Genomic DNA, 63,484 nt, shown 5'->3' on the forward strand with positions numbered 1-63,484 from the left:
TTTGATGATATTGTAGAAAAAAATAAAAATGTTGTTTTAACAGATACTAAATATAGCGACCTGTGTACTTTTCTGCGGTTTGAAAATTCTGAGTGACTTCAACTTCTGGCGCCGCCCTGTAAAGGATAGTGACCAAAATGGGAAAATTTTTAATTAACTTTTCAGAACACTAGCCTGTTATAGATCATGGAACGTTGAAACATAGATTGGTTAATGTCAAATGGACGAAAACGAGGTTTGAAGTTGAAAAACACTTTCGCATTTTTTCCTGCCGCATACTGTAACCCGCGACTGTCGACGACATGTCCGACGTACTGCACTTGCTGTTTGCGGAACGTGCACTTTTCGGGTTTGATGGTGTGAATATTACGCAACTCACTATAACAATCCGTTTCCGACATTCTTAGCAAACTGCAGTAGAATCACTTGGCATGATACGGGACCTCGCAATACAGGCGACTGGCTCCACCAAAGCTCCACTCCTCAATGAGGCAGCAACACACTCACTGTCTCGTCATGATGATTGCTGTCACCGATGCTTACTAGGGGAAGGACAGTTGCTAGCCAGACATTGCTCGCGTCAGACGTAATTCTTTGTCTTCCTTGCTTTCCTTCGCGGTTGGTGAAAAATGTCGAGTGCGCGAAAAAACACTCTAGTTATTGATTTTAGTGTTCTGCCGATTCGCCCTGAAATTGCTAAAGTGCGAGATTTTCTGGAGAATGAAATTAATGTCGTTTTCGTTTTTGTGGCGGTGCTACACCGCTTCGTGCTACACTTTTCACTGCAAAACCGAACATTTTCGGTGCAGTTGCATTGGTGTGCGTGAATAAAAACCAAAATATTTACAACTTTGGAAACGTTGATTGGTGGACACGGTGTACACCCGCTACACTCTCGATTTTTTTAGTGCTGCACTATCTTGAGCGGTGCAGAAAAAGTGCTACACCGGTGCAGCACGAAAATCAAAAAACGAACACTTTCGGTGCAAAAGTGCTGCACCGGTGTATTATGCTTTTGGTCGAAATACGAAGTGACCGAACGTGCGAAAATTGATTTTTAACCTACTTAGAAATGTCGCAACTCAATTTGGATTAGTGCATATTGTTGCTCTTAATTAGCTTAATGATGCGCAACAGAAAAAATAGATTCAAATTTACTTCGCAGCTGCAACTTCGCATGTGTTTCTAGCGACGACTTCGATTTGGTGGTGCGACGATAATAGCTCCACCGCAAAAACGAAAACGACATAAGCTCCAATATTCGGACATTCGGAGCATACAGTTGCACCATACCCGCAACTGCGTGTTCATTGAGGTGATTTCTCATGCAATTGCTGTTCGCTATCAAAAAGAGCATAACTGGAGGAGAGTTATGCCACAGACAAACAGACGTAACACCTTGAACGATTTTCATGGAAATCCATCGCCCAGTTCACACTACCATCACCTGGTGGAAAAGTTGCACGATTCACTGTGTTGTGCAGTATCGTCACCAGAAGGCGCTAGTGTGAAACGTCAAACGCATAGAAAAACGATGCGTGCGCCTCTAGTTGTGAAAGCCACTACTATGAAAATTTAAAATGATCGTTAAAAGCGTGGTCGATGGAAATTTCGCAAGTGTTACATCTGTTTGTCTGTGGTTATGCTTTGTGGAGACGTAAAGTTTCGCATACCGATTTTCGTGGATTGTGATGCCGTGACGGTACGGGTGCACGATCTTCCCCCGTCAATGAGCCACGTCACAATCGCTGACCATATGCTAAAGTATGGCGAGGTTATATCCACAGACAAACAGACGTAACACTTGCGAAATTTCCATCGACCACGCTTTTAACGATCGTTTTAAATTTTCATAGTAGTGGCTTTCACAACTAGAGGCGCACGCATCGTTTTTCTATGCGTTTGACGTTTCACACTAGCGCCTTCTGGTGACGATACTGCACAACACAGTGAATCGTGCAACTTTTCCACCAGGTGATGGTAGTGTGAACTGGGCGATGGATTTCCATGAAAATCGTTCAAGGTGTTACGTCTGTTTGTCTGTGTTATATCCATAAGGAATGAGAAGTGGAAGCACTACTTTCCTGGTATAGCCAACGGGGTGCGAGTACTGAGAATGAACCTACTCCGTCACATTCCCTCGTTCATTACCATCGAAACTCACGAAACCATGGTTTCTTACATCGATCAACCGAAATCATGTCGCCACTGCGGCCAACCGTCTCATCCTGGCGGAAAATGCCCAGACTCGAACGTCGTTTCTTCCCATCAAAATGTGATAACACCAACCTCGTCGTCGTCAAAGTCATTCGGCGGGTTATTTAATTGTGATGATTTCCCACCGATAAACGAAAAGCGGCAAACGCCATCATCACCCGTTCACGTGAACAAAACAGCACGCAGAGAAACAACAAACCAACAAAAGACTGGTGACGACGACTGGACTGATGATGACAAAGCAACGAGCTCATCCACCGAACACAATAGTGCATCGAACAAGCGACGGCGATCGAGGCGCAACAATGCACAGCTTGCAACGAAAAAGGCTTGCTCTGATCAGTGTCCCCCAAACGCTGATCATGCGGTACAAACGTTATCACCGGATGAAAAAGAAGGGTCATCAAAAAATAAATTTATTAACGATGTAAATTATCCTATACAAAATAGAAAATGAAAACCGGCTCTGTTAAGCTAAATTGGCGGGTGAGCCTTGAAATAAACGAAATAGTACACGGTAAAAATTCTGCACGCTAGATGTAAGGGAAAAATCCCTTAACTATTCAATGTCGTAATCAACATGATCAGAAGTGTTTTTCCTTTGAGATCTCAATGCTGTCAGTGTTGATTTGAGGACCAAAACAAACCCACCAGAGAAATCAACAGAAAATCCCTTCGATTTGCACTACTGTAAAAAGCAATACGATCCAAAGCGAAAAGTTGTTGATTTGGTAATGACTGTTTTGGGCATGAAAGTAAATATAGATGACAGGCGGTAGAAAGTGCTTCGCTTCGATTCGCACCTCTCTAACAGATGTCAAGCAGTGTAGTGGTAAAATAGTTGATCGTGACTCTAAAGGTCCTGGTATCGAATCTGAGTGCGGCTGTACACATTTTTTTTAATTTTAGTTTTGAAATCAAAACATTGTCAACAACGAATTGATGTGAAGTTACATTAAAATTGAAGAGGCATTGGATGTTCTTTGTCAAATGATATTGTGGTGTATGCCACCCTTTACGTAGCATGCTCTCTATTATAGCTTTGTCAATATACCAAAGACTACTACTGTTAAGATGAGATGAAAATAAAGGAGACGAGCTGGAGCTCGTTGGCTTTTTACGTTTGGCTCTACAACGAACAACACGCTTTTATTATTGTTCCTCGCTGCAGTAGAAATTCCCTTATTATTATAGAGGCCAAGTTAACTCGTATATTTTAAAAACTAAATTTTAATAAATATAAAAGTGGCGACGAGGTAAAAGGAGATTACCGACTACTTCTACGTGCAATTAAGGGATGTCTGCGCTACCCGTGTGACTGAAGTCTGGGTTTGTATAATTAACCATAGAGTAGTCAGCTGAATGGCTGTACTAGCTGGCAGATTATAGAAGTGAACAAAAGATTTCAACCAACCGAAGAGTTGAGCATGGCGGTAGGTGAGATACAAATCCAATTTGTGTAATTGATTTCGCAGTATATATTTAAAAAAAAATTAGAAGATGGGTAAGTAGAGTGATTCTACTAATAACTAAGATGTTTTATCACTCCGTTGACGAAACTGAAAAACATAATAGGTAACAAAGGCTGCAGTATAAGCATACACAGATGTGTTGTTATAACAAAAATGTGTTTGAAAGCAAACAATAAGAAAACGATTATTTTCGTAGATACGATAGAAACAATTGTTTCAAGTGGAATTAGTTCCGAAGATTTCATTCGCTTGTGTGTTGATCTAAGTTTTTTCTTCTTTATTTTGTGTTTAGGTTTTGCCCCGTACGACGTTTTTGCAGCTGACTGGCTAACTGTATAGTAGGCAGGGTACGATTATGATATGTGCCTTAACGATCAATATAGGCATTCAGATGCAACATCTTCATGGACTTCGTCATTGGAAAAATGTAGCAGTGTTTGATTGTTCGACAAAGGTGTCGCGTCCATACGAAGAGTGGGGTCGGAGTGGCCAATATGTATTCGGAAAAAGACTATTAGACTATTATCGCGGAAAGTTATTCTGTTCGAAAGAAGACGAAGTAATTGCCTTCAAAATGGTGATATATAAAACATCTCATTATTTGGGTGCTCTGATTTGAGTAGTGTGTAACATAGAGGATGTTGGAGCTAAAAAGTTGTATATAAAATGTTATATGTATTTAATTTTTTGTTTAAGGGGGAAGAATTGTGGTGTATGCCACCCTTTACGTAGCATGCTCTCTATTATAGCTTTGTCAATATACCAAAGACTACTACTGTTAAGATGAGATGAAAATAAAGGAGACGAGCTGGAGCTCGTTGGCTTTTTACGTTTGGCTCTACAACGAACAACACGCTTTTATTATTGTTCCTCGCTGCAGTAGAAATTCCCTTATTATTATAGAGGCCAAGTTAACTCGTATATTTTAAAAACTAAATTTTAATAAATATAAAAGATATGTAATTGATAACAAACTGATTGAACAGTAGTGCGAATTCAAGTGCCAATCAGTTTATATCACAGTGCAGATTTTTTACCGTGTAATAAAAAAAATAGGGGAAGGACACGCAAGGGGAATATCACTAATCAATATTCACACCCCACAGATGGTGAAGCCGAAACCCTGGATTTGCTTCAGGGCAGCCCTAGGGGCAAGACACTGTGCAATCGAGAGTAACTCTGAGAAATTCTGAGTTACTCTTTTTACCAATGATCGACGAAATTTGTCGAAAAACATCCTCAAACCGCATGAAAAGCAGGTTATCGGGCAATACTGTTTTGGCTTTGCAATAGCATCAGGCAACCACAGACAAACATACGTAACACTCTGATAATTCACATCGTACACCGATTTAACGGTCTTTTTCAAAATTTGATAGTGGCCAACTGCCCAACCGTGGCGCTCGCATCGCTTTTGTTCGAGTTTGACGTTTGCTCACTACCGCCACCTAGTTGGTGGTCGGCCAAACATAGGCCTTTTAGCATTGGGCGAATATGTTTTCGTGACTATGATTTGAATCGAAAACTGTTCGAAGTGTTACGTCTGTTTGTCTGTGAGGCAACACTTGTAACCGTTCGTCGAATAAGCACAAGAGAATCTTAAAACGCGATGGCTTTTGCGCCACTCTTGCGAACAAGAGACCACCGGTTCATTTTTAAGGTTTGCCCGACCGTTTGACGACTCTTATCCCAAGGGCTTTCTCGAACGGCCGCTATCTTGAACTGAAACCCAAAACGCACTAATTTATACACACAAAAACGAACGAACTGAAACTATAACGGAAATTTACGCCAAAAGAGACTAGACACTGAATGAACAACAATAATCGAACAATAAAAACTGTTTGAAATGAATTTATCTAAATAAAAGGAACAAAAAACAAAAGAAACAAAGAAAACTAAACAACTGAATTCGTCCAAAGTATATTATTTTTCACAATGCTCGTCTAGTGTGTGTGTTGTGTGTGTGGGCACAGAGAACAGATCTGTTCGCTAACAAAACTACAATAACAAAAAGACGATTTCGCTATCCCAACATCGGCAACTTTATCAAAAAAGTACAAATAACACAAATCCATTCACCGAAACATAACATATGACAATTCCGCCACAAAAGTACAATTCAGTAACAAATTTTGAAAACGACGTATAATCAATGCTACACCACAGACAAACAGACGTAACACTTCGAACATTTTTCGATTCAAATCATAGTCACGGAATCATGTTCGCCCAATACTAAAAGGACTGAGTTTGGCCGACTATCAACTAGCTGGCGGTAGTGAGCAAACGTCAAACTCGAACAAAAACTATGCGAGCGCCACGGGTGAATATTTGGCCAACCATCAATTTTTCAAATAGACCGTTAAATCGGTGTACGATGGGAATTATCGGAGTGTTACGTCTGTTTGTCTGTGGCTACACCATTGATTATACGTCGTTTTCAAAATTTGTTACTGAATTTTTCTTCCCATACAAACAGTGTTATGAAGGGGTGGGTCAATGAGGTACATATACAGGTGGCGCAGATAAACATTGCAAACCACTAGTTGTCTCTTTCGTTCTACCGCTGATCAAATGCAACTCAATTAGTGACGTCACTAATTGAGTTGCATTTGATCAGCGGAAGAACGAAAGAGACAACTAGTGGTTTGCAATGTTTATCTGCGCCACCTGTATCTGTACCTCATTGGGGGTGGGTGGGTGTCAAAATAGGCCAATTTTGGCGTTATGATATTTGTGAATGAACCCTAAGGGAAGATTCAAAAATTACGTCCATCGTTTTTCGGGATTTCTAGACCCCCCCTCCCCCCTCTGTCACGCAATTTCCCAATACCCAATACACGTACTGTCACACTTTTCTAGACCCCCCCCCCCTCCCCCAAATGTTGGACGTAATTTTTGAACGTTCCCTAAGGATAAAAAAAAGCAAAATACTAATTTTATAGTAGAAATCAAGCATAATTTTTCAAATCGACGTATCTAACTTTTTCACTGATCTGAGTAAATTCATGGTCAATGTTGACGACCATTTCACTAAAATAGTTTTTTATAAAAAGACTTTTCATAAGTTTTTTCGTGCTTAACATCACCAGGGATATAGCACGCACTAGGTAAGAAAGAAAACCTACACATTCCATATCATTTTCACAATGAATTTTGACAAAAATACACATACACCGGGTTGGTTAGAGATACGTCATGCCAGATACGTCGCTTTTGTATGGTGCCAGTTTGGTGTATCTGTTACTTTTGATTTTGGCTAGATACGTCGTTAGGTTTTCTCATATATCAAAACGGTGTATCTATCAGTAAAGTTGTAGACATCAAAATAGTTAGATACGTCGTTTCGAAAAATATGCTTAGTTAAACAAATTAAGCAATAAATCATCAAACAGTGATGTGGATTCTTCAATTTGCTTTGTGAATGATGCATGCAGCAGTTAACCCGGATTTGTTTACATTCTCGAGTTACGTCGGATTGAAAAGTTATGCTTGAAATCTGCTTCACTGAAATAAATTTTGTTGTCGTTTCCACCGAATCCATGGTAGAATTAAGAACTGTACCAACAATTTTCAACCGAATGCAAAATTCTGTTAATTGTACTGAAACATTGTCAATATTACCATGCGTGTATTACTGTTGACTAAAAACATTCTTGGTTCTACTATTTGGGCATTGTAATTTCGACCATGTAGACTTGAATGTTGCGCGTCTTAGATAAACATGGTCAAAAATACAATGTCAAAATAGTAACATCAAGAATGTTTTTAGTCAATGGTACTTCACGCATGATAATATTGACAATGTTTCAGTACAATTAACAGAATTTTGCATTCGGTTGAAAATTGTTGGTACAGTTCTTAATTTTACCATGGATTCGGTGGAAACAACAACAAAATTTATTTCAGTGTTGAATCTAGGTAGTTTAAACTTCCGAGCGGGCGGCTTGATAAGGGAACGTTCAAAAATTACGTCCATCATTTGGGGGAGGGGGGGGGGTCTATAAAAGTGTGACAGTACGTGTATTGGGTATTGAGTTCTCCAAAAAATGTCTCACGAAACCTAATGCAAGCCTATCCATATACGTGAGCACAAAAGATGTTTACAAAGTTCTTACAGATAGATTAACACGGGAAATCTGAACACAAACCACTACCACACACGCTATTTTTTTCTCGCTCATCGGCTGTGTTGGCAACGCACAGAGCGCTGCAACACATGCACAAACGACCGAATGTGTTTAAAATGTGTGCGCGCCACACACATTCCATGTGTTCCCGGCCTCATACTCATTTTTGTGCGGCTCGGTGGAAACGGAACAGTCAAACGTCTCCCGAGCCGCGGCCAAACAGTTTGGCACATGTAAACATGAGGTGGATTTTCGGGGTTTTTTCCATCGAAGAGCTGGAAAGCAGATGGAAATGGAAATGGTTTTTGACGCATTTTCAACTGCTTCAGCTATTCGATGGAAATAATCTCTGAAAATCATGAAAATTGAATCTTTTTTTCTAAATTTCATAAACAAAAACTAATATGGAAGCGGATTCCATATTCCGGGCGTTCCACAGAATGTGTGTTTTCCACACATGACAAGACTTCATGCACCCGAACACATGAATGTGTACGACCCATGCAACACACAAAATGTGCGGCATGTAAAGAGGGTCGATTTGAGAGCGACCAACACAGCCGCTGTGTCGGTGTGAGTTAGCGTGCACAGGAATTTGGATTGGTCAATAGGAAAAGTGCGTGACAGAGGGGGGAGTGGGGGGTCTAGAAATCCCGAAAAACGATGGACGTAATATTTGAATCTTCCCTAACCGCATGAAATCGGTTTCGTTCAGTATGGTCGCCACTGTATTCGCGCTTTTTCGTGCAGTGTCATCGGATTTTGTTGTGACCCATTATTCGCATCAAAAAGCAACAACAAAACAGTTTGTTCCGCGTAAAGTTGAAAAAAAGTTGATTTTCTCTGCATAAAAGAGGTAATTTATTGATAAAAACGCAACGTAGCAATAAATTTATTGTAGAATTACAATTTCAGCAGAATGGACGATCTGGCCGCTTTGGAGCGAAGGATCCTAACCATCGTCAACAAAACCGACCGCGGCTTCAAATGCCAAGCCATTCCGAACTGCATCTACACACAATCGGTCAACCGGTTCAATGTGGACAATTTTAGCCGGCATTTGGAAGCGTTCCACCCGGAAAAGTACCGCACGTTGGTTTTGGGGAAGGAGGAGGTCGCGGAGAAAAAGCACCCGACGGTTAGTACACGAATCCAGAAACAGGAAAGTCGACATCCAGCCGTCATGAGAGGCAAAATTCAGTGAGGTTTAGTTTTTGTGTTATTGTTTTCTTGAATTAATGCGCAAATTTTGTGATAATTTTAGAAAAGTGTCAAAGGTCAAGGGTTTCATCAAAAACAAGCTGCTGGCGATTGTGAAGAAAACGGATTTTGACTACGTGTGTACCCTGGGAGGCGACTGCAACTACAAGCAGCCGCTGATGAAGTTCAATGCGGGAAACTTTCTGCGGCATATGATGACCCACCACCCGGCTGATTGCATACGGCTGGACCTGCGTCGACTGGACACGGAAGATCCACCACCGGCCGTAAAACCGGACGAAGAGCATGTGACGACCAAAGTAAGCAAATTCCGGTTTCTGTGCGGAATGGTACGGTTGGTAACAACCCACGGCCTGCCACTGGATTGCGTGTCCTGGCAGGGGATGGAGGACATTATCATGCCCCAGGTGCGAACATTCAAGATGTACCCTATGGATGAGGCCAAGATGCGGGACATTGTGGACCGGACGGCCAATCAGATGCAGAAGATGATCTGCGAGGGAATGAACGGCCGGATGGTGGCACTGCAGCTGCATGGAACCATGAGCAGAGATGGACAGTACGTGGTGCGGGTCACCTGTTCTTTCATGAGAGAGGATAGCCACATCTGCCGACAAACGTTGGGTAAGTTTCAGCGCGCATTACAGCAAACAATGAAACATTTGTTTGGCAAAAACAAACTCATGAAGATAACAGGCCAACAAGGGCAGCGCATGGGTTAACAAAAGTATTCCTATAGGTTTTAACCAAGTACTCGGAGGATCTGAAAGCGATGATGAGCGCTACGACATGCTGACTAATTTGAGAGTCGATATACGCAGTATCAGACGTACTCGTACCGGTGAAATGATCTTATAGCTTAGAAAGGCAACCAAGCGCTAGGTCCCTCTCTACAAATGTTTTGAGGACAGCTGCGAAGGTGCTCGACATGACTTTGCGACAACAGTGTGCACCCCTCACAGTAATTTAGCCCTTACCGCGTTAATGCAGGACTCTGGCGTGGTGATCGCTAACAAGACTGTCTCAGGGAGACCCTTGCACCTGAGGGCTTCCCACTTGTTTCCGTGTTTGAGACGGTCGAAAGCTTTTTCGTAATCAATAAACACCAGGTAGAGAGACTCTTGGAACTCATTGATTTGCTCCAGGATGATACGGAACGTGACAATATGGTCCACGTAGAATCGTCCAGCACGGAATCCTGCTTGCTGCCGTCGGAGAGTTGCGTCAATCTTCTTTATCCGGTTAAGGATCACTTTGCAGAGGACTTTGAGAACGATACACAGTATGATGCCCCGCCAATTATCGCATACAGTCAGCCCTTTACTAAGTCGCCTTGCATCCAGTCGGCCAGAAATATCGCGGTTTCCCATGTGTTGCAGAATAATTGATGCAGCAGTTATGCGGATACTGATACTACGGGATCAGATTTGAGCGTCTCAGCTGATATGCGATCGACTCCTGTGGACCTGTTCGATTTCATCATCATTATTATTATAATTATTATTATTATTATTATAGAGCTTTGGCACTTCTCAGCAAAACATGCTGGAAAATTTCATCTACCCCGGGCAATCGGAATGCCAAAGGGGATTAGGCTCTGTGGATCTCATTAGCCGGTTATCTATCTTGACATAACACTTATATCCTAATAAGTCTGCTTCGGATGTCAGTTGTTATGATTCAGAAACCGTCTAACAATACTACACGATCCAGGAATCACCGCTTTAAGGATGCTGTTCACTGCCGTTCTAAGCATATCTGTCCCATGTTGATTTTCATCATTTTTCACTTTTTTCATCCTATCGGCATAATTGTATGTGTATTTTCATGTAAACTTGTAAAAGTCCTTAGTTTGTTCTGAAATTTTGAAAATAAATACCAAGCCATATTGTCCCATTGTTGCATTTCCAAGCATATCTGTCCCACTAAAAGAAATACAGCCAAAGACTGCGAAAAGTATGCGTGGGAATTTCAAATTTGCGTTGTGTTTCATAGCATAACTGTCCCGCTGGGAACTATTTATTCAAAATTGAAATGTTTTTTTTGCGCTAAAAAAGGCAACTTCACTGATTCCACTTCAGATATAATCCATTTTAATAGAAATACAGCTGCATGTGCCGTTGTGGTACTGTAGTTATTGGTCAATTAGAAAAATACGATATTAATTTTAATCGCAGTTTTCTCAGTTGCACATTTTTGAACATGGTACAGATATGCTTAGAACGGCAGTTCAAGTCCTTCTTCAATTCCAGCTCGTCTAGGAACCCAGGAGTTCTGGTAGGGTTGCAATCATGCATGGAAACTCGTACATAATCTTCATTCCGAGGAAGTGCTTCGCTTCTCCACAATCGGTCATCCGGAGGTAATGGAATAGCTTCTTCTTCAACTCTACGATTGTCTTCAAAAGTTCTCCGATTATCAGCAGGTCGTCGACATACAGGATCACGTAGACCACGTCGCTCCCCCTCTCGTTGATCCGTGTGTAAACACAGTAATCGTGTTGCGATCGTTTCAATCCAAGCTTCAACAAGACGTCATTCAGCTTCTCGTTCCAACATCGCGGGCTCTGTTTCAATCCGTACAAGGACTTCCGAAGGTGGCACACCAATCCTGGAGCTGCTCTAACGCCATCTGGAACCGCCATGAATATATCCTCCTTCAGTTCCCCGTGCAAGAAAGCAGTTTTGATGTCCATTTGATGAACCAGGTATCCTTTCTGCAAAGCCACCGCCAGTTCAACTCGGATTGTCGTCAGTTTGGCCACTGGTGCGTACGTCTCGTGGTAATCGACTCCTGGCTTTTGAAGGAATCCCTTGACGACCAGCCTGGCTTTATGCCGGACGACATTCCCATCCGCGTCCTCTTTCACGCAGAACACCCATTTCGATCTCAGCAGCTTCACTCCGGCTGGGCACGGGACGAAATTCCACACCTTGTTGTCCGCCATGGATTGCAACTCGTCGTTGATCGCTTCCAGTCAGGCGTCCTTGTCGTCACGATGCTCGATCTCATTGTAGTTGGCAGATCTGAAGACGCAAAATTATCAGCAGCAGCGGATGCCCTGAATCCCGTAAAAAAATTGTATAGCTTTACCTGGGAGCCTGCGCTCCCGTTCGCTGCACCTCGTGGTTGACTCTGTACAGTCTTCACGTCTTTTTTTGCGAAGGGAGCGCCCCAGGATTTCGAAATTCTGATCTTGATTCTTCGAATTAATCTTCTGAGTTTTCACCATCAACGTTCAGATCTTCAACCTCAGCTGCAACCGGTCTTGGAGAATTCAGTTACTCCACCTCTGGCTGATGACGTGGTTGCATCATCATCATCAGCGAACGGAAAACTTTCCTCATCGAACTTCTCGTCTCTTGCAATTATTACCTTCCTCGACGAGTTGTCCCACAAGCGATATCCATTGGGCGCATACCCAATCATGACTGTCTCACGGCTTTTCGGATCTAACTTCTTCCTCAGCTGGTTTGGAATCCACATCATGGCCTTGCACCCAAATATTCGAAGCTTGCTCAGGTCCGGTTTGGATTTCGTCCACAGTTCCAGTGAAGTTACGTTACCATCAATTGCCGTTGTAGGACTCCGATTCAACATGTATGTGTCCGTTAGAGCCGCCTCCGACCACATTCGCTTGGGCATCTTGGAATCAATTAACATCGACCTTACCTTTTCGACCAGGGTTCGATTGAAGCGTTCGGCGACACCGTTTAGTTGCGGAGAGTACGCTGTAAGGAGGATCCTGATAGGGGTCCTTAAGTTCCTGGCTTTTGCGCCAGACGACCAAGTAGTCTGCCAAGACCTCCGATCAACTGTGCCCAGCTAGCTATGGTTTTGCCCAAAACAGGATCCTTCTTCTTGTATTTCCCAAAACTCCCATCAGAAACAATTCCCACGATTCTGTCCTCTATTTCCCAAATTCCCGTCCAAATAATTCCTAGTGATGTACCGAATATTCGGCCGGCCGAATATTCGGGCCGAATATCAGCCTTTTTTCGATTTTGCCGAATATTCGTTTAGCCGAATATTAAATGTATTATTCGGCCGAATATGCCGAATAGGCCGAATAATGACTAAACATAGCAACAACACGCTGAATCAAGAATTCAATTAATTGTAAAGTGGATTTCGGGGCATTTTATTTGAGAAAAGTTACCTTTTCTTTGATGTAAAAACGTTTCTGAAGATCATGGCTGTCAAATTATACTTCCTTGTAAACGATCTTGCCATCCATAATAATTTCATGAGATTTTTAACAAGAAAATCGGCCGAATATCTGACCAACTATTCGGCCGAATATACGGCCGAATATTCGTTACGCCGAATAATTAAATTTTAAATATTCGGTATTCGGCCGAAGGCCGAATAGTACTATTCGGTACATCACTAATAATTCCCACTATTCCGTTTCTATTCGTTCATCCAAAAGAATATCTTAGTTATTATGTTGCATAGAGAAAAGTTTAAAATTTATTCAAAGACCCGTTTAAAAATCAAAAAAGAGAAAAGTCCGCTTAAATGTTTTAAAATTTCGTATTCGTTTTTTTTTTAAGAAAAAAAAAGACATGCATTCCCCTGCTCTATATCCTGCAAGAGCTAGCTACTTACTGACCAACCATCGAGAGTTCTCCCGGAGCAAGTCGCTAGCCTACGGTACCGAACTTCTCGATGGTCACTCAGTCCCTGCTCGTGACGTCACTCCCCTCTGTGTTGTGTTCTGTACGTGAGTCTTCCTACCCCTCTACTCTGTTTTCTTCCCCTACTATTCACAATAAAAGGTCCCTACTCGTGTTGTGTGATGGTGTGTGTCAGCTTTTCGGTACTTACAGTTTGATGACGTTTCGATACCTAGCCGTAACCCTCTTGGGGTGCTCTCGTCACCGTGGTGACTACCGACGACGATCGACCTGGATGCTCCACGAAAGTGCGATCGTCGTAGCACTGGTTGTCGTCGGATGCTGGTGGAAGTGAATGCGGCTGGCGTCCACAACGAAGCCACTCTTCGGTAGACGAGCGACGGGAGCAACTACCCCGTGGCAAGACAACTCTAGGCGAGATGAGGAGAGGCGATGCTAGGGTTCACGATCGTCTTTGTGCTTCGGCGCCGGACGATATTTGTGGTTGTAGCACAGGGCGCCCGCAGCGAAGCAAACTTCAGCAGACGAGACGGGTGGAGATCTCTCGTGACCAGATGGCTAGAGGTGGGATGGGTGGTGGCGAGGCGAGTCGACCCGAGGCGAGTAGAGGCGGCGCTACACACCACGATCGGAATTTTGACGATGAAGCACGTGATCTTCGTTCCTTCGGCGTCGGTGGGTGGTATTTTCCACGGATAACCTCTGTTTTCCGGACGTGAGCCAGGGTGATCACACTGGCGTTGGGAAAACTTTCCCCCTTTGGATCCTCCACGATGTAGCGATCACGGGTTGGTGGTTGTGACGCACGTGGGCCGAGCACTATTCCACGATGAACCAACGCTCTCCGAATGCACCGAGGCGGTCGGTACACCCAGGGTGATCACGCTAAAACCACTTTACCGAGCACTTTCTTCGGAGTCTGGAACTGCACGGTAACGCCCTCGTATTCGCACCTTGCCTCACTGGTCCTGGCTTCCGACTTCGTGGCCAGGAACCCCAAACGGATTCGCCACCTGATTGTGGCTACACAAATAAAACGTCCATCAGAACCGATCACACACTTAATAATCATTTCAGCCAAATTACCTGTTCTTCACCTTATTTTCTTTTAGTTTTCTTCTGCTACGACTCACGATATACCTCGCTTCTCTTCTATAAAATCATTAACAAAAATTATTAATCACTTTTTTTCTCCATCATTTCAATTAAGTTAAGTTTACTTTTCGTTACACTTTTGTATCGCGCGACTCACGATTTTCTTGTTCGAAATCTTTAGAAACTTTTGTTTAAAAAACTCTGGAAAAAAAAACATTTATTTTAAATTATTTAAGCTTTCTTTTCTTTTCAATTTTCTTCTCTTTAACACACTTTAATTTTACTTCGACTATTCTCACTGCACTTAAAACTTTTTACTATTTTCGGCTCAGTGGTCCAAATGGGAAAGACCTTCTCGATCTCCCAGACCAACCAAGAAACCTCTTCTATTCTCATTCTACATTGATTTCCATAATTCAAGGGTTTCCTGTTTATGTCTGGAATTCCTTTTCCGTACAAAAAATTTTCCCGTGAGCAATCATCAGCTGTTCCGGGTTTCCTGTTGATCGCTTTTTCTCCTCCAATATCTTCTACCGATCTACCGTGTAAATAACCTACACATCTTTAAAACATTGCTTCGAGCACTCCCTCATTGATGCCTATATTCCAGGCGCAAATTGAAATATCGTTTATATTTGAAACGACCGATCTACTCGTTTCAACGCCACCGTCGGTTGAACTTGGATTCCCCTCTTTCAGTAGTACTGCTTCTGCTCATTGGAAAAATACTCACGGCCTTGGTCGACACTCAACTTGCAGATCCTGGATTGCCAGTGGGTGGTGACCATTGCTTCATACTCCTTGAAACAGCCGAAGGCTTCACTCTTCCGCTAGATAGGATAAACCTGAGAGAGAGGAGACAGCTGGCTTCGATTGCGTGCTACTTAATGTCAAGGAGGACCCGTCATAAACTGTCACCGCGAACCGAGCTGAAAATCGCACATTGATGGTGTGGAGTGGCCCAATATGTAAAATATTTTAATAAAAACTCGCCCCGTTTGTTGAAATTAAAAAAAGATAAAATGATGATGATCAATTTTCCTCTACCAGCGCAACAAATCCATTTATTTTCCATGCTCTGTCGCAGCAAACTCAATATGCAAAAAAGTTTTGACCAATAATAAATTTTCAAACCATTGTGCGGCACACAAAATTGTAAAAAGAAATAAGAAGAAGAAATGTAAACATCGGCGCTGTCAGTGAGCTGTCTCCTCTCTCTCAGGGATAAACCATCGCCAAATGCGTCCAATCATCGATGAAGGAAACAAAAAATCTTGAACCATCCCAGGCTGGTATATCGATCGGCCCGCACACGTCCGAGTGCACTCGTTCCAGTGGACAACTGGCCTTTTCACGAACTCCATCAAACGGCTCACGGCACTGCGTACCCATTATGCACGTATTACAGAAGCCTATGCGGTCTATCTTCTTCGTGAAACCCGTCGCCATCTCGTGACTTGCAATACTTTCCATCGCTTGTTGACTAGCATGTCCTAGCCGCCGATGCCACAGCCGGCTTGCCTCCACCGTGCTGATGTTCGCTTGTCCCGTATTTCCAACTTGCAGTTCTAATTGATACAAATTACCTTTCAAGTAAGCCACGCCAATGATTTCACCATTGAGCTTGAATTCCGCACGCTCGACACCACCTTGGCCGGTGAACAGGACATCAATTCCGGCTTGAGAAAGCTTCGTCACCGAAAGTAAATTTTCTCTCAGTTCCGGAATGAAAATAACGTTCTCCGTGCGAAACTCCACACTCTTGTTGGACAGCCCGATCAATTCTCCAACCGACTTGCCAATCAGGGACACACCTTCTTTCGCGACTTCAACGACGAACGGTTCCTTCAAGCTTCGCAAATACGTCAGATGGCTTGACTCGTTAACCAGGTGGTCACTGCAGCCCGAGTCTACGCAGAACGAGATTCTTCATCCATTTAATGCCTTCGGATGTTCGGTTCTTCCCATAAAAGCAACTTCCTTCCTATTCCCGACCGCAGAATGAGCGTTTCCATCGGATCTCTTCAACACACTTAAATTAAATCGCCGACCTCAGCAAACGGATTGCCGAGAATCCAACAGCCGAGAATCCGGTAATTATTTTTACTGAATCTCGGTAAAAGTTTTACCGAGATGTCGTTAAAACTTTGCCGAGATCTCGGCAATCCAACTTTTTACCGAGATCTCGGCAAAGTTCACCGAGACTCGGTAATGGTTTACCGAAATCTCGGTAAAAATTTTACCGAGAATCAGCAAATACTTTACCGAGATATCAGCTGTTGGATTCTCGGCAAACCGTTTACCGAGATCAATTTCTGAATTTAAGTGTGAAGGGACAGTCCTTCTTCATATGGCCCGATTTCTTGCACCGGTGACACTTACCATGGAATTCCCGGGTGAACTTCTTCTTGTCATGCTTCTTCCCTCCAACGAACGCCGCACCGTTGTCATCGCTAACGCAATCCTGACGATCGACCTGCTTCGACTCTTCAGTTAGCAGCCGCTGCTTCACTGTTTCCAGAGTCAGGTTCTTCTCATCCAGGTTCTCGAGCGCTGTCACCAGGGGGTCGTAGCTATCCGGGAGGGTCAGAAACAGCTGTGACACCAAGTCACTTTCCTCCAGCTTGGCACCAGCACATTTCAATTGCCGGATAAGGTCGTCGAACGCCACGAAATGGTTTCGCATAGATGATCTCTCCTTCATGCGTAATCTTGCGAGCTGCTTCCTCAAAAGGGTTTGACTAGTCACGGAGCGCTTCGCAAACGTTTCTTCGAGGGCCTTCCACATCAACCAAGCGGTTTTCTTCTCTCGGACTACTTCCAGGCATTCATCCGATAAAAATCCGACCAGCAACGACTTCGCCTTCCTGTCCATCTGGTCCCACTTCGCTCTTGACGCATCATGTTCAGCTGGAGCTTCTGCCTTCAACACCGTCGATACTTCCGCCGCATCCAGGTAAAGCTTGACTCGGAACTTCCAATTTTCATAGTTTGGTCCAGTCAGCTGCGGGATGCCGGAACCTTCTTTCAAAGACGAGCCCATAACCTAAAGGAGGTTCTCTTCAGATGGGCGAAAGAATGGAACGGAGCTTGAACAATTTAAACTAGCTTTATTAAGTATGTGTTAACTGTTTGAAGGTTTGTAGTGGAATGACCTTAACAACTGTCATGGCGGAGTAGCTAGGTGTTTCATAGCCTACTACTAAAAACTGGATCGGTCCAAGGCCTCCTATTTCTTCAGTTATCTTATCTGCAGTCGTTCTTAAGGATCAAGAACATTTCTTCGTCGCAGTACAGTTCTTTCTGTGGACAAATGTGGCCTTCCCAAACTTCCATTTCCCCCTCTAAAATGTCCACGTAATATACTGGCGCCCCTTATTAATAAAGCTTTTATTATATCTCTGTTTTATCCTTTCCGTCTGCAGGTGTCATCTTTCTGGACGAAACAACCACGTGTCTAGATCTTGAAGATAAAGTGAACCGAATTAAGGAACGCTGCGGTCTAGAACAGTGGCAAATCTACACGATCTCAATTGATAACGGCCGGGTGAACCTGAATCCGGAACCTGTTCCGGAAGAGCACACGAACGAAACGGACGATTCCAAGTTCGTTGAAATTTTAGATCAGTATAACGCCTCGCTGACTGACGCCAATGTGCTCCAGTGTGGGCGACACATGCTCAGTATGGTGGCCACGGAAGCGACCCAGGAATGCGCCGACGTAGTCGAGGAGATCGTTGAGATGGTGAAGAGCTTTCGCCTTGAGGAGCATAAAACGTACATCCAGTCCTGGCAGGGCCAATATCCGAACATCCCTGATAAGAGCAACTACGGATTTGGGACGTACTTCATGATGAAGGCTCTGATGGACGACCGAGCTTTCTACGAGGAGTTCACAGTGAAATGTCCAGGATTAGCTTTGTACTTGCACTGGGACTTCATCGAGGAGTTTGTGACGGCCTTCGAACCGTTGTACGATTGTGCGAATCGGATCGCCAGCTGCGGTCTCAGCGATTTCCATCTGCAGTGGCTCCTAGCGTACGGAAGGGTACGTCGCTTGCCCATCAATCGATTCAAAAATTCCATCCTCAAGAGTATGGAGGAACGCCAGCGAATGCTGGAAGATCTGGCACCATACAAGGCAGCCCTCTATATGGACCCTCGGTTGAACTTCCGTGGTTCGAAGTTGTTCGATAACAGCAAGAAAGAGAAGATTGTTACATTCCTTCATTCGATCTACACCATGACGGAGGACACGTCCGACGAGGACCGGCAAAGCTGCCCGGCGTCATCGTCGTCCACGTACGACCAGTCCCAGGATGACTTCAGCATGAACGACTACCTGACGGAGATGCTCGGCGAAGGCTCGCCGGAATCGGTCATGGAGGAGCTGATCCGGGAAATCCAACAGCAGGAACGGTGCGATGCGGACGATCGGGACTTCGACGTGGTCAAGTATTGGGCCCAGAAGAAGATGTACGATGCGCGGCTGTGGACACTGGCCCGGGCAGTATTCGCTCCGTTGGCCACGCACTGTGGCGACACGGATGATGGCCTAGGTCGGGGGCTGTCTACTGTTTCCAAAGTGATAAAAACTGAAGAAGGTTGCCAGCCGCAGCAGCAGCAGCAGCTGGATGATGGCGAGTCTTTCACCAGTGGGGAAAGTAGCGCGGGGAACGCTTTGTTCGTGAAGCAGAATCCGAACCTGTTGGAAAGGGCCATCTTGAGGGTGTTCTTCAAGGATAAATCCCAGGAAATGGAAGACGACATATAGCTTGTAAGATCGATAGTTATGCAGCAGTTATGCTTAGAGCTTTTATGCATTTGACAAAAAAAAACATCGCTTTAGAGTAAACTTAATCGCTGCACAATCTACAATTATTATTTGAGAAAGTTCCGTATCAATCTGACCTCACACATACACCATACACAAAACTGTAAAGCAGACGGTTCAACTATACCGCATACTGTTCGAATTGTATCTCGCATGGGTGGTTAAGCACGTCTTATGGTTATCGTTTATGCGGGTAAGTTGAAGAGAGACAGACCAAGTTCCAGTGAGAACGTAGAGCCATTAAGAAGAAGAAGAAGGTTCCAAGAATATAAGTTTTCGGGATGATGTTCAAGTTATCCTTCTGTTCCAGCTTGCCAACGGTATTTTGGAGATTTAAAAACAACTACAGGGCCGTTTCTTCAACTACAGCATCACCAACGTCCACTGCCCACACGAAGAGAGACTTGATGGCGAGAAAGAAGCGTTCTACGCGCAGTTAGAGCAAACATACGATGGTTGCTCGCCGCGTGACGTGAAAATCATTGTCGGCGACATGAACGCGCAGGTAGGAAGGGAGGAAATGCACAGACCGGCAATCGGGAGAAACAGCCTGCACGCCGTATCGAATGATAACGGCCAGCGATGCGTAAACTTTGCAGCCTCCCGTGGTATGGTAGTCCGAAGCACCTTCTTCCCTCGCAAAGATATCCACATTGCCACCTGGAGATCACCCGGCCATCAAACAGAAAACCAAATCGACCACGTTCTAATCGACGGTAAATTCTTCTCGGATATAATCAATGTCCGCACATACCGCAGTGCGAATATAGATTCGGATCACTTCTTAGTCGCTGTATGCATGAGCTCAAAACTTTCGACAGTTATCACTACGCGTCGAAGTCGAACGCCGCGGCTCAACATCGAGCAACTGCGTAACGTATCAGAAGGTCGGCTCAAGAGGCACGTTATCCTCCATTTGGGACATTTGTGCCATTAACTGCGTAACGTAGAAGTGGCTCAAGACTACGCGCAGCCGTTAGCAGTGGCCCTACCAACGGAAGAGCAGCTTGGCGCAGCTACACTTGAAGATGGCTGGAGGGACATCCGATCCGCCATACGTAGTACCTCGGCTACAACACTAGGCTTCGCGACTCCGAATCACAGAAACGACTGGTACGACGGCGAATGTGAAAAACGAGAAGAATGCAGCATGGGCGAGAATGCTGCAACATCGTACGCGAGCGAATGAAGCACATTACAGACAGGCGCAGAACAGGCAGGACTCAGTCTTCCGGATGAAGAAGCGCCAGCAGAAAGAACGAGATCGCGAAGCGATGGAAGAGCTGTACCGCGTTAAGGACACACGAAAGTTTTACGAGGAGCTGAACCGCTCGCGCAGAGGCTTTGTGCCACAAGTGCCGAGATAAAATCACGGGAATATTCTCACGGGCGAGCGTGAGGTGGGCGAGAGGTGGCGACAGCATTACGATGAGTACCTCAATGGCGACGTTGCAAGCACCGAAGGTGGCGCGGTAACAGATCTAGGAGTACGTGCGCAGGACGAAAGATTTCCAGCCCCTAACCTCCAAGAAATTGAAGAGGAGGTTGGCCGGTTGAAAAACAACAAAGCCGCTGGAGCAGATCAACTACCAAGCGAGCTTCTAAAATACGGTGGAGAAGCACTGGTGAGAGCACTACACTGGGTCATTACCAAGATTTGGGAGGAGGCAGTATTACCGGAGGAATGGATGGAAGGTATCGTGTGTCCCATTTACAAAAAGGGCGACAAGTTGGATTGCAGGAACTACCGCGCGATCACACTACTGAGCGCTGCCTACAAGATACTCTCTCAAATTGTATGCCGCCGCCGTCTATCACCGATTGCAAGAGAGTTCGTGGGGCAATATCAGGCTGGATTTATGGGTGAACGCGCTACAACGGACCAGATGTTCGTCATCCGCCAGGAGTTGCAGAAATGCCGCGAATACACCGTGCCCACACATCACTTGTTCATCGATTTCAAATCGGCGTATGCTACAATCGATCGAGAACAGCTATGGCAGATTATGCACGAATACGGATTCCCGGATAAACTGATACGATTGATCAAGGCGACGATGGATCGAGTGATGTGCGTAGATCGAGTATCAGGGACACTCTCGAGTCCCTTAGAATCTCGCAGAGGGTTACGGCAAGGTGAAGGTCTTTCGTGCTTGCTGTTCAACATTGCGTTAGAAGGTGTAATAAGGTTAGGTGAGCGGGGATAAGCACGAGTGGAACGATTTTCACGAAGTCCGTTCAGTTGCTTGGTTTCGCTGATGATATTGATATTATAGCTCGTAAGCTTGAGACGATGGCGGAAACGTACATCCGACTAAAGAGTGAAGCCAGGCGAATCGGATTAGTCATTAATGTGTCGAAGACAAAGTACATGATGGTAAAGGGCTCCAGGGAGGAATCATCGCGCCCGCTACCCCGAATTTCTATCGACGGTGATGAAATCGAGGTTGTTGAAGAATTCGTGTACTGTGTTTTTGGGCTCACTGGTGACCGCCGACAACGACACCAGCAGGGAAATTCATAGGCGCATTGTGGCAGGAAATCGTGCTTACTTTGAACTCCACAGAACTCTACGATCGAACAAAGTTCGCCGTAACACGTAGTTAACCATCTACAAAACGCTGATTAGACCGGTCGTCCTCTATAGGAGGGTGCGTTGCGTATTATCTACGGCGGAGTGCAGATGGAAGACGGGACTTGGAGAAGGCGAATGAACCACGAGCTGTATCAGCTGCTGGGAGAACCAACCATCGTCCATACCGCGAAAATCGGGAGGCTACGGTGGGCGGGTCACGTCATCAGGATGTCGGATAGCAACCCGACTAAAATGGTTCTCGGAAGTCATCCGACCGGTACAAGAAGACGTGGAGCGTAGCGAGCTAGGTGGGTCGACCAAGTGGAGGACGATCTGCGGACCCTACGCAGAGTGCGGATCTGGAGACAAACAGCCATGGACCGAGTGGAGTGGAGGCGGCTACTATGTACTGTACTGTAACAGCAGAGCTCACCCCCGCCTCAGCCTGATCGATAAGGTAAGTAAGATACTACACAGTATTCACTAGAACCAAGAATACCTCTGCATCTAATTGGGTTTCAATGTGAAGAACGGCTATTATACTCTTGACGGTACTTTTCGAACCCTCTAAGCAGAATACCCTCTTCGAATGAGTGTAATCAGTTTCGTACCCTAATTGTCAATTAGGGCGGAATTAAAAGATACGAAACAGATTACACTCATTCTAAGGCTATTATACTTTTTTTTTCTAGCCGAAAAGGATCTGACACAAGGACATTTTTTCTCTTCTTTGAACAACTTAACCGAAAACAAACGCATTCGTTCTACTCTAGGCGAGTTGGTTTGAGAGAATGATTCCATCTTTCGGCTTGCGTATTTATTTGACCTTTCATGATCTGTTGTTTTCTTTTCAAATCTAAATAATTAAAAAAGTGGCTTAGATCTATAATTAGTTGAATAAATTTATCTGCAGGTAGGTTCCTTCCTTTCTGGGTATTCTTCTCTTCTTTAGCGTTTGCGTTTTGCGAAAAGTGGAAATATTATCAATTATATGTAAATGTTTTTTTTTTCAGGAGAATAATTAATATGGTTGTTCTATTTTCACTTGTGTTATTTTGTGTTTGCTGCAGCAGTTTGCTTAATTTAAAAGGACTCCCCGACACTCTTGGGTGAGTTCTGGCTTTCCCACGGGGACCGCAACGGTCCCTGAGCAGAACTACCTCTCCCACTAAGCAGTGCACGCACGGTTCGAAGTTTAATTTTAGTTGATTTTCTTACTGTCTCAGTTCGTCACACACTAGCTTAAACGGTAAAACGCGGCACATACACCTTTTACTCGGTGGCAGCCATGGCCCTGGCCTGTGCCCGGACACGTTTCTCGTACTCCAGACGATTTTGACTGTTGGGAAAGGGGGATGATGGTAAACGTTATCCTAGAGAATCATTCAGCAACTTCCTGGGAAAAGAATACTTACCAATAGATAGTGTACGCTTCCGCTTGGGCGGGATCCTTGATGTTCGGTTCGTTCAGCAGATCCTGGATGCCGAGCAGAATCTGTTTGATCGTGATCGCCGGACGCCAGTCCTTCTCTTCGTCGAGCAGCGACAAACAGACCGTTCCCGAGGGGTACACGTTCGGGTGGAACAGCGGCGGTTCGAACTTGCACTTTGGCGGGCTGGTTGGGTAGTCGTCCTTGAAGATCATTCGCAGCTTGTAGAGACCGCCCTCCCATGGGGTCTGCGGGACAAAAAGGGGAGAAATGTGGGGTTAGGGAGGGTTCACTCGCGTTCGGAAGGTTTCCTGGCAATACTTACTCCCTTCTTTCCTGGAATAGCGCATTCCCACGTCATGAGATTGAGTGTGCCATCGGCGTTTTTAACAGGACGAGCTACGAATCCCTGGAAATAAACAAAACATAACTTAAAACTTAGATACAATATTTAGAGCCAGGCTTAAGCATTTTATTCGGCGTTGTACTATTACCGGTTAAGCCAAGGTAAAGAAATCGGCCCTAAGTAAGCTATGCGTTATTTATATAGGGCACTGCATGAAATTCTCTCCTTCTCTTTTACTCTAACAGAAATTTTGTAAACAACAAGGCCAAGAAACGTCAAAACCCCATACAAATTCAAAACAGTGCAGTGCCCTATAGCGGCTAGAGAGATGAGAGATTGTTCAGTAGTTCCCAACAGTTGCCAAAGTGGCGTAAGTGCAATTACATTCAACGACGTATTTGGTCATAGGCATAGGCGCCAACTTGTGACGTAGTTGCGGGGTGCGAAGCTCTTTAAAATTTTCACGTAAATAAGCCAAATTAGAATGAACTCCGTTGAATTTATACGAATTTATTTGTTTTTGAGAGGCCTGCATTAGAGGATAAGCATTAGAGGGTGGAATCAAAAGGTTCGAAAAGGGTATTCTGAAGGAACTGCTGGACTAATCCCGGTAGGAACTTCTGAAGTAATTCCCAGTGATTAAGTAATCTCTTTAAAAGAGATCTCTGCAGAAACATCTGAAGACACATCTAGTTGGAATTAGAGAGGAATTCCAGAAGGACTTCCAGGGAGAATCTCCGAAGGAATTCCTGGAGGAATACCCGAAATCATTCTAGGTGGAAGCTCCGAAAAAAATCCAGAAGGATTCCCCGTAGGAATTCTAGGAAGAATCCTCGTAGGAAATCCAGGATGAAACCCTAAAAGAATTTCACCAGGAATTCCAATGCAGTTCCATCATGAACCCCCAAATTAACTCCAGTAGGAATCACCAAAAGAATTCCAGAAGGAATCCCCAAAGGCTTTCTAAGAGAAATCATCGAAGAACATCGGGGAGAAATCTTCGAAGAAATTTCAGGAGAAATCCTCGAAGAGATTCCAAAGAAAACTTCGAAAGAATTTTCTGGAAGAATCCTCGAAGGAATTCTTGAATGGAATTCCAAAAAGACTACTAGAAAAAAATCTAAGAGGAATCCCCAAAGGAATTCCAGGAGAAATCACAGTAGGAACTCCAGGAAGAACTCCAGAAGGAACTCCCGTAGAAATCCTTTGAGGAATTCTCGATATCCAGGGGTATCGTTCCAGGAAGGGGGCAAGCCTAGAAGAAAATCTTGGAAGAATACTTGTAGGAACTCCATGAAGGATCATTCAAGGAAATCCTGGAGATATGTCTGATTTAAGTCTACGAAATTCTTGAAGGAACTCTTAGAGGAAATCTGAAAATCCCAAATAGGAATTCCCGAATTAACTTCTGGAGAAATGTTTGCCTTAACTTCTAGAGGCATCCGTGCATCCAACTGAAGAACTGGAGGAATCTTAGAAGTAACTCCTGGACGAATGCCTTAATTAACTTCTGTAAAAAAATCCCCGATGGAAGTCGAGGAGGAATCCTCGAAGAAATTCCAGAAGGAATCGCACAAAGAATTCTAGGAGGAATCGCAGAAGTAATTCCAGGAGGAATCATCACATGAATTTCAATAGAATTCCTTGAAGGAAGTCCATGAATAATACCCGAAGGATTTCCTCGGAGAAATTCCAGGATGAATCCCCGGAGGAAGTGCAGGAGGATTTCCAGGATAAGTTCCCAAAATAATTCCAGGGGCCCCCAATGAAATTTCAGGAGCAATCCCCAATGAAATTCCAGAAAGAATTCTCGACAAAAGTCTTTGAGGAATTCTCAAAAGATCTTCTTCTTCTTCTTTATGGCTCTACGTCCCCACTGGGACTTGGCCTGCCTCGCTTCAACTTAGTGTTCTTTGAGCATTTCCACAGTTATTAATTGAAGGGCTTCCTTTGCCTGCCATTGCATGACTTTGTATATTGTGAGGCAAGTACAATGATACACTATGCCCAGGGAGTCGAGAAAATTTTCCCGACCGGAACGGGAATCGAACCCGCCGTCTCCGGATTGGCGATCCATAGCCTTAACCACTAGGCTAACTGGAGACCCTTCTCAAAAGATGTCCAGGAGGAATCCCCAAAGGAATCCTCAAATAAATTTCAAAAGGAATTCTCGAAGGAATTCCAGGAAAATTCCTCGAAGGAGTTTCAAGAGGATTTCCCGAAGGAAATCCCTAAGCAATACCACAAGAAATTCCTGGAGAAATTTCCGAAAAAAAAACCAGGAAAAATTCCCGGAAGAAGTCCAGGAGAATTCCTCAAAGGAATCCTCGAAAAAATTGCAGAAGAATTCCTCAAAGGAATTTGAGGAGGAATCCCCGAAAAAAGTCCATGAAGAAATTCCCGAGTAAAATCCATAAGAAAAACCCGAAAGAATTCTGGAGGGAACCCCGTAAAAATTCCAGAGTCCAGGAGGAATTCCCTAAATAATTCCAGGAGGAATCCCCAAAGGAATTCCAGAAGGAATCCTCGGAGGAATTCCAGTAGTAATTCCCAAAGGAAGTCCATATAGAACCCCCGAAAGAATTCCAGGTCGAATCCTCGAAAGACCTCCAAGAGCAATTTCCGTGGAAAGTTCAGGAAAAATCTCCAAAGGAATTCGAATCTACGAAGGCTTACCAGGTGGAAACCCCGAAGAATTTTCCAGAGGAATCCTTTTAAGAATTCAAGGAGGCATCCTTGAAAGATATCCAGGAGGAATCCCCGAAGGATTTTCAGAACGAACTCTTGGACTAATCCCTGAATGAACTTCTGTAAGAATCCCTGAAGAAACTTCTGGGAGAATCCTTGAATTCTTCTGGAGACGACTCAAGGCAGGCGATCAATCAGGGCTAGTATAAGCAATACACGCTCTCACGTCACTTCTCCAGTAACGCAAAAGCAGACACAAGCATCTTCTGCGGAGCTCCCGTTGCTCACACAAGATTCAAGTTATAGACCTGCACTTTCCCTCAACTCATTATCTAAACTGCGCAATGTCCTTGGATCCTCCTGTAAGAATCGCCGAAAGAAATCCTGAAGAAATCTCTAAAAGAATAGGCCTTTTCATGTGACAGATCCGTGCATGCATTTGTTTACAAAGCTTGAACAACAGCTGCTAACAAGAACGTGTCATCTTCATAGAAGAACTGTCAAACGCCCGAACAATCAGCTGATTTAAGACGTCAAATGAAAAGGCCCATTCTGCAGAAACCTTTGGAGAAACATCTGCACGAATCCCTGCAAGTCCTGGAGAAATCTCTGAAGTAACTCTAGTACTAATTTCTGTAGAAACTCCTGTAGCAATTCATGAAGGAACTTCAGAAGGAAGCCCTGGAGGAACTCCTAGACTATTTGCAGTATCGTCTTTCATCCAGGACAGTTGAAGGAATACCGTATCATCAATGGTTTGAACAGAAGCCTAATATCTTGGACACGTGCGCCCCTTCGGTGTCGATGTTTACTGTCACATCCCAAGCGAGAATCGGACGAAATTCAAGCATAACTTTTCAATCCGACGTAACTCAAGAATGTAAACAAATCCGGGTTAACAGCTGCATACATGATTCGATGATTACAAATTGAAGGATCCACATCACTGTTTGATGATTTATTGCTTAATTTGTTTAATTAAGCATATTATTCGAAACGACGTATCTAACTATTTTGATGTTTACAACTTTACTGATAGATACACCGTTTTGATATATGAGAAAATCAAACGACGTATCTAACCAAAATCAAAAGTAACAGATACACCAAACTGGCACCATACAAAAGCGACGTATCTGGCATGACGTATCTCTAACCAGTGTCTTAATTTGTCAAATTACAGTCATCCCAACCGACGCCCAGAGGCTCTTGCGTCGTAGATTTGTTTTTGTTTTGATTATCGCCTCGACAACCCCTGCGCCACTCTCTGAAGTTCAAGCGATGAAAAATTCATTACGTCGCTGTCTGCTGAATTTTTACCACGGACTGATATTCAAAGTCAGCATATTCATCTTCAATTGATATTTTTTGGTTTAAGCACGATTTAAAAGCAAAAAGTGCTGCTGATGTATACCATTCACTTAAAGCAGGCATAATTACTAGCAACCAAGATGAAGTTCGTAGGATACAGTGAAGTATCTAAGGGCTACCGTTTACTCGATGTGAATACTGGAAAAATCACAATCAGTCATGATGTCAAGTTTCTTGAGTCGATCAATCCTGGAATTCGATTTGGAGCACAGCAAACTAATGGTGAAGTAGGGTAAATTTCCAATTGTTGCACGGTTATAAATTCGCCAATTGTTGCACACCTCATAAGCAGTGCTGAAAAATTCATTTCGTCATATCTAGATTCAATCACCTACAGCTCATTTTAGAAGCTGAACCTGAGAATATGATATATGAAAAACTTGTGCGGGTAGACCAGTTCTGCAAGAAAGTCACGGAAAAATCGCATTTTTTCGAATATTTAAGGTAAATGTCACGTACTACTTTCGAAAAATGCCAATGATATTCACGGTGAATATCATTTGGCATTTTTAAAAGGTACTCCGTGACATTTACCTTAAATATTCGAAAAATAGCGGTTTTTCCGTGACTTTCTTGCAGAACTGGTCAAGCCGCACAAGTTTTTCATACACCATATTCTCAGGTTCAGCATCTAAAATGAGCTGTAGGTGATTGAATTTGGATACGACGAAATGAAATTTTCAGCATTGCTCATAAGACTAACATGGAGTGTGCGACAATAGGCAAGTTTTTAGCCGTGCAACAATTGGAAAATTACCCTAGTTGTTCCTTGATGAGCGATCATGCGGCAAGTCTGGTGTCGTTTGTACGGATGATGATGATGACTCTGATGCAGATGAAATTTGGGATGATGCAGGAACTATTCCGAGCGGAACTGAAAGCAATCACGAAGATGATCCGAATGATGTCGAGAGTGAAATTGCATTACTTCGATCAATGAGGACCAACCGTGGAAAGCCCCTAAAAAGGTTTGCGTGCATAACTGAATTAGAAGAACGAGAGCCAATGAATCTCAAAGAGGCGTTGGATTCCACTAGCAAAACCAAGTGGCAGAACGCGATGATGAAAGAACTAGACTCAATGTAGTACTAAAGTATCTGGAAGAAGATCAAGCTGAAATCGTTATGTTTGAGGATAACCAAAGTTGCTTGCATATGTTGGATTCGGAAAAAATCGCATCAAGCACATTGATACAAGATACCACTTTTCGAAGGATCTAAATGGAGACACCATCCTTGTTGTTAGCATTTCGTGGATTGAGGGCGGGCTATTCGACCCCATATATTGGGAGTATTCGAGGGCTTGCAGTTGTTCGTGAGAACTTTCTTTTGGAAGGAGATTCTTTTTCCCTGATGCGGGTTTCGCGCAGGCGTCTCTACTTGCGGGTCCGCACAACGCTTTTTGACCCTTCATACAGGGTGCGGCAGGAAAAAATGCGAAAAGTTCCAGGCACTATTACACGCTAAATATGGGATATGTATGACTATTTTTTCATGACAGTGTATCAGTCAATGTCTATATTCTAGCACTGAAAAATAAAAATGAACATATTTGATGTTTAACATGTGATAATGTAGGCCTAATAAGCGGATATCAATAAACTGCGCGCCCAATGGTCATTAAACAAAATGACTATAACAGTATCAAAATTAGCTCAAATTCGATGAACAACCAGACCTCACTGATCCAGAGCCATGTAGTTTCACATACCAGATGGAATAAGTACAAATATTTGATGATATTGTAGAGAAAATCAAAAAATTTGTTTTATCAGAGGCGAAATTTAGCGACCTGTGCGATTTTCTGCGGTTTGAAAATTCTGGTTGTCTTCATCTTCAGGCGCCGCCCTGTAAAGGTTTGTGACCAAAATGGGATTTTTTTTTAATTAACTGTTCAGAAAACTAGCCTATTATAGATCATGGAACGTTGAAACATAGATTGGTTAATGTCAAATGGATGAAAATGAGGTTTGAAGTTGAAAAACACTTTTGCATTTTTTCCTGCCGCATACTGTACAGGAGAATGACTGATAACTAACAACAGCACAATCTTAATCAAATCGCTTATCAAATTATCCCAGTGCTATGCTGCCCCCACTCGCATAACAGTCCCATTTGACTTTTCATCACTTTTGAGTTAACGTTATGAATAGTCATCATTTTTGATGTACTTCCAAAAACAACAATAAAAATTACGAATTTTTATGTCAATGTGTGAAAAAATACCAAGTTATGAGCGTCCCATACCAAAAGTACCCGCATAACAGTCCCATCATGGATTTTTGTGTTACGTAACACAAAACTGAACAACTTTGTAGTGATTGTAATATTTTTTACAGTTACATATTCATGTGCAAAGCAATCTGTGAAAGTTTCGAGATGATCAAAATATTTTTCAAATTTTGGCGATTTTTCAAAGTTTTATATGGAAACAAGTTTTCAAACTTCAAATGCCGTTTTCTGAATTCCTACTTTTTGCAAATGGGACTGTTATGCGAGTGGGGGCAGTATACAAATGCATGCAATGGCAGGCAAAGAAAGCCCTTCAATTAATAACTGTGAAAGTGCTCAAAGAACACAGAGTTGAAGCGAGACAGGGCAAGTCCCAGTGGGGACGTAGAGCCACAAAGAAGAAGAAGAAGTAGCCAGGCTCCTGTAGGAATATTGAACCGTCTGTAAAAAATATTATCGAGCCTTGACGAACCTAGGGGCCTCCTACGCTCCTACTTCCCAACTTCTACGCGACGTTTCACGGACTTTGTAGGGAAAGCCGTAGTTGTCTTCGGGTTCCTTTCAGTCTCCGTTCATACTCATTACTAGCCCTCTTTTAAAGTAATTCAAAATGCTCAAGTGTCACCTGACAAGACATTATTAAACCTGTTTATCCTTAGAGCACATCTTTCTGCTTCTAATTCAACATGTTCGTGTAAAGACAGCAGATTAAGAATAGCATCTAATGCTTTAAATCACGGAGACAAATTTCGTTCGTTTGAAACAAAAATATTCATGTTTATTCGGTAAACTGATAAAATATTTAAAACTTAAATATTTTTATTTTTAAAACAAACTCAATTACATATTGATTTCTACAATACCCATTGAAGAGCCCCCCGTTCCGCCGTCGAGAACATAAACAACACTCTCAAGTTCCAGCTGCATCACCAAACATGATTTCCTCTTGCAAAAAAGGCAAGTTTCACCAAAAGTTTCCACGAAATCCCATTGATTTCGGGAGCGTATGTTATCTACATAATGTTGGCATTGAAAGTTCCACGCGGGAAGTGGATTTTCCTAGAGAGGGAAATAATTTTGTAAATTTAATTGGAAAACAAATATTTCCGTAGGGCCGACCTGCCACAAAAAAACAAAAATTTTTACATTTGTTTCTAACATAACCAGTCAGAAGATACATGTTTGTTTCAAAAATGGATTGAATTTGCTTCAAATGTGACGTTCGATTTGCTCCGAACAGTTTTATTTTTGTTGCCAGAACAAATTGACAATTTATTTGAGTTCACCTGAAATATTTTTGATTTTACCATGCTTTTTTCTGCGTGATGGAGGACTTTCTTGTAACGTATAAACTGCAGGGCACTTTTTTCCGCTTGTAGTTTAACAAATTGATGCAATGGCAGTATATTGAGAAGGGCATCCAAAGCAACTGATGGAGTGCTTTTCATTGCTCTTGTCATAGATATACAAGCAAGTCTTTGTAGCTTACTTAGCTTCTTTTGAGAAGTTACCTCATTTGTTTTGGGCCACGAAACAAGTGAAGCATAAGTAGTCTTATGGCTAGTTTCCACTTCGTACGTACTGTGCAAAAAGATAGGACAAGTAATGGTGAAGTAATGATTCCGCTTCAAAATTACTTGAGCGCAGTCTTGTAAACATTCGACACTTTTGACTACCTTCATTTCGTTACCGCAGTCGGGTGTCAGCTTGCTTTGTTACATTCGAGCGCTACTGTTACCTCTTACACACAACACGAGTGGTGGAACGAAGTTCAATAAACATAAGAAAGCATCAAATCATTATCGTCTGACACGATGACATTTGTCTAATTCAAGCTTTTCGCATAGATTTTCAGCCAATTACGATTATGAATGTTAGTATTTATTAGTTTATTCTTGCATGTTGTATTCAATGCAACACACATTTGGCCAACACAGCTCTCATTATGGAAGAAGACAGGAATAACAAAAGCCGAACCGTCTCCCGAAAACGCTATCGTGGTGGAGCCCATTCGTTTGACATTTTTGTTTCGTACAGTAGTTTGATTGCTTGTGTGGCGAATGTCGGAGACAAAAGAGGCTGAATATCGACGAAAAGGTTCAAATGAATGTGATCTCTAACAAAACTGCTTGAGCGGTTCGCAGATGGCAAGTAAGGATAAAAGTGTAATACTCATAACGCCTCCCGTGCGAATCAAATGGAGCTGTCACTTTTCCTTGCGGAAAAATTGTCCGCGCTATTATTCCGTAAGGAAAAGTAACGTTTCTCCCCATACTGGATCAGTTGTCAAAATTACTTGCGGAAAAAGAGGGAATTTTACTTGAGCGCTCTACTTGGCAACACGAAACTTAGCTTTAAGCCGGACTATTGCAGCATAGATCCTGTGAATCATGTTAGGTCTAATACCCCAGGTTTTTTCCTAAGGCTTTGCTGCAGACCCAAAGGGCATTCGTACCTTTGGTCAAAACATTGTTTAAATGTGAATTCCAATTCGGTCTTTTGTCCAAAAAGTTACCCCAAGATGTTTAACTTCTTCCGAAAACTGAATTTGAACTTCATATAAAGAAGGTTCAGTAAGATTTATTTTTAACCTTCTCTTCTAGTAAAAAGCACAATTACAGTTTTTGAAGGGTTAACGTTTCATCCCTCTTTTCGGCACCATTTGAGGGTAACATTCAACGCAGATTGTAGCCGGCTGGTTATCGTGTCGTGTATTTTCCACGTATCAGAATAGCTACATCATCTGCGTATCCAATAACCTCGAAGCCTCGATTGATAAGTTTCTTAAGGAGTTCGTCCACTACCAAAGACCACAATAAGGGCGATAGTACTCCTCCTTGAGGACAGCCCTTCACAAATCTTACTGATAGTTGCACACCACCAAGAACGTAAGAGATCTCTCGATCTTTATTATCCATTCGATAATGCATTTATCCAAGCCTCTTGCTAACATTGCTGAACGCATTGAGCTGTAGAATGCGTTATCGAATGCTCCGTCAATGTCGAGAAAAGAAACCACGGCTAATTCCTTGGCTTGAAACGATTTCTCAATTTTGCTGACTAGCGACTGTACTGCCCCTCTTGGCACAACAGTCCCATGTCGAAAAACATCAACTGCAGAAAACGGCGATTGAAGTGATGCAAAGCAAATCTGTTTTGCGGTCTTTTTATTTTATTTTCATAATTGTTTTCGCTATATATTCAACCAAAAAAGTTTATTAAATACATTTGTTATGTAATAATTGTGGGTTTAGCATTGCAATAATCTTTTTTCTATTAAAAACCATAATGTGACTGACATGCGAATATATTTGATTGTGAACGTCAAAATATTCGCACATCAGTCACACCGTGCATCTCGACGTGCGTCACTGCCACTTGGTTGTTGTTGTTTATTCTGCATTCGCCGTCCAGTAAACACGGATTTCGTTTCATCAGTGATAAAACACGAATTTCTGATCATGTCCGCGTTGCAATTACTGCAAGTCTACGAAAGTGAAAGCGAAAATGGTTCTTCCGATGAAGAATTCATCGGATTCGACGATCTTGCCGGTGACCGGTTACTATCCAGCACTGCCAAGTATGACGCTATTTGCCAAGCCCTGGAATCAGCTGTTGCAGCAGGAGATCACCCCGGTGACAAGGATGTGAGTAATGCGGATCTGGTTCTTAATGAAACATGTGAGTCTGGGCTGGAGCGATCTTCGCAAAGTGAAGATGGAAGCTTTTGTGCAGAAGCCGAACAACAGATCGACAGTGAAAGCGACTCAGGCGGAAAAGAAGACCTGGAATCCGACGGTAATAACTTGATCACCGACCAGAAAAAGCGGAAATGGACGGTGAAAGAAAAACTGCGTATGCATCGCGCAAAGAAGCGTCGCCTGAAGCACGATGTTATCATTGATGGATGTGGTTGCAAGAAAAAGTGTGACCAGATATTTTCTAAGGAAGAACGCTTAAACATTCATGAGCGATTTTGGCAACTACGATTCGTCGAGCAAAAGAATTTCGTGCGGGAACATGTTCATCGCAAGCCGGCACAACGCCGACGCCAGAACCGGTTTGCTGCGGATGGTCCGAAAAAGAAGTTTTCGCACATGTTCACCCTCAGTAACCCAAACAGTGATGAGGTACCAGTTTGTCGGAAGTTCTTTTTGAATACTATTGGCTACAGAGCCAATTGCGGGTAAGATCAAGTGCCTTGAAATAACATGATAATAAGTAAATATATTTTTGTCTTTTAGAAACATCATTTACCGATGCCTGGACAGTGATTATCACGGAAATCAAATTCCCACGAAACGCGGTAAACACGAAAGAAGCAAGGCGAAGCGAGAAGCAGTAATATCTCACATCGAGTCTTTCAACCCATCCGTATCTCATTATCGACGAGAACATGCACCGAACAGGCTCTACTTGCCATCTGACTTAACGGAAGCTTCGATGCATAAGCACTACCAAGAATCTGCCAGTCCTAACTTGCGAGTTAGCTACTCGTTTTATTCCGCCACGATCTCACGAATGAATATTTCATTTGTTAAACTCGGCCATGAACAATGTGAGGCTTGTGTTGCTGCAACGCTTCATCAGACCAAAGCATCACATACAGAAGCGGACCAGTTTATCCTGGAGTGTCCAGCTTGTAAGTCGTATGTCGAACATTTAAGGCTGAAAGATCTCGCTCGATTGGGATACCGGAATGATGGAGATGAAATCCGCACGAAAGAGATCGTGCTCGCTGTGGACCTGCAGAAGGTAAATCTGTTTGTAATATTTGTAACTGAAATTATTCTAAAGCTGTGTCTCTTGCTACAACAGGTCATCCAGCTGCCTCGTATGGATGGTTTGAAGTCGATCATTTTTGCCCAGCGTATCTTAGCGTTGAACGAAACATTTGCGCCAGTCGGCGAGTACACGAAATCGTTCCCAGTCATTTCTTGTGTCTGGGACGAATCAACGTCTGGAAGATCCGCGGGTGATATCACAAGCTGTTTCAGCAAGGTCCTACTTTGGTTAAACGAGATCGAGAAGGTTACTTTCTGGCTGGACAACTGTTCCAGTCAGAACAAGAATTGGAATTTATTTCTATATTTCATCCTTCTGCTAAATACCGACACTACTGGAGTAAAGGAAATTGTCCTGAAGTATTTCGAATCCGGCCATACCTTTATGGCCGCTGATAGTTTTCACGCGGCAGTAGAGAGAGGCATGCGTCATGGACCACCAGTAACAACGTTTCCTGAATTCAAAAATGTAGTCCAAAGAGCGACAAAAAATGTGGTAGCGATCGATTTGGCACCCGATGATTTCTTTGAGATGAAAATGTCAATTTCCCAATACACTCTGACGCACTGTAAGCCTCGCCCGTACATAGAGAATATGCGTAAAATTGTATTCAAAAAGGGCAGCTACGATATAAGCTACAGTAGTACGTTGGACGAGAGTGAGGGCTTGGTAAGTTGCTGCATTCTTTCGAAGAGACAGCGAAACATAGTTACCTCACAAGATTTCGAGATCGACAGCATCCTTACACGACGAAGCGTTCCCGTCGGCATATGCCCAGACCGAAAGCAAGCACTCCTGAAGGTAGTTCTACCAGTTATCCAAGAACATCAACAGCAATTTTGGATTGATGTCCCCGAGCGACAGGATACACCACCGTCCGAAGATTAGAGAGACTGTACTGCGCTGTGTATAAACGCATTGAAATATATGAACTATTACCCCTAATCTTTTTTTATATATGAAATATAACAATTAATGGTTGTATTGCATAGTCAACGCTTCTTCTAACAATAAAAGAATAAATGTGTAAAAGAGAAAATGTGTATTATGCCTTTTTTGGCTACGTAATAACAAGGCATCAGTAATGTGACTCTTATGCGAATATTTTGCAAGATGGGACAACACAAACGGGTATTTTTCCACGAATTTTGAGAACAAAGTCAACGATTTTATTAGCTTAAAATGTACCCTAGATCAAATTAGGCCATTTCCAGTATAAAACGCAAAATCGTCAAAAATCGACATGGGACTGTTATGCGAATAGGGGCAGTGTAGTGCTGTTATGGTAGATTTGCCTGTTTGATAAGCAAATTGACACTTGCTTAGAGGCATTTCTACTAAGCTGGTAGACTTGATGAAGTCATCCACTATTTTCTTCATGGTCTTTAACAGAACACAGGAAAGGCTTATAGATCGGAAGGCATTAGGTGTTGTTTCATCTCTTTTACCAGCTTTTGAAAAAAAAAACAACACGAACCTTACGCCATGCCTTAGGTATGTAAGCTAAAGTGATACTGGCTTTAAATATGTCGGTAAAGAGCGGAACAATCGCTTCTTTCCCTTGTTGAAGTAACACTGGAAAGGTTTCATCTATCCCAGCTGAAATTAAAAAAAAATGTATGAGTAATGTCAATTTCTTGATTTTGTTTTGGCTGACCAAGCCATGTGGGAAATTACACTGTTGAAAATGCTTTGACATCCATGTGCACAACAGAACATGTGCTCGATGAACAAATTGAGATTTGAAATTATGAAAAGAAATCCACGTACTCCGGTGAGACTCGAACTTACGACTCCCAATTCGCTAGACGGGCGCTTCTATTCCTTCAAGCTACGGAGTCACTCGACTATCCTCCCTTTAGTGTTAAGGGAAGCCGTCTACGGACGTAAAAAATAGGAAGTTCACCAAGGGGTTGGTCATTCAGCACACTTCTTTTGTGCCGTTATTTTTGAGCGTGTGCCAATGTGTGCCAAAACTGTGCCGATCATTTTTCAGTGTGTGCCGAAGTGTGCCGAACGTGCCGGGAGCTGTTCCGCATGTGCCCAGTGGAGTGTTTTCTTCGAATGTTTGTGCACTATTTGAAACCCTGCCTGTTTTTGACAAATGTTGTTAATCTAATCAGTGTTAACCAACAAAATTCCACCCAGAACACTTGTCTAAAAGCAATCTAAAAAGATTTTTGTAATCGTTAGTATGTTGGCAGATTAATTCTATATCACTAATGTCGTTTTCGTTTTTGATTCAGTTCCAATCTGGGTTGGAACTGGATCAGATCACAGTTTCAACCCCAACCCGACTTCGGTTTCGCTTGTACTAAAGTTTGTTTGACGTTGTTTGTTTACACATTTCCGCCGATCCAGTTCCAACCCAGGTTCAAAAACGAATTCGACATAAGTTGTTGTGCCCGTGTGTGCCGGCATGTGTGCCGGGCACAATGTGCCGAGTGACCAACCCCTTGAAGTTCACGGACAATAAACTGTCAAATTGAAAAACTCATGTCGATAAAGCAGAACTGAAAAATTTGTAAGCTCCACCGGAGTCGATAAAACAGACCTGAGAAAAGCATTGTAAACTCCACTGGGAGTATAAACAGAAATAGGTTGGACATATAGCCTCAGATGCTGGTCCATTAGGTGGTGCACAAAAGAAAAGCACCACCGATCAGAAAGAAGAAGATTTTTTCCCCTGACGCAGGTTTCGCGCAAGTGCCTGTTTGCGGGTCCGGCCAGCCCCTTTTTGGCCCTTCATACAGGAGAATGACTGATCACTAACAACAGCATTTGCACTATTATCAATCTTTGCACCCAAGATCTTAGATTAACTTAAAACTAGTATCACAGATGTTGAGGGAAGAGTACTCCCGATGAGCAAGTTTGCTAACATCTCACAGGACATCCTGAAGGATCTCGTGACCCGTTCGAAGCTTATCAATGGTGGTGTCGACACCGGCCAGCTTGTGGAGATCGGCGGTCGGGTACCAGCGATTCAGGTTGCGAACCATCTTGAGCAGCTTGTTCTGTTTAATTGCGTAGATGAACATTGGTCGGATCATGCACTTGATCACCAGCAGCTTGTTTGTTGATGTGCAGTTTCGACAGTCGATTCAACAGGGAGTACAACAGCGCTTTGGTAGACTGATCAACTTTTCCGGCAACCTAGCCCACATACATATCAACCTCTTGTTGAACAACACTCCCAAGATATTTGACTTCATTGTCCCATGTAATTGGCTTCTTAAACGGTGTTGAGATAATTCCATATTCTGAATCTGCATGCAAAACTGAGCCGAAATCCAAATTTTCATGAATTTTGGTGCCCGGGAACCTATTTAAAAATCAGTTTGAAGTTTTTTTGTCGAATCACCCCTCGTTGCATTTTGTACTGGACGGAGCTGTCAAGCAGTTGCCCAGCTGTCAAAAGGTGATTTCAAAATATATCTTTGTAATTGATTTTAGGTATCAATATAAAGTACAAAAAATCTGAAAAAAATCATAGTTGCTCAGAAAAAGGTGCTCTTTCGTATAAAATTAAAAAATCAATACATTATTCTAAATTTAAAAACCCAATTAGCTGATCATTAACCGTGATCGTTCTGCGGGGTGAGTGAACCAACTGAGTTTTGCTTACCAAATTAATCCGCCATTTCCGGTGGAATTTCTGAAGATTGTCCATTACCACTTGAAGGTGAGCAACGACGATTTGCGGGTCTTAGTCCGCAAAGAATGCGCACGATACTCCATCTATCATCAGTACGTCTGAAGTTAGGACGTTGTAGAGGATCGGACTCAGGACTGATCCTTAGGGCACGCCAAAGGGGATGTCGTGGACTTTAGACATGAATTACGTAGTTTTACGAGTTTTTACTAGTTTTGATACATCGAGCGTGGATTTTTGGTACGGGCTGGAGTAACGTTGAGCGTCGACCGGAGTCGACAGCCCAAAGCACCGTGGCGTATCGGGCCACCATTTCCGTCAAAGGAGATTTCCTTCGAGTCCGTGCAACCGCCAAGGCCCGCCCCAAGGGGTAGCAAAACGGAGAGTGAGTGAGGTCGCTTAGCCAAGCGAAGTGAAATTACCGGTGGTCGCCAATCAACCGCCCGGAACAGTCCACCAAGTTACAACCCGTGTGGACCACCCGAAAGAACGAAGCGAACCGGAACTTCCTCATAGTAACCAACGTCGCCCCGCTCGGCCTAGTAGGAATGTAAGTACGCGAAGCCTGGTCGTTGGGCGAGCGGGTTTCTGTTTGGAAGGAAAGGTTCAATCCGGACGTTCAAGGGCCGAGAAATTGGAAGTCTTCCGTCCAGCCGCCACTCACCCCGCACCTATAGTTTCGGTCATACCCGCACGGACTCGCTAGGCTGCCCGCCATCCTGCAGCAAAGGCGGAATCTCTTCGGCGCCATTACCCCGAAGGTTTCCACCGCCATCGCCGAGGTTTTTGCTGTCTACGAGCGTCGCATCGAGTCAACGTTCAAAATCCTGCGCAGGTACGTGGAAGTGTTTTGTTCATGGCCATGATTAGCTTTCTTTAGAGTAGTTCCCGTTAACCAAACATAACCGTCCAAGCCGAATGATAGTTTGGCAATAAAGAGACTGTTAGAGTAGAAGTATCGAAACTTGATTACGTTCCGTTTTTAGCACTTCTGAAAGATTTTTCGCAATTCTTAAGGTTTTAGTTTCCGTTTCGTTCAGGCTAATTGAGGATAGGACTCCCACTCTTCAAAATTCGGTATTGCGTTCACGGTTGGATGAGCTTAAGTTGTTTTGGGGTTTATTCTCTAGCAAAAGGTTGGTGTTAATCTAGATTCGAAAAGATTTTGAGTAGTTTTTGGTGTCAAACGACCGTTCGAAAGCCCTGAGGAACTTGTCTCAGCAAAGTCGGGCAAACAACAGACTGGTGGTCTCTCCTACGAGAGTGGCGCTTAAGCCACCAGGTTTTACAAACCCTCGTGCGAGTTTTAGCACGGTTACATTGGCACTCTGAGGGAAGTTAAGGACGTAATCCACCAGCTCAAAAACAACAAAGCGGCTGGTAAGGACGGTATCGCAGCAGAACTCATCAAAATGGGCACGAAAAAGTTGGCCACCTGTCTGCACCAGTTAGTAGTCAAGATCTGGAAAACCGAACAGCTACCGCAGGAGTGGAAGGAAGGGATAATCTGTCCCATCCACAAGAAAGGCGACAAGTTAATGTGTGAGAACTTTCGAGCGATCACCATTTTGAATGCCGCCTACAACGTGCTATTCCAGATCATCTTCCGTCGTCTTTCACCTAAAGTAAATGAGTTCGTGGGAAGTTACCAAGCCAGTTTCATCGACGGCCGATCGACAACGGACCAGATCTTCAGCGTACGACAAATCCTCCAGAAATGCCGTGAATACCAGGTCCCAACGCACCACCTGTTCATCGACTTCAAGGCGGCATACGACAGTATCGACCGCACAGAGCTATGGAAAATCATGGACGAGAACAGCTTTCCCGGGAAGCTTACCAGACTGATAAGAGCAACGATCGACGGTGTGCAGAACAGCGTAAGGATATCTGGTGAACTATCCAGTTCATTCGAATCTCGACGGGGACTACGACAAGGTGATGGACTTTCCTGCCTACTACTCAATATCGCCTTGGAAGGTGTTATGCAACGAGCCGGGCTCATCAGCCGGGGTACGATCTTCACGAAATCCGGGCAATTTGTCTGTTTTGCGGATGACATGGATATTATTGCTAGAACATTTGGAACGGTGGCAGAACTGTACACCCGCCTGGAACGTGAAGCAGCAAAGGTCGAACTGGTGGTGAATGCGGCTATGACAAAATACATGTTGGTAGGTGGGACTGAACGAGACAGGACAAGCCTTGGCAGCAATATTACGATAGACGGGGATACTTTCGAGGTGGTAGAAGAATTCGTCTACCTCGGTTTCTTGCTAACGGCTGACAATAACGTGAGCTGTGAAATACGAAGGCGCATCATCAGTGGAAGTCGTGCCTACTATAGACTCCAGAAGAAACTGCGGTCAAAAAAGACTCACCTCCGCACCAAATGTACCATGTACAAGACGCTAATAAGACCGATGGTTCTCTACAGGCACGAGACATGGACGATGCTCGAGGAGGATCTCCAAGCACTCGGAGTTTTCGAGCGACGCGTGCTAAGGACGATCTTTGGCGGCGTGCAGGAGAACGGTGTGTGGTGGAGAAGGATGAACCACGAGCTCGCTGCACTCTACGATGAACCCAACATCCTGAAAGTGGGCAGGGCATGTTGCAAGAATGCCGGACAACAACCCTGCAAAGTTGGTGTTTGCTAACCATCCGGTTGGTACAAGAAGGCGTGGGACGCAGAGAGCACGATGGGCGGACCAGGTGGAGCGTGATCTGGCGAGCGTTGGGCGTGACCGACGTTAGAGAGCTGCAGCTGCAAATCGAGTATTATGGCGGCAAATTGTTGATTCAGTATTATCATGAATTTTATGTTAACTAAATAAATGAAATGAATAATACATCGATGATTGCCTGACCATTCCCCGAATCAGTGCAATACATTGACCACGTCCTTGCAATCATCGGGGCAAATAGTAGTCAAAGTCAGTTAAAGATTAAATTTTATCGATACAGCTTTATCATCTTCATGGAGAGGAATTCCGAGTAGGTAGGGAATTGAAGATCAACAGTGACTAGAGATGACATTCCGTACAGAAACTATGCTCGGGCAGCACATTTTCATATAGATTAAAACAACAAACTCTTGCTCATGTATTGATGAGCATGTCATACAAGCCAGATGCAGGTAGTACCGAATTATTTTAACACGAACAATCCTGATTTATGAATCACCCTATACAAAGGTAGATACCTATATACACACCAAAATTTTTGAAATGCTTCCAGCACGCCAAAAATCAGCAAATGAAATTGCTGAATTTCAGCAACATTTTTGCTGAATTTCAGCTAAACTTTGCTGATCAACTGTCAAAATTGCTGGATGGTTCAGCAAGTTGAAAAATAATTGCTGATACTCAGTAATTTGTATTGCTGAATGCAATCAGCACGCCAAAAATCAGCAAAGTTTGCTGATTACCAGCAAAAATATTTTGCAGTGTAAGCCAATTGCTTTGTATTCCGTTGTTGATTTAATATCAACACAAACATAACGGTTCTTTAATTTCAAGCAACCCTACCTTCCTAAAAAAAACCTGTATACGCCGCTGTCGGTACAGCTATGAACAAGTTTTCTCAAATCAGTCCGATGTGATAGTTTTGCTTTGCACAATATTTTGCCCTTCCTCCACTTCCGACAGCCCCCCTTCCAATTCAAACTCCTCCCTCTAAACAGCCCTGAAAAGCACTTCCAACAACAAGAACAAAAGAAGAAAAAATGAAACCCCCTCGAAAACTTACAAAGGGATGATCTTTACGCCATGCTTTTCGTTCCTCGCCGAGACGCGCGATCGCAATTCCGGACATTCTGGGTTGTGTGACTGAGCTGGTACTGTTCCTCCTCTATCGGTTCCAAACAAATTCGCCGATAATCTGCCGGAAAACAAACGGGGCGAAAGTAGAACACTGGATTAATTTTCTCTCCCCAAAACGGAATCTTCTCGACGAGGGCAGCGAGCGACGGACGACAAACGATGCGAGCTTTTTCCTGCTGCTGTCACTGCGCTTTGCTTTTCCTCTTCCCCATCCGTCCCAAACTATACGGGGAAAAGTCTCGCGCACACCAGCTGCCGCCGTCCCGAAACTTACCTCTTTTCTGGCTTCAAAACAGTCTTGCGGGGCTGGATTTCTACACTTTCCGGAACACGGGACCTTCGGGCGTACTGTTTGCATAAAATTATCGCGGCCCTTGGATCTTCGGGTAACCAAAATCGCTTTTTTCGCGGGGCTAGCGAACACCTTTGAACACACTCAGGACCTCTCAACGCAGCGCAGCGCGGTGAAACCGAAACGGCAAACCAAAAGAGCGAAGGTGTCTTCTTCTTCGCGACCCAGCGACGAACGGCACACGATGCTACGACTACAAACAACCACGCGGCGACTAGAAGTGGGATGTGTGTGTGCGGTCGACAAGCCGATACGCCTCGTAAACTTTGGCTCGCTAAAGATTCAGCGAAAGCCGCCGATTTACAAAGTTGTCCAAACACCGACCTGACAACCAAAGCGATCTGGCAAATGTTGGGTCGATTATCAAACTCGTCGTTCATCTGGGCGTTGCGGTTGGTGTGGGTTGATGCGATGCAGTTGACACCCGAATGACAGTTCCGTGTCATTGTGTGAGTGAGGGTTTTTTGCTGTACTAAAATTGGATGTCTGACAGCTCGAACTCGTCTAAAGTGAAGCACCTGCCGAGAAAATTTCTGCTTTCAAGACAGACCACAGACATGAGTGCAGATGGTTGCTTAAGGCCCGTTTAGACTATCGGATTTGTCGGTCTGATTTGAGTGACTGCTCGAAAAAAATGTATGAAATCGTAAACAAAGGTCACTCAAATCGCTCGAATCAGACCGAAAAATCAGATAGTCTAAACTATAGACACTATAGATACCATAGACTCGCGGAGACGAAGGAAACTGTAGCCAAACGAGCTGTCAGTTCGTGTAGCCAAGCGAGAATGACGTCATGATATCGATAGCGACAATGGATTGCGTGACGTCATATTCACTCGATACACTCTAAAATCGTATTGCTCAACCATGTCTCCGCGAGTCTATAGTGGTTTCGCAGCCCGGCGTCACGAACACTAATGCAAATCTACTGGTTGAAAATATGCCCATTTGATTTTGCCGGGAACAGCTGATTTTTGTTTACTATTTTCAACCAGTAACTCAGGTAGTGTTCGTGTAATGCAACGTGTACGTACACGCAACACCACCAAAAGCAGAAACCACTATGGAATCTATAGTGTCTATAGTCTAAACGGGCCTTTAAGGCACAGTTGAAAATCAGAATTTTTAACACGCGAAAATCGAATTTTCTCCTAAACCGTGTGTCGGGCGTACGTCGGGCACAGTGCGCTGGATAGAGGGCCGGGTCCGCCATCCAGCGCACTTCGTCCGACGTTAGGTTTCAGGAATGGATTTTGAAAAAAATCGATTGCCGGGTGTGGAGAATCTTCGGGTTTCAACCGCGACGACAATAACCAACCTCGGTGATAACAATGTCACCGGAGTTGAACGTCTAGCAGTCGGCTGACGTCCTTTATTTTGGTTTTGGGCTGCTGTGGGGGCGGGAGAGTTGTCAATTTTCGTCATCCGGTCCATGATGGTGCTGAAAGTGGATTTCGTCTATAGCTGTATCGACTCCTTCAAGCTCGGCGGGTCGAAACTCTCCAATGCAAAGTCACCCGGTCCGGCGCTGCTTCCTGTACCCGGTGCCGAGCAATCCGGCGGCAATGAGCCTCTGCACGAATCTGGCGTCAAATGTCAAATGTGACTTTTACTGTGCGCGCTGTTTTCAAATTTTCTGTGGGAGTGAGCAGGATAGGGCAAATTCGTACAGAGGCTCATTGTTCCCCATCCCATGTAATTGGGAGATGGTGGAACCTTGGGTGGAACGTATTCTTTCGAAAGCACGATCTATGAGTACTTTTGCGTTTCGCACTGCGGCGAATTTAAGTCAACAAAAACAAAAACATCGACAGGCCAATGATTCCAGAAAAATTTAAAAATTATCTTGGTAGCACATCTGAAAGGTATCGAAGTGTGTCGAAAGGTGTTTCTGGTGTGTGAAATGGGTGTTTAACACAAGGTGTCAGAGTTTCCAACCCCTTGTCTGCATGTCAAACTGAGCCGAAATCCAAATTTCCATGAATTAAGTTGGTGCCCAAGAACCTATTTAAAAATCAATTTGAAGGTTGCATGGGAGTGATTTTCTGTAATAGTATTGCACTAAATAGGGTATTGTACCATTTGGGCAGGTGTACCTATTTTGGGCACATGCCGCTATAACCATAGACTAATTTCAAGATCTCGATGTACCAAAGAAAACCATTAAATTTTCTGTGTCCTGTCTGGTACCCAATAAATATTCATTACCGTGTATTTTTTTCCATGTAAATTGCCTTTTGTGTAAATTATATTAAGCGTGTTACACCGATCTGACAGCTCTGACAGTAAGGAACTAAACATTAATTACGTAAAGTTACCGAGGATTAGGTACCGAGGATTGTTCACAATCTGCGAACTTGACGGCGAAAAAAATCGCGACCATGACGCCGCTGCTATAACTAAGTCAATTTCAAACCGATTGATTTGAATTTTTATACAGAGTTAGATACTGTACTTGCCCAACTCTATACAAAATTCCAAATTAATCGGTTTGAAATTGACTTAGTTATAGCCGAAGGGGTGACACTCGGATATTTTGAGTTTAATCTTTTTTGAATCTTTTTGAATCATTCGGGATCATTTCGAATCCCGCCAAATCAAATCATATTGAAAAGTGAGGAAACTTTTGCTTCAGTGTGTTAGGAGCACCTGTCAAAGCGACCAGATTCGCGCGCGGACAAAGTTTACGAAACGTAAAAAAAAAAAACACGAACGGCAATTTTGAGGGTATTTCAATTACCTACCCAAATGTAAGTATTTTCATTAAAATATGAGAAATTTCGCAGCTAATTAACATTAATATTTATTTTAGGCATGCAGGAGTGCTCCAAATAAAAGCACTCCACGTTGGTCGGATACCATCTACGCCAGGGAAACGCACCGGAGGCTGATTGGAAACTTCAAGGTTTGACCGGAATAAATGGTGTGATTGGGTGTGGGGGGATCAACTTTTTGGAGTCGTCGACCTCCACCTGCAGGTATGTATATTATTCATTCATTTATTTAGCATTGCATTATTATTATATCAAAGATGGACCAACAATTCTTTGCCATAACACTCGGTTAGTGGCTGCTGTCTTCCATCCTCGGTTTCGACCCACATTTGCCAGACCATTCTGCACCAGGTCCATCCACCTTGCACGCTGCTCTTGCTTGTTATCCGGCATTCTCACAACATGCCCTGCCCATCGTATCTTTTCAGTTCTTGACTCCTGGGGATCATCCTTCACCGCCACACACCGTTTTTCTGCATCTGCACATCGCCGAAGATCGCCATTAGCAAGCGTCGCTCCAAATGTTTGCAGGTCCTCCTCGTACATGGAATTTGCCTCGAGTCGGTATAGGACAACCGGTCTAATAAGTATTTTTGTTGAAGGATGAATCTAGGTAAGCAAAACACTTTTCTTAATGAAGCAGACGCTTGTCTCTTTTAGACTTATTTTCTTAGCGTAATCATGATTGCTGTAAGAGAATTGAACTTCTTATTTTTTTTTTTAAATAATAGCGTAGTATAAGGGAACTTGTATTGAATAATGTTCCAAATTCCGCGCAAATTGTTTACCACAAAGCTTTGAAAATGTATGCTTCAAAAATGGGATTGCACCATTTGTGTGCTTAAGATTTGTCCAATAACCTACTTAAAAAAATATTTACCTTAAAATTTTTGCTGCTATTTTCCTATTGTTGCGGTAGTGTTCCTATCCTTCAAAATCCCATATGAATTCAATGGCATACCGCAACATTAGGAACAAATATCTCATCATTAGGAACACAATGTTCTTTCAGATAAAAACGAATGAAATGCTCATAGCAGGGATTGGCGGCATGCACCGTGCGGTGCGAAAAAAGCGTGTGCTTCACACAATCGCAAGTGCTCGTCTCCCGTTTTGCCGAGAGACAAGAGACGTATGAGTGAGAGCTTTCGTAATTGTGCGAGAGACAATCGCAGCACTAGCTCTACGGCGCAGGGAGTAATGCACGGTGCTTGGGACTGCGCTTGTCTCCAAACAGAAAAAATCAATTAATAAATTAATTGAAGAGTGTGTGTTTTCGGCAAAGTTGTTAAGCTTGTCAAGGGTTGACAAGTGATGGGTCGTTTGATTCGAAATTCTTCCAATCGTGCGTAGTATCAAGCCAAGTGCCAAGCACGGAGACAAGCACCGAGGGAGTGCATACGACAGAGCGTGAGAGACAGGAGAGCTCCAGCGCGCGGCAAAGTAAGCGAGCAACACACAACCGATTGCGCGTACTCGTCTCCTTCTAGTTTGTTGTGCTGTCTCGTAGCAGACTGTGCGGCACGTAAAGAGTTTTGAGTCGCACCCTATCCCTGGCTCAAAGTGGATATATTTTGTATTTTTCCCGTCGATAAAGGATAGATTTTATCATTATGAATTTAATCCATGTAACTTCAACCTACAATTCAATAGCTGTTCGTTCCCAAATATCTATCCATAAGTAACTGGAATAAGGGTATTAGGGTTTATAACATGGCAACTTCCGGTAGCAATTTACGAATTACTCCGTTACCACGCAACGCAACGTAAGTTCATTCCTTGTCAAATATTTGACCCTGTGTGTACTTATAACCTTAGTGTAGAAGGTGGTAGAGGTTCCGATTTTATTCAGACCTAACAAAAAAAGGTATTATTCTCTTTTTACATGTTGATGCCAACACATTCCTAATAAACTATTGGTGTTTAACCCTTTATAAGGCAGTGGCAACCATATTGCCACCTACTGTTTTTATTGTGTTCTGTTTTATAACAATTTATTTTGAACTTCTTTTTTGGTTTACGCAAAATTGGGATTACTAACAACGCCTGGTATTTTTTGGTACTAAATAAGCTTAACAATTTGGGATCCATTTATAATCTCAAAAAAGGCCAAATTTGACCGCGTGAAGAAAGTTAGCTCAAACTTATTGTAAAACTATAGATTTGGTAAATATTTTAAGAAATAATCAAATTATGGGTTGATATGAGCTGAACTACACAATTCATATTATGGGTTAAGCCCTAATCCACTCTAAAATATCTTTTCTGGCTTTTTGGCGAATTCAAAAGAAGAAAAGTACCGTAAACGGGCAGTGGCAAGAATATTTCCACCAGCGCTGGTGGCCTAAACGGGCAGTGGCAACTATATTGCCACCTAGATTTTTGAGAGTTTCTATCAAACAAAAATTGTTTTGTACATGTTATCATTTGTATAATTATTTCCATAATAGTATACTTTGACAACTCTTCTAGTTTTCTCGGCCTTATAAAGGGTTAACCAAAATCTGTATGCTCGTTTTAAACATCCGTTTCAGGCACTTCTGTCAGCTATGGCTAGCTAGCACCTGGAGCTGTTACTTCACCGATATCATCTGTTAAATGCTTTGTATGTTTTTTTTTTTGCTTTCGTGTAATATTAATTAAACAATTGGTGGGTGGGGTGTTTTGTTCTACTCTCTAAGTCATCCGAAATCACATCGGGATTCTTATTAGCAACGGGTATTTTATTGAATCAAGCCGGACCCTTCAGTTGTGCTATTATTCTCAGAATGTCGGCTCTCCGAATATCGTTTTTCCGAACACCGATTCCCAGAATGGCACTTTCCTTAGAGTGATTCAATTTCCAGAATTATATGTTATGTACCCTTCTTCATTCTATAGGCGGTAACTTTCATCTTCATCGGTGACTTTATGCTCTTCAGGCCTTAAAAAATAACTGCTGAATAAAGAGTAACAATATTACTCATTCTTTTCATTGCTGTGTGTACTCTTCATAATTGCATTGTCCCTAATAACTTTTCAGTTTATGGTCGGTTTACTTTCAATAGGATTATGAACAAGAACGGGAAAATGAAGCATTCAGGAAACTGGCGTTCAGAAAAAATAGCACAATTCTCACCTTCACCTCTTGCAACTCGTAGTGTTCAAAAATAAATAAGGACTTTAATTTATAAAACGGACATGTTTGCAAGGCTATGAAAATAAGACACAATTAAAATTTAACCAGCCTTGATCTGTTGTTAAGATCATTTTATTTAAAGTCTATAATCACATAGAAATGTGACAAAGTATCAGGTACTAAAAGCTGAACTTAAAATAAAATTGTAAGTATAATTTCCACATGGCTTAGTTAAAAAAACCATAATTTCATAAGAAAGTACATATGTGTTTTGCTCCAGTAGTATTATTGATAAACATTCTTGCAAAATATAAGAAGATTGAAAAATAAAAAAAAAATCATAAATTCAGTCATGTAGAATCTCGAGAAATTAATGTTTAGTAGTGTTTAACGAAAACTGCTTCAGTTACATAATAACGTTTTGTATAATGTTGTCTTTTACCTAAATTGTAGAAAAGCAATTCAAATTTGTGCAAAAAACTGATAAAGATTTTGTTGAAAATCGTTACCCGTTTTATAAATTGAACAGTTCTTTACTATATTGTATAGGATAGAAGGTCAACAATTGAAATAATTAATCAGAATATCGGCAGTCTGAAGTCTGATCGTAAACCACCAGAGGACATCATACATCATGCGGGTAAGTATATAAACTTGAATTAATTTACCTAGTTTAATCGGTAAACGTTTAATGTTACATGAAGGTAATCAACAAACTTATTCTTTGAAAACGACAAAAAAATTTCTTGATATTATTCTTAATTATATTGCTAAGAAGGTTCACCAAGCTTCTACGCAGTTATTCTTCCTAGTAGTCAGAGCTTGTCGTTAATAAGGTACACCAAGTCCTCTGAAGTCGCTTGGTGACGCATAATACACCTTCTTCAAAAAGTAGATAAAATCTCTTTGCAGTCGTTCTTCCGAGTAGTCAAAGCTTGTCGTTAATAACGTTCACCAAGTCCTCTGAAAAACCTTGGTGGTGCACCATACTACATCTACCTACAACAAATAGATAAATTATCTTTACAGTTATTCCTCCTAGTAGTCAGAGCTTGTCGTTAATAAGGTTCACCAAGTCCTCTGAAGTCGCTTGGTGACGCACAATAATTATTCCTCCTATTGAACAGATCTTGTCGTGTGGAAGGTTCCCCAAGTCCTCTCTAGTTGTTGGTGAAGCAAAACACATCTACGTTGAAAACGGATTGATTCTCATAGTTATTCCTCTTACTGAACAGATCTTGTGTAGAAGGTTCACCAAGTCCTCTCTACTTGTTGGTGAAGCAAAACGCATCTACGTTTAAAACGGATTGATCCTCATAGTTATTCCTCCTACTGAACAGATCTTGTCGTGTAGAAGGTTCACCAAGTTCTCTCTAAATGTTGGTGAAGCAAAACGCATCTACGTTTAAAACGGATTGATCCTCATAGTTATTCCTCCTACTGAACAGATCTTGTCGTGTAGAAGGTTCACCAAGTCCTCTCTAAATGTTGATGAAGCAAAACGCATCTACGTTTAAAACGGATTGATCCTCATAGTTATTCCTCTTACTGAACAGATCTTGTCGTGTAGAAGGTTCACCAAGTCCTCTCTACTTGTTGGTGAAGCAAAACGCATCTACGTTTAAAACGGATTGATTCTCATAGTTATTCCTCTTACTGAACAGATCTTGTCGTATAGAAGGTTCACCAAGTTCTCTCTAAATGTTGGTGAAGCAAAACACATCTACGTTGAAAACGGATTGATTCTCATAGTTATTCCTCTTACTGAACAGATCTTGTGTAGAAGGTTCACCAAGTCCTCTCTACTTGTTGGTGAAGCAAAACGCATCTACGTTTAAAACGGATTGATTCTCATAGTTATTCCTCTTACTTAACAGATCTTGTCGTATAGAAGGTTCACCAAGTTCTCTCTAAATGTTGGTGAAGCAAAACACATCTACGTTGAAAACGGATTGATCCTCATAGTTATTCCTCCTACTGAACAGATCTTGTCGTGTAGAAGGTTCACCAAGTCCTCTCTAGTTGTTGGTGAAGCAAAACACATCTACGTTGAAAACGGATTGATTCTCATAGTTATTCCTCTTACTGAACAGATCTTGTCGTATAGAAGGTTCACCAAGTTCTCTCTAAATGTTGGTGAAGCAAAACACATCTACGTTTAAAACGGATTGATTCTCATAGTTATTCCTCTTACTTAACAGATCTTGTCGTATAGAAGGTTCACCAAGTTCTCTCTAAATGTTGGTGAAGCAAAACACATCTACGTTGAAAACGGATTGATCCTCATAGTTATTCCTCCTACTGAACAGATCTTGTCGTGTAGAAGGTTCACCAAGTCCTCTCTACTTGTTGGTGAAGCAAAACACGTCTACGTTTAAAACGGATTGATCCTCACAGTTATTCCTCCTACTGAACAGATCTCGTGTAGAAGGTTCACCAAGTCCTCTCTAGTTGTTGGTGAAGCAAAACGCATCTACGTTTACAACGGATTGATTCTCATAGTTATTCCTCTTACTGAACAGATCTTGTCGTGTAGAAGGTTCACCAAGTCCTCTCTAAATGTTGGTGAAGCAAAACACATCTACGTTTAAAACGGATTGATCCTCACAGTTATTCCTCCTACTGAACAGATCTTGTGTAGAAGGTTCACCAAGTCCTCTCTAGTTGTTGGTGAAGCAAAACACATCTACGTTGAAAACGGATTGATTCTCATAGTTATTCCTCTTACTGAACAGATCTTGTCGTGTAGAAGGTTCACCAAGTCCTCTCTACTTGTTGGTGAAGCAAAACGCATCTACGTTTAAAACGGATTGATTCTCATAGTTATTCCTCTTACTGAACAGATCTTGCCGTGTAGAAGGTTCACCAAGTCCTCTCTAAATGTTGGTGAAGCAAAACACATCTACGTTTAAAACGGATTGATCCTCACAGTTATTCCTCCTACTGAACAGATCTCGTGTAGAAGGTTCACCAAGTCCTCTCTAGTTGTTGGTGAAGCAAAACACATCTACGTTGAAAACGGATTGATCCTCATAGTTATTCCTCCTACTGAACAGATCTTGTCGTGTAGAAGGTTCACCAAGTCCTCTCTAGTTGTTGGTGAAGCAAAACACATCTACGTTGAAAACGGATTGATTCTCATAGTTATTCCTCTTACTGAACAGATCTTGTCGTATAGAAGGTTCACCAAGTTCTCTCTAAATGTTGGTGAAGCAAAACACATCTACGTTTAAAACGGATTGATTCTCATAGTTATTCCTCTTACTTAACAGATCTTGTCGTATAGAAGGTTCTTCAAGTTCTCTCTAAATGTTGGTGAAGCAAAACACATCTACGTTGAAAACGGATTGATCCTCATAGTTATTCCTCCTACTGAACAGATCTTGTCGTGTAGAAGGTTCACCAAGTCCTCTCTAGTTGTTGGTGAAGCAAAACACATCTACGTTGAAAACGGATTGATTCTCATAGTTATTCCTCTTACTGAACAGATCTTGTCGTGTAGAAGGTTCACCAAGTCCTCTCTACTTGTTGGTGAAGCAAAACGCATCTACGTTTAAAACGGATTGATTCTCATAGTTATTCCTCTTACTGAACAGATCTTGTCGTATAGAAGGTTCACCAAGTCCTCTCTAAATGTTGGTGAAGCAAAACACATCTACGTTTAAAACGGATTGATCCTCACAGTCAGGCTTATTCTGCGCGGCGTGTGAGGTGAGACGAGTCGAATGAGGTGACAAAAGTCGACTCGCCCCATTTAATTTACATTAGTCGTCTCACGTCACGTGAGACGAAACCGTCCGTCTCACCTCACACGCCGCGCAGAATAAGCCTGAGTTATTCCTCCTACTGAACAGATCTTGTGTAGAAGGTTCACCAAGTCCTCTCTAGTTGTTGGTGAAGCAAAACACATCTACGTTGAAAACGGATTGATCCTCATAGTTATTCCTCTTACTGAACAGATCTTGTCGTGTAGAAGGTTCACCAAGTCCTCTCTAAATGTTGGTGAAGCAAAACACATCTACGTTGAAAACGGATTGATCCTCATAGTTATTCCTCCTACTGAACAGATCTTGTCGTGTAGAAGGCTCACCAAGTCCTCTCTACTTGTTGGTGAAGCAAAACACGTCTACGTTTAAAACGGATTGATCCTCACAGTTATTCCTCCTACTGAACAGATCTCGTGTAGAAGGTTCACCAAGTCCTCTCTACTTGTTGGTGAAGCAAAACGCATCTACGTTTAAAACGGATTGATTCTCATAGTTATTCCTCTTACTGAACAGATCTTGTCGTGTAGAAGGTTCACCAAGTCCTCTCTAAATGTTGGTGAAGCAAAACACATCTACGTTTAAAACGGATTGATCCTCATAGTTATTCCTCTTACTGAACAGATCTAGTGTAGAAGGTTCACCAAGTCCTCTCTAAATGTTGGTGAAGCAAAACACATCTACGTTTAAAACGGATTGATCCTCACAGTTATTCCTCCTACTGAACAGATCTTGTGTAGAAGGTTCACCAAGTCCTCTCTAGTTGTTGGTGAAGCAAAACACATCTACGTTGAAAACGGATTGATCCTCATAGTTATTCCTCTTACTGAACAGATCTTGTCGTGTAGAAGGTTCACCAAGTCCTCTCTACTTGTTGGTGAAGCAAAACGCATCTACGTTTAAAACGGATTGATCCTCATAGTTATTCCTCCTACTAAACAGATCTTGTCGTGTAGAAGGTTCAATTCTTTCTGAGCTTATCCTAATGCAGTAAGTGCGCTAAATGGAATGGGTAGAGGCGTGTGAGGTGAGACGGACGGTTTCGTCTCACGTGACGTGAGACGACTAATGTAAATCAAATGGGGCGAGTCGACTTTTGTCACCTCATTCGACTCGTCTCACCTCACACGCCGCGCAGAATAAGCCTGAGTGTTTCTTTCAAACAAAAGTGGTTTCATACATTAAAATTTAATTATGTGTGAAATCATTAATTTATTCTATCATATTGGATGGCTATTGTGAAGCTGATTACGGCAGAAACTGTTGGGCTGGTCATAATACATGGATGCCTTAATAACAACAGGAAAACTACAGGTCACCTCCGGAGTGATGCGGGCATATTCCCCATGATTTGTAGGTATGTTGCTTAAAGTTTGGTCAACGTTTCACCGTTTTACTGATCCGCCTTCGACGCGCGTGAGCTCCTCGTTTTCCGGGTTTTGCGGCATGTATCTCCTTTTGCTTGATCCGTGGTTGTTTTGACTGATACACTCCCTTTTTGCATTTCCGACATCTTACTTCAATTCGGTAATTTTAGATGTCGGACCTTCTCGGCTAGTGGCGGCGGAGAAAATGTTGACGACGGACGGACTTGATTCGCCGCGCGCGATGCACTTTTGCATGGATTGATTGTCGGCAGACGCGCCAACTTGGTCAAATTATTGGGGGGGCAGAGCCTGTTTTTGCTGATTTTTTGTATGGGAAAATTTAAAAATCGTCAAATATTGGGGGGGCAAACCTATGCTTGCCCCCCCTAAGTTGGCGCCTATGATTGTCGGTAGAGGCAGAATCACGTTAAACTTTTGTGTGTGGAAGGGCGCGACCGCGGTAGTAATGCCGCATTGAAACCCGGATACTTTTTTCCGCATCTGAAATATAAAACTAGTAATTTTAGAATTAGTTGTAAATTCGAGCGTAAATTAAATATTTAACTACCTTCAATTTCTCATCAAAAGGGTTTCCCTCGTTTCCCTCAACCTCTCAACGACCTGCGCTCTTAAAAACCAAAACAAACACTGAATGAAATGATCCTTTTTTGTTTATATTTGTCAGGTGTTCGTTTTGATATTAATCCCGCCGAATCATTTTGAATCTTTTCGAATCTTTTGAACTGATTCCAAAAAGATTACAGTGTCGCACCCCCTGGTTATAGCGACAAGTGCCCAAATGATACAAGACCCTATTCACACCAAATCAAACTGCACAGTATGAAAGTGTGACAGTTGAGAAGCGTGACGATAAGTGCAACCGGCGTCTGACAGCATTCTGATGTTGAGAAATGTCACAGATTAGCACGTGGTGTGTGATTCACCAGATTCTTCCTCGCTTTTCTTTTGATTATCATCCATCTAACAACTCTTGGATTCGACTTTCTCTCCTTTTTTCTCACCAAAGTTGTTACAGGGTGGCCTGTTAGCACCGACGAACCGACGTGACAGCTACACTAAAAATAATTCGCATCTAGTTTGTAAATGCCGCGCACATAGATTTTTGCAATCAAGCTTTGCACATAAATTTCACTGGCCTTACACGTAGAACCAGATTTCTAGCTCATCTTAGTTTCTACCAGGCTTGATAATCCTCCTCGAAATCAAAAGAGTTTTGCAACATGCTCTAGAGCGGTGTTTTGCTTTTGCCTCGTCGCGAGGGAGCGAACGAATTCCAAACAGAGAGGCAATAAAAACTGAGCGAGGAAGAGGGGAACAAAAAAAGAGCCGATGATTATTTCGGGTTTTTGAGTGCGATTTTCGCCTCGAGAGTCTTTCTTTGTATGGGAGTGGAACTCGCGAGAGCTTTTTGAGTGTGAGTGGACGTGAGAAACACAACAAGCAATTATGAGTGTTGGACGAACTCCTCGCTGCGCGGCAAGCTCGCGCTCGGTGCTGTTGAGTATTTGCGTTGTGATTTCAGAGTTTTATTTTACCTCCTCAGAAAAACGCCAAAGTCGCTTCCTCATTTTCTCGCGAGTGAGTTTCTGTCAAGCCTGGTTTCTACATGCAATGCACATAAATAATAAAGGTCTGTATTTTTTTTAATTTTAAAGGTAAAGCTATTGAATTTTATATGTCATCACAAATAAATACTTTATGTGATTTTCTAGAAATAAAATAATTCAGACTAATTACCCGCATAATCACAAACTGTAAATGCAGCGTTTATCATACTGTAGATGACCATTAGCAATTGTCATTGAACTGTTTCTCATACTATCGGAGATAACAGTAAGCGAACCATACCATGAACAGATTTGCCAGTTTGACAAACGGTAATCCGCCAATTTACAGTATGTGGAATAGGCGGTTAAGATTGGTTACCATAAAAAATCGCTCGTTTTCTCGAACAAATTTTTCGCTTTACAGTAAAGGATATGGTCAATATATTATCCAGTTTTTCAGGCATTTCACTGCATAACAAATGGTTATAGATCAGTTTAACAATAAATCTAGAAGAAAAACGAACACTGTTTGGGTTACTATTCATTTATGGTCTTGCATTGTATTTTAAGTTTATAATATATGGCTCGGCTATATTTAAACTATTTGAAAATAAAAGCGTTTATGTGTTCATTGATATTCTTTTTATTAAGCAAATTTAACGCCCCATGTTGGGCTCGATAATACCTATGGCGAATAACTGATTTACTGGAGATTTCTGTGGTAAGAGCAGATTTTGAATCATGAGAAGCATTCAATTTCCGCCCCCAGCAGGGCGAATATCTTTTGCGAGACATCTCGCACAGTCAGGCCGGATCAGATTCCTGGTAATTGACTTTGAACTTCCGGCATCCTGCAAAACAATTATTATCCGATGAGATAAAGCACAAAAATAATTGTCATTCAAAACTTACCCTAGTTCCATCCAGACCATTCCAAGAGCTCCAAACTATTTTCCGAGGCAAGTTTTTATTTTGTTATTCACTCAGCTCGCGGGCGAAAGATTTTGCTTTTTTTCTTCTGAATGCAAACTGAAAAGTGCGATCGGTACAGATACTAATGAAAGCTACTATTTGAGAAACTGTTGAATTTAAGTGGCGTACAGTGAAATGCACATGTGTAAGTGTGTTGCAAAAAAACTCGCAAACCGTTTGAGAAAAGGTCATTCTGCATTGCCACCATGCCGCTTGAGTTTTCGGCACTATACTGTTCAATAATTTCTGCACAATATGACAAATTGTTACAACTTGGTATGGTCTTCACAGACCGTTCTTTATGATCGGATGCTTCGAGATCCATATTTTCAACAGCGAAACACCTGTACGTGGTACAGTAACAGTAACTGATAAAGGAGACATACTGTGTGGAGATTAACACAAACAGTATTTGGTTATGCGGGTATTTTACGATGAAAAAATGTATTTTGAAATAGATGGCTTGTGTGCGATACCAGCGGTCTGATTTTTTTCGGCCACGACAACAAGAAGAAGAATCGCTGCTGTCGGCACTCAATCCGGCACTATTTTCCAGTTGGAATCATCATCATCGTTGTCACCTTCTGAAACATGATGACTCTCGAATGGTTGTTTATTTTGTGCAGTGCGGAGGCGGAATCAATTAGTTAGATTGATATTGTAATTGTGCGTGTTGGGTGGAAGAGAAAAATAATTGAATTTGTTTTGGAAGCGTTGCTCTTGATCTGTGGTTGATGGGTTCAGTGTATGGTGTAGTGTGAGGTGATTATTTTGTCGGTATTGTTTTATTGTTGTCGCAGCTCTAAATCGAGGTCGCAGCTTTTACGGACGTGCGAAGTTGCAGATGCGAAAAGGATTTAACCGGTGGAGTTTGCTGCTATGATGGTGCGGTGCCAAACGGGGTACAAAAAGCGCACCGCTAAAGGTGCTCTAACAGGTATGTAATCATCAGGTTTTGTAGACTACTGACGTGCAAACTTTGTAGGGATGATGAACAGGACAGGTCGTAAGTTCGTACCAGGGTTCGCACAATAACACATTAGATCAAATGACAACAGTGTTGATATTGATATTATACTTCTTGCTAGTACGGCACTTCCTGTCAAGTTTTCATTCATGAAATAAGCGATCAGCTGATCAGCTGATCCGAATCGGCTTGTAAAATGGTTTATTGCTTGGCTGGCTGACGCAACGATGTGATTGGCATTAGGTTGGCACTATGGAGGGAGGCTGATTGGCAATCTGTCGCAAAGCGAAACGCATAGGTGGAAGTGTTGCATAAATGGTATTTTACGCGTTTTGGACATGATTACTGTATTGATATTCGCAAAATTATCATTACATTTTATGAACTGATACGAACTTCAAAGTTGGCTACGGTTGTTATATTTTTTCAACGTTTTTTTTTTAACAAAAGAAAAGGGATTGGTTTTTGGGTGAAAACAAAGAGATACAACGTTCCCAACACATGATGATCGAACAGGAAAAATACAATAATATTTGCTCATTTGTAGATTGTAAGGGACCAAATACAGCGTGAACATGGGTATTGATCTTTGTCGCCTAATCAACGCCTAATAGAGCTTCAGATAGTGAAGTGGAAGATTGCACCTTCGAGGAGGTAATTAAGAAGAGCTTATTGGGACAATAGAAAAAAGTCAGTATGGTTGGTCGGCAGTTAGACCTAGTTGGATAGAGAATTTAAGTTTAATAGTTCGTGATAGATTCGATGAAAGTACTAAATCTCAAAATGGCTTAGTGTACGCGCTAAAAAAATGGAATTACAGACAGGTCTATTAATTTTGAACTTGCAATGAACTTGGTTATGAAAATTGATTGGAAGGCATGTATGGGTCGACTGAACATTCAAAATCCAACTCAGGTGTAAGCTGGTCGGTGATGCGAATATTTTATGGTTTTGTAATTGTATTTATAATTTTATTGTTCACGTAACGTGAGTTTTGCTGCTCATGTGGTTTTGAGCCTGGTAGGTTTAATCCAACATAGGATGCCCAAGATCAGACATAATTCGGTGAAGTCCCAAGCAACCAAAAGTTCGGATAAAATAGCATGTTTGGGCTTAATCAGCTATTCGAAGGAAGATGAATAGCATTCTATTCAGCTCACTTTTTAAGTAATTAACCGAACTTGAGTTCACAAAAAGTACACTTGTGTCGCTGAAAGGAACGCTATTCAGCTTCAAAATAAACTTCGAAAAAATGAAAAAAATGTGTTTAGTCCTCAAAAGTAATTTATTATTAAGAAACATTAGTTCATGTGGAATCCAAATTGACTAATACACCTTGAAATAATGTTTGATGTTTTTTACTTACTGAGATTTGAACTCGGGTTCTCCTCGTTGAAAGTCGGTGCCTAACCACTACTCCATGTATGTGTTGTTAGGCACTGTGGGATTTTACTCAATGTGCTGATATCATTTAGTAGAGCTCAATCTGGTTCGCATGTGAACTTTTTCTGAACTTGGAATACTTTTTGAAGTCGAAAGTTCGAAAGAAGTTCACGTGGAACTTCTTGTGAACTTACACAGTTTGACATTTTCAGTTTGTTGTGGTTCGCAGTGCAAAGCAATAAATTAGGGCCACTGTATCGACTTTAAGAAAAGATTACAAGTTTTCAGCTTGGTTTCCAGTGACTACGATTGCGTCGATTACCGGTGCGCTGCAGCGACAAGTGAGACGGGTGTGAAAACATCCAGCAAAACTGGAAAATTTTTGTGTGCAGCCGAAAAACCCTCGGCGGAATCCTGGGGGATACAGTTGTCCGCTGCGGGGGCAGCCTTTGAGCCACACAATACAGATCCTTTACGTTGATTACAAGTAAGTACGTTGAAATATTATAGTGGAACAAAGTGTACTTGTGAAATAAACACACGCTGTGGCTGCTGGGCTCGATTTCCGAGTGATTTAATTGAATGAGAACTTCTCCCCGGCCCCGTTGTCGCCGAAGTTCAAGTGAAGTTCACTTTTGGTACGGTTAATATTTATCCGAACTTTGAGTAGTAAGTTCAAAACAAGTTCGAAACAAGTTCGGAACGGATGATTTCAAGTAGTTGAAATATGTCTAAATGAGTTCGGTTAATATTTGATTGAACTCTGTTTTAAAGTTCAACATAAGTTCTTTTTGAACCTTTTTGTCGACTTGAATGTCGTTTTGAAGAGATGTTAAAAACTTGTACATGTACTTCCAAGTTCATAAACAATACAAGAGTAACTTTTTGGAGAATTAAGTTCAACGAAACCGGAATTGAACCGAACTTGAACTTCTGAGTTCGTTCTTCAAGTTGAATCCGAACTTTTGGTTGCTTGGGGTGTGCTAGAACGTATAAATTGTGAACTGTAATAGAAGTTGTTGGAAAAGCACATATGGGGCAACTGAAAATTTAAATCCAACTTTCGAATAGGTTGGTCGGTGGTGCGGAGTAGCCATCGGACCTAGTTGGGTCGACTGAAAATTTAAATCCAACTTTCGAATAGGTTGGTCGGTGGTGCGGAGTAGCCATCGGACCTAGTTGGGTCAACTGAAAATTTAAATCCAACTTTCGAATAGGTTGGTCGGTGGTGCGGAGTAACCATCGGACCTAGTTGGGTCAACTGAAAATTTAAATCCAACTTTCGAATAGGTTGGTCGGTGGTGCGGAGTAGCCATCGGACCTAGTTGGGTCGACTGAAAATTTAAATCCAACTTTCGAATAGGTTGGTCGGTGGTGCGGAGTGGCCATCGGACCTAGTTGGGTCGACTGAAAATTGAAATCCAACTTTCGAATAGGTTGGTCGGTGGTGCGGAGTAGCCATCGGACCTAGTTGGGTCAATTGAAAACGTATAAATTGCGAATTGTCAAGGAAGTTGTTGAATATTTTTACTGGTTTTGCTGCTTATGTGATTTTTTGAGCCTGGTATGCTCAACCCAACAAAGATGCCAAAGATCAGACAGAATTCGTTGAGGTGTGTTAGAACGTATAAATTGCGAGCTATCGAGGAAGTTGTTGAATATTTTACTGGTTTAGCTGCTTATGTGATTTTTTGAGCCTGGTAAGGTCAACCCAACATAGCATGCCAAAGATCAGACAGAACTCGTTGAGGTGTGTTAGAACGTATAAATTGCGAGCTATCGAGGAAGTTGTTGAATATTTTACTGGTTTTGCTGCTTATGTGATTTTTTGAGCCTGGTAAGCTCAACCCAACATAGCATGCCAAAGATCAGATAGAACTCGTTGAGTTGTGTTAGAACGTATAAATTGAGAACTGTCGGGGAAGGTGTTGAATATTTTACTGGTTTTGCTGCTTATGTGATTTTTTGAGCCTGGTAAGCTCAACCCTACATAGCATGCCAAAGATCTGATAGAACTCGTTGAGGTGTGTTAGAACGTATAAATTGCGAGCTATCGAGGAAGTTGTTAAATATTTTACTGGTTTTGCTGCTTATGTGATTTTTTGAGCCTGGTAAGCTCAACCCAACATAGCATGCCAAAGATCAGATAGAACTCGTTGAGATGTGTTAGAACGTATAAATTGAGAACTGTCGGGGAAGGAGTTGAATATTTTACTGGTTTTGCTGCTTATGTGATTTTTTGAGCCTGGTAAGCTCAACCCTACATAGCATGCCAAAGATCTGATAGAACTCGTTGAGGTGTGTTAGAACGTATAAATTGCGAGCTATCGAGGAAGTTGTTGAATATTTTACTGGTTTTGCTGCTTATGTGATTTTTTGAGCCTGGTAAGCTCAACCCAACATAGCATGCCAAAGATCAGATAGAACTCGTTGAGGTGTGTTAGAACGTATAAATTGCGAGCTATCGAGGAAGTTGTTGAATATTTTACTGGTTTTGCTGCTTATGTGATTTTTTGAGCCTGGTAAGGTCAACCCAACATAGCATGCCAAAGATCAGACAGAACTCGTTGAGGTGTGTTAGAACGTATAAATTGCGTGCTATCGAGGAAGTTGTAGAATATTTTACTTGTTTTGCTGCTTATGTGATTTTTTGAGCCTGGTAAGCTCAACCCAACATAGCATGCCAAAGATCAGACAGAACTCGTTGAGGTGTGTTAGAACGTATAAATTGCGAGCTATCGAGGAAGTTGTTGAATATTTTACTGGTTTTGCTGCTTATGTGATTTTTTGAGCCTGGTAAGCTCAACCCAACATAGCATGCCAAAGATCAGATAGAACTCGTTGAGTTGTGTTAGAACGTATAAATTGAGAACTGTCGGGGAAGGTGTTGAATATTTTACTGGTTTTGCTGCTTATGTGATTTTTTGAGCCTGGTAAGCTCAACCCTACATAGCATGCCAAAGGTCTGATAGAACTCGTTGAGGTGTGTTAGAACGTATAAATTGCGAGCTATCAAGGAAGTTGTTAAATATTTTACTGGTTTTGCTGCTTATGTGATTTTTTGAGCCTGGTAAGCTCAACCCAACATAGCATGCCAAAGATCAGATAGAACTCGTTGAGGTGTGTTAGAACGTATAAATTGCGAACTGTCGAGGAAGGTGTTGAATATTTTACTGGTTTTGCTGCTTATGTGATTTTTTGAGCCTGGTAAGCTCAACCCAACATAGCATGCCAAAGATCAGATAGAACTCGTCGAGGTGTGTTAGAACGTACGAATTGCGAACTGTCAAGGAAGTTGTTGAATATTTTTACTAGGTTTTGCTGCTTATGTGATTTTTTGAGCCTGGTAAGCTCAACCCAACATAGCATGCCAAAGATCTGATAGAACTTGTTGAGGTGTGTTAGAACGTATAAATTGCGAGCTATCGAGGAAGTTGTTGAATATTTTACTGGTTTTGCTGCTTATGTGATTTTTTGAGCCTGGTAAGCTCAACCCAACATAGCATGCCAAAGATCAGATAGAACTCGTTGAGTTGTGTTAGAACGTATAAATTGAGAACTGTCGGGGAAGGTGTTGAATATTTTACTGGTGTTGCTGCTTATGTGATTTTTTGAGCCTGGTAAGCTCAACCCAACATAGCATGCCAAAGATCAGACAGAACTCGTTGAGGTGTGTTAGAACGTATAAATTGCGAGCTATCGAGGAAGTTGTTGAATATTTTACTGGTTTTGCTGCTTATGTGATTTTTTGAGCCTGGTAAGCTCAACCCAACATAGCATGCCAAAGATCAGATAGAACTCGTCGAGGTGTGTTAGAACGTACGAATTGCGAACTGTCAAGGAAGTTGTTGAATATTTTTACTAGGTTTTGCTGCTTATGTGATTTTTTGAGCCTGGTAAGCTCAACCCAACATAGCATGCCAAAGATCTGATAGAACTTGTTGAGGTGTGTTAGAACGTATAAATTGCGAGCTATCGAGGAAGTTGTTGAATATTTTACTGGTTTTGCTGCTTATGTGATTTTTTGAGCCTGGTAAGCTCAACCCAACATAGCATGCCAAAGATCTGACAGAACTCGTTGAGGTGTGTTAGAACGTATAAATTGCGAGCTATCGAGGAAGTTGTTGAATATTTTACTGGTTTTGCTGCTTATGTGATTTTTTGAGCCTGGTAAGCTCAACCCAACATAGCATGCCAAAGATCAGATAGAACTCGTTGAGTTGTGTTAGAACGTATAAATTGAGAACTGTCGGGGAAGGTGTTGAATATTTTACTGGTTTTGCTGCTTATGTGATTTTTTGAGCCTGGTAAGCTCAACCCTACATAGCATGCCAAAGGTCTGATAGAACTCGTTGAGGTGTGTTAGAACGTATAAATTGCGAGCTATCGAGGAAGTTGTTAAATATTTTACTGGTTTTGCTGCTTATGTGATTTTTTGAGCCTGGTAAGCTCAACCCAACATAGCATGCCAAAGATCAGATAGAACTCGTTGAGGTGTGTTAGAACGTATAAATTGCGAACTGTCGAGGAAGGTGTTGAATATTTTACTGGTTTTGCTGCTTATGTGATTTTTTGAGCCTGGTAAGCTCAACCCAACATAGCATGCCAAAGATCAGATAGAACTCGTCGAGGTGTGTTAGAACGTACGAATTGCGAACTGTCAAGGAAGTTGTTGAATATTTTTACTAGGTTTTGCTGCT

The 63,484-nt window shown here is 42.4% G+C and overlaps 2 protein-coding genes and 1 long non-coding RNA gene across 4 annotated transcripts; 2 read left to right on the plus strand and 1 right to left on the minus strand.

Moving 5' to 3' along the window:
* The first annotated feature begins 8,532 nt into the window (after window positions 1-8,532).
* Window positions 8,533-19,638, plus strand: LOC109422126 (uncharacterized). Of its 2 annotated transcripts, none has more exons than XM_019696758.3 (4): window positions 8,533-8,678; window positions 8,738-9,022; window positions 9,087-9,667; window positions 18,204-19,638. In XM_019696758.3, exons 2-4 carry the CDS (start codon window positions 8,742-8,744, stop codon window positions 19,550-19,552), a joined length of 2,211 nt encoding a protein of 736 aa, XP_019552303.3. In that variant the 5' UTR covers window positions 8,533-8,678; window positions 8,738-8,741; the 3' UTR covers window positions 19,553-19,638. The 2 variants fall into 2 exon arrangements, with proteins under 2 accessions (XP_019552303.3, XP_019552304.3); XM_019696759.3 differs by having other exon boundaries at window positions 8,554-8,678; window positions 8,741-9,022.
* Window positions 19,639-22,949: 3,311 nt separating this feature from the next.
* On the minus strand, window positions 22,950-43,062 carry LOC109422124 (SUMO-conjugating enzyme UBC9-B). The gene is made up of 5 exons (XM_019696757.3): window positions 42,792-43,062; window positions 42,444-42,575; window positions 23,943-24,026; window positions 23,603-23,865; window positions 22,950-23,526 (listed from the first exon to the last, which is right to left on the minus strand). The coding sequence occupies exons 2-5, from the start codon at window positions 42,507-42,509 to the stop codon at window positions 23,460-23,462; spliced, it is 480 nt and encodes a 159-aa protein (XP_019552302.1). The 5' UTR covers window positions 42,510-42,575; window positions 42,792-43,062; the 3' UTR covers window positions 22,950-23,459.
* Window positions 43,063-45,514: 2,452 nt separating this feature from the next.
* On the plus strand, window positions 45,515-46,241 carry LOC134285162 (uncharacterized). The gene is made up of 3 exons (XR_009996185.1): window positions 45,515-45,621; window positions 45,684-45,849; window positions 46,074-46,241. It is a non-coding gene; the product is annotated as an uncharacterized LOC134285162 (long non-coding RNA).
* The last annotated feature ends 17,243 nt before the right edge of the window (window positions 46,242-63,484 follow it).

The sequence above is a fragment of the Aedes albopictus genome, chromosome 1, assembly GCF_035046485.1.
Source record: "Aedes albopictus strain Foshan chromosome 1, AalbF5, whole genome shotgun sequence".
NCBI classification, from domain to species: domain Eukaryota; kingdom Metazoa; phylum Arthropoda; class Insecta; order Diptera; family Culicidae; genus Aedes; species Aedes albopictus.

Bases quoted from the DNA above. Each gene is read 5' to 3' on its own strand.
- LOC109422126 (XM_019696758.3), top strand. From the start codon at position 8,742: ATGGACGATCTGGCCGCTTTGGAGCGAAGGATCCTAACCATCGTCAAC. The intron at 9,023-9,086 runs GTGAGGTTTAGT...TGATAATTTTAG, and splicing joins GTCATGAGAGGCAAAATTCA to AAAAGTGTCAAAGGTCAAGG. The intron at 9,668-18,203 runs GTAAGTTTCAGC...TTCCGTCTGCAG, and splicing joins CATCTGCCGACAAACGTTGG to GTGTCATCTTTCTGGACGAA.
- LOC109422124 (XM_019696757.3), bottom strand. From the start codon at position 42,509: ATGTCCGGAATTGCGATCGCGCGTCTCGGCGAGGAACGAAAAGCATGG. The intron at 23,866-23,942 runs GTAAGTATTGCC...TTTGTCCCGCAG, and splicing joins CTATTCCAGGAAAGAAGGGA to ACCCCATGGGAGGGCGGTCT. The intron at 23,527-23,602 runs GTAAGTATTCTT...CTTTCCCAACAG, and splicing joins GAAGCGTACACTATCTATTG to TCAAAATCGTCTGGAGTACG.